The sequence below is a fragment of the Pongo pygmaeus genome, chromosome 5, assembly GCF_028885625.2.
Source record: "Pongo pygmaeus isolate AG05252 chromosome 5, NHGRI_mPonPyg2-v2.0_pri, whole genome shotgun sequence".
Classification (NCBI taxonomy): domain Eukaryota; kingdom Metazoa; phylum Chordata; class Mammalia; order Primates; family Hominidae; genus Pongo; species Pongo pygmaeus.
The window spans coordinates 106,862,272-106,934,005 of record NC_072378.2 but is presented as its reverse complement, the minus strand read 5'-3'; the positions used below and the strand labels follow the sequence as shown (position 1 = coordinate 106,934,005).

General features: G+C 44.6%; 1 protein-coding gene and 1 pseudogene across 3 annotated transcripts; one reads left to right on the top strand and one right to left on the bottom strand.

Moving 5' to 3' along the window:
• Window positions 1-29,686: 29,686 nt before the first annotated feature.
• CD24 (CD24 molecule) lies at window positions 29,687-35,533 on the top strand. 3 transcript variants are annotated; one of them, XM_054492902.2, is made up of 3 exons: window positions 29,687-29,946; window positions 30,586-30,762; window positions 33,516-35,533. In XM_054492902.2, the coding sequence occupies exons 2-3, from the start codon at window positions 30,694-30,696 to the stop codon at window positions 33,687-33,689; spliced, it is 243 nt and encodes an 80-aa protein (XP_054348877.1). In that variant the 5' UTR covers window positions 29,687-29,946; window positions 30,586-30,693; the 3' UTR covers window positions 33,690-35,533. The 3 variants fall into 3 exon arrangements, with proteins under 3 accessions (XP_054348877.1, XP_054348876.1, XP_054348878.1); XM_054492901.2 differs by having other exon boundaries at window positions 29,687-30,181; XM_054492903.2 differs by lacking the exons at window positions 29,687-29,946; window positions 30,586-30,762 and adding an exon at window positions 30,789-31,676.
• A 24,448-nt stretch (window positions 35,534-59,981) lies between these two features.
• LOC129039420 (trafficking protein particle complex subunit 6A-like) lies at window positions 59,982-60,426 on the bottom strand (annotated as a pseudogene).
• Window positions 60,427-71,734: the final 11,308 nt, after the last annotated feature.

Below are 71,734 nucleotides of genomic sequence, written 5' to 3'. Positions count from 1 at the left end.
ACAGGTGCCTGACACCACTCCCGGCTCATTTTTGTATTTTTAGTAGAGATAGGGTTTTGCCATGTTGACCAGGCTAGTCTAAAACTCCTGACCTCAAGTAATCCACCCTCCTCGACCTCCCAAAATGCTGGGATTATGAGTGTGAGCCACCGCACCCAGCCTTAAAATCTCTTTTCTTTATAACCTTCTTTGCATAGCTAGGGGGCATGGCTAATTCCACATATCCCAGTCTTTATCTAGAATCTAATGCTCCAAAGTAGGTAAATTGAATAATTTTCAAAAGACAAAGAAGCACTTTATGACCTTAAAGCATTTAGTAAACTTAATATCTGACTTGCATAATTTAGACCAAATGCTTACTTTTTTTTTTTTTTTTGAGAGAGTCTTGCTCTGTCACCCAGGGTGGAGTACAGTGGCGCGATCTCGGCTCACTGAAACCTCTGCCTTCCAGGTTCAAGCAATTCTCCTCCCTCAGCCTCCTGAGTAGCTGGGATTACAGGCGCCTGCCACCATGCCCAGCTAATTTTTGTATTTTTAGTAGAGACGGGGTATCACCATGTTGGTCAGGCTGGTCTTGAACTCCTGACCTCAGCTGATTCACCTGCCTCGGCCTCCTAAAGTGCTGAAATTATAGGTGTGAACCACTGTGCCCAGCTGATATTTTTATTTTATCAATAATCTTTAAAACTCTCTTATTTCCCAAAGATTATTTAAGTCACATGAACTAAAAGACATTACACTTTTTACTTTTCTGACAAAATATTTGATTTAAGCTCTTATTATTTTAAAATCAATTAGTTAAGTTCTTTCATATATAAACATCACACACATAATACATATAAATACATAGAAGATAAAGGACTCATCCCCTAAGCTGGGAATTGAACCCTGAACCCAGCCTGCCATTGTGAAAAGAGAAAACATGGCCACACAGTTAGAAGGTGAAGCTCCCAAGGACATACAAGACAAGAAGGAAACCTCATCCATTTTTTGGGGGGACCTGCAGCAACCTTTGTAACTGACCAGTTTGCTGGGCCATCTTGAAAAGCAGACTTGCAGGTATCCTAAAAGCCTATGTTCTATCCTAACGTACCTCTCGTTATGACAGAACGATACAGAAAGACACACAAAGCACACTAGGTTCACTACAGCTTAAGACTAGCTTCACAAATCTTTTTTTCTGATTAATTAAGACTTTGCAGGAGATAGGCCAGGTGCGGTGGCTCATGCCTGTAATCCCAGCACTTTGGGAGGCCAAGGTGGGCAGATCACCTGAGGTCAGGGCTTCGAGACCTGCCTGGCCAACATGGTGAAAGCCTGTTTCTACTAAACGTACAAAAATTAGCCTGGAGTGGAGGCACACGCCTGTAATCATAGCTACTCTGGAGGCTGAGACAGGAGAATTGCTTGAACCCAGGAAGTGGAGGTTGCAGTAAGCCAAGATTGCACCACTGCACTCCGGCCTGGGTGACAGAGCGAGACTCTGTCTCAAAATAAAAAAACAAACAAAAAACCATTTTTTTTTTGACATAGTCTCCCTCTGTCGCCCAGGCTGGAGTGCAGCCGCGCGATCTCTGCTCACTGCAACCTCTGCCTCCCGGGTTCAAGAGATTCTCCTGCCTCAGTCTCCCAAGTAGCTGGACTACAGGTACGTGCCACTGGGCCCGACTAATTTTTGTATTTTTAGTAGAGACGGAGTTTTGCCACATTGGCCAGGCTGGTCTCGAACTCCTGACCTCAGGGGATCGGCCCGCCTTGGCCTCCCAAAGTGCTGGGATTACAGGCGTGAGCCACTGTGTCTGGCCTACAAACAAAAAACTCTACAGGCTGGGCGCAGTGGCTCACACCTGTAATCCCAGCACTTTGGGAGGCCAAGGCAGGTGGATCACCTGAGGTCAGGTGTTCGAGACCAGCCTGGCCAACATGGCGAAACCTTATCTCTACTAAACATACAAAAAATTAGCCAGGCATGGTGGTGAGCACCTGTAATCTCAGATACTCCGGAGGCTGAGGCAGGAGAATCGCTTGGACCCGGGAGGCGGAGGTTGCAGTGAGCCAAGATTGCGCCATTGCATTCCAGCCTGGGCAACAAGAGGGAAACTCTGTCTAAAAAAACCCAAAAGAAAACCCCAGAAAAACAACTTTACAGGAGATAAACAGTGATTTTTGTACCATTATTCAACCAGTTTGCACAGAGAGAGAAAGAGGAAAGCATTGCCTGAGGTCGAATGGGGAAGGCGAGACATTCAGTGAGGCCAGAAAAAGACCTACCCATTGCAGTGACACTGAAAAGTTCAGGTGGCCACTTGTTGGTTGTGAAGGGATCTTTTCCAGCAGTCTCATCAGCTTTCAGGAAGCTCCTTTTAGGAAGGAAAAAGCTCCCCATGTCCCATGATCCTGTACATGCCTAATCCTATCACTCACAGCCATCAACAAAGAGTGCAAGACAGATTAATCCAAAGAGAAGAGCAGTTAACATCCCATAGGGCCAAACCTGTTCTTAGCTGAAAGGGACTTTACCGAGAGGGACTTTACTGAGAGGGGCTTCTAACTCCCTAAATCTTAGAAGGGATTCTAAACTTCCTAAGTTGGGCCTCTAACCCAAGGTCGGTCAAGCACCCTTGCCTTTTATTATTATTATTTATTATTATTATTATTATTTTTGAGACAGAGTCTTGCCCTGTCGCCCAGGCTGGAGTGCAGTGGTGTGATCTTGGCTCACCGCAACCTCCACCTCCTGGGTTCAAGTGATTCTCCTGCCTTAATCTCCCGAGTAGCTGGGATTACAGGCATGTGTCACCAACATCCAGCTCATTTTTTTTTGTATTTTTAGTACAGATGCGGTTTTGCCATGTTGGCCAGACTGGTCTTGAACCCCTGACCTCAAATGATCCGCTAGCCTTGGCCTCCCAAAGTGCTGGGATTACAGGCGTGAGCCGCCACGCCTGGCCATTTAATGCCATTTTTATTTTGAGCAAAGACATTTTTGTAACTACACTATCCTTCCAATTACCTTGTTATCATATAGAATCAAATTAGGCACTATCATTTCTTCACCCTGGTTCAAATAATATTTTGTTTATTTATTTATTTGTTTGTTTATTTTAGAGACAGTCTTGCCATGTTGCCCAGGCTGGTCTCCAACTTCTAGACCCAAGCAATCCGCCTGCCTTGGCCTCCCAAAGTGTCGGGATTAAAGGTGTGAGCCACCACACTCAGCCAAGGTTCAAAGAATATTTTATCAATCTTATATTTGACTGGTGTTCTTATATCTGACTGGTGTTCACTGATTAAGATTTAGGTGATGGGTTTCTTTGTTTGAGATGGAGTCTCGCTCTGTTGCCAGGCTGGAGTGCAGTGGCAAGATCTCGGCTCACTGCAACCTCCACCTTCTAGTTCAAGCGATTCTCCTGCCTCAGTCTCCCGAGTAGCTCGGACTACAGATGCCCACCACCACGCTCGGTTAATTTTTGTATTTTTAGTAGAGACGGGGTTTCACCATGTTGGCTAGAATGGTCTCAATTTCTTGACTTCGTAATCCGCCCGTCTCAGCCTCCCAAAGTGCTGGGATTACAGGTGTGAGCCACCGCGCCTGGCCGGGAGTTTCTTTATTCCATTTCAGCAGGGCCAGAGATGTCCATGAAGGCCTTGGTGTGTGACAGAACAGACGGTTGTCTAAGGGCTGCACTGAGGCACAGTGAATGCAAGTTCTTCCCATCTCTGAGTCAAGGGTTTTCCGGGAAACAGTAGGGGATAACAACTTTCACAAATTTATACAATTATATACACTGAATTTATACGATTATGTACATATATAATTATGTACATATTTGATTATGTACACTGAGAAGATTAAGCCAACTCTTTCAAACTCATGGAGTTTACTTCTTGAAACTGAAAGGCCTCAGAGATAAGCCTCAGAACCAAGTTCCCTCTCTTGACTTTTCCCAGCCTTTCTGTCTCTTTGTTCCTCTTTCTTTCCCAGGAACTCTCTCTGGAATTTCCTTATTTGACTAACAAAGCTTCTTTCCAAAATAAATGCAATTATTTTAAGACCCCTCTCTCTAGGAACCTCATCAGATAGCCAGGAACGATCAACCACCCGAGAAGAGACTGGGAGTCATCATCATACCCAGATAGACTTTCCATCTATTTTTATTTTATTATGTAAATTTTAAATTATTACTAAAAAAATTTTTTTTTTTTGAGACAGAGTCTTGCTCTGTTGCCCAGGCTAGAGTGTGCGATCTTGGCTCACTGCAACCTCCGCCTCCTGGGTTCAAGCTATTCTCCTGCCTCAGCCTCCCAAGTAGCTGGGATTACAGGCGCCTGCCACCGTGCCCGGCTCATTTTTGTATTTTTAGTAGAGACGGGGGTTTCACCATCTTGGCCAGGCTGGTCTCGAACTCCTGACCTTGTGATCCACCCGCCTCGGCCTCTCAAAGTGCTGGGATTACAGCCGTGAGCCACCGCTCCCAGCCAAAAAAAAATTTTTTTGAGACAGTAGCTCACTCTGTCAACCAGTGTGGAGTACAGTAGCAAGATTACAGCTCACTGCAGCCTCTACCTCCCAGGGTCAAGCAATCCTCCTACCTCAGCCTCCACCACTTCAGCCTCCAGAGTAGCTGGGACTACAGCTGTGTGCCTGGCTTTTGTGTTTGTGTGTGTGTATGTGTGTGTGTGTGTGTGTAGACACAGGGTTTTGCCATGTTGCCCAGGCTGGTCTCGAACTACTGGGCTGAAAGGGCCTTCCTACCTCAGGTGAGCCACCGTATGCAGCCTTCAACTATTCTTCTTCTTCTTTTTTTTTTTTTTGAGACAGAGTCTCCCTCTGTCACCCAGGTTGGAGTGCAGTGGCTTGATCTTGGCTCACTGAAACCTCCGACTCCCAGGTTCAAGTGATTATCCTGCCTCAGCCTCCCCAGTAGCTGGGATTACAGGCACTTGCATCCACACTGGCTAATTTTTGTATTTTTAGTAGAGACAAGGTTTCCCCATGTTGGCCAGGCGGGTCTCAAACTCCTGACCTCAGGTGATCTGTCCGCCTCGGCCTCTGAAAGTGCTGGGATTGCAGGGGTGAGCCACCAAACCAGGTGGAGCTTTTAACTATTCTTCTGACAGCAGCCCTGAGAGATTGCCTGGAAGACTTTATCTGCATAATAAGACAACATTGATGGCCTGGGCGGTGGCTCATGTGTGTGTGTAATCCCAGCACTTTGGGAGACCGAGGCAGGTGGATCACCTGAGGTCAGGAGTTCGAGACCAGCCTGACCAACATGGTGAAACCCCATCTCTACTAAAAATACAAACATTAGCCGGGCGTTGTGGTGCGCATCTGTAGTCCTAGCTACTGGGGAGGCTGAGACAGAAGAATTGCTTGAACCCGGGAGGTGGAGGTTGCAGTGAGCTGAGATCATGCCACTGCACTCCAGCCTGGGTGACAGAGTGAGACTCTGTCTCAAAAAAAAAGAACACTTGTTCACAGTGATAGTCCACCCCCCCCACCTTCCTGCCACCTTCCCCAGTGCTCAAAGGAACTTTGTCCCCAGCAATTGTTCTTTGGCTCATTCATTTCCTCTGGAAATCATTTACTCCTACAACCCCTGTCTCCCTTTCCCCATGGAGAAGAATATAAGCAGCCAGTCCTCATTGGGTTACTGGGTAATCATAGTCTTGTGATTTTCTTCTATGCACATTAAGTAAATTTCGTATGCCTTTTTCTCCTGTGTATCTGCATTTCATCAGTTTATGTTCTGCAAACCTTCAGTGGGCAGAGAGGAAGCTTTCCCTCTGCCCCCAGTGTGGCAATAGCCCTGACTGGGGCAATGCTGCTGCCTTGCTTTTGACACCCCTCACACACCCCCGCATCCCCCTTTCTGCTCTGTGGAACGCCTCCAGCCCCTTCTGAGGCTGGCTTGCCCATGGCAGAATGTCACCTCAGGTTGGGGGACTTTCAAAATGCACCCTAGACAGCTCTCCTGGGAGCCCACGTCTGGAACGTAGAGCTGAGCGTCTCTGGCTGACGTTGGAGGATGGGCAGGCTGCCCATGATGCAGCCCCTTTCCTGCTCTGGCACAGCCTTGACCTTTAAATTTCTCATTCTTTTTTCTTCTTCCACTAAACTCTAAGAGATAAGTTTGTCTCTCCCGTTGTTCCCCTAAGAGCACCTCTCACTGGACTGGGGTGAGGAGAAAGCGCCTTTGCTCTGCAGTTCCTGCAGGGGGCGCTTGGCACCTCACTTTGGAACCTGAGAACTTGTTTCGTTGAAGGCCTTTGAGCTTCGGTTGAAATGAAGACAGAAAGGACTTCCATGTTCACATCCTGTTACACTCTCCAGCATAAATACGATCATTTTCATTTTACAGAAGGCTCAGAAAGGCAAGTCTGTGGTGGAAGTGGTTGAGCTGAAATCTGAGCTCAGGTCTGCTTGATCCTGTAGGTTACAGGTGAGACAGAAATGATATGCCCTGTTATACCCAGGGTGGCCACATCTGAGGCTCTAAGACAAATAAAAAATTACCACCATAGTGGAAAGATTAAATTCCCATGTACAACCAAATCAAAGTCTTCATATACAGTTAGAATAAAACACAAATTTCAGAAGAATGACCCATATACATTTCAGTTTATTAGTGAGTGAAGATGTGTTTTAGAAACTGGTTATATAAATAAAAAAACCAGCATCGAAGGGCTCTAAGATTAGCCAGGAGGCATAATAGTATCCTAATTTAAGAGTTACTTGAAGATATTTTCTAAGATTGCTGTTTCTGTTGAGATATAAAATGGCTCTTAGCCTAGGATGTTAATAAATTCAAGGTAAAGTGAGTAGGCAGAGTTAGAGTAAAAGGTGGCCTTCCTCTCATTGTGCTTGGATTCTGGTGGTTCCTGTGTAGAAATTCATTTGCTGAGGACTTATTATGTACCAGGCACTTTGCTAGGTACTGGGGAAAGGAAGATGAACATGATGTGGTTCCTTTCTTTAAGGAGCTCAGCTGGTGAGGAAAAAGCTGCAATCCCTGTTACATGTACAATGACAGAGGAAAGCTTGGGGACTTGGGGGATGCAGGGGTGGACACTTCAGAATGGCCCTAACCAAGGCTGAAGGGTAAGGGGTGGCTTTTCAAGGAGATGACACTAATCTGGGTCCTGAGAAATGCATAGAAATCATCCAAGCAAAGAGAGACCTTGGCTTGCATTCTTCCTTGTGTTGTGCTGGGCCCCCAAACGGGCAAACTGGGAAGGCACAGTCACCGAGAGACCGAAGAAAAGACCTGAACACAGTGCATAAGACATAGAGTTTAGGCCGGGCATGGTGGCTCATGCCTGTAATCCCAGCACTTTGGGAGGCTGAGAGGGGCAGATCACCTGAGATCGGGAGTTTGAGACCAGCCTGATCAACATGGAGAAACCCGGTCTCTACTAAAAATACAATATTAGCTGGGCATGGTGGTGCACGCCTGTAATCCCAGCTACTCAGGGGGCTGAGGTAGGAGAATCACTTGAACCTAGGAGGCAGAGGTTGCAGTGAGCCAAGATTGTGCCATTGCACTCCAGCCTGGGCAACAATAGTCAAACTCCATCTAAAAAAAAAGACATAGAGTTTATTCAGGGAACTTATGTATGGAGTGTCCAAGAGTGGGAGGCTGGACAGGAGTCCCACTGCCCTTTGTGGAAAGAATACAGGTTAGTAGGAACTCCCACACAGCAACCTCTACTTAGCAACCTCCACCTAGTTTAAAACAAAGGCCATTGGTTTATTTTTTTTTCTTTTTTTGAGAAGGAGTCTTACTCTGTCTCATAGGCTGGAGCACAGTGGTGCCATCTTGGCTCACTGTAACCTCTGCCTCCTGGGTTCAAGTGATTCTTATGCCTCAGCCTCCCGAGTAGCATGGTGGGCACGTGCCACCATGCCCGGCTAATTTTTGTATGTTTTTTAGTAGAGATGGGGTTTCACCATGTTGGCAAGGCTGGTCTCGAACTCCTGACCTCAAGTGATCCGCCTGCCTCGGCCTCCCAAAGTGCTGGGATTGCAGCCGTAAGCCACTGTGCCTGGCCTAGGCCACTGGCTTCTTGTATGACTTGTGTTCCAAGGAACGAGGCCAGGGTCCAGGTGTTCTTCATGCCCCCATCTGTGTCCCTGCTCTGAGCCTTCACACCTTCATAAGTACGGCGTAAACATCCAGGTTGGCCTTTCCCAGAGTCCATAGCTCAGAACAGTGAACAAACATTCACCCAAGAACATAGGGTCGGCCATGTATGGCAGCTCATGCCTGTAATCTTAGCACTTTGGGAGGCTGAGGCAGGAGGATCATTTGAGCCCAGCAGCTCAAGACCAGCCTGGGCAACACAGTGAGACCCCTGCCTAAAAAAAAAAAAAAAAAAGTCCTGGTACAGTGGCTCACACATGTAATCCCAGCACTTTGGGAAGCTGAGGCAGGCAGATTACCTGAGCTCTGGTCTCATTCGAGACTAGCCTGGGCAACATGGTGAAACCCAGTCTCTACCAAAAATACAAAAATTAGCCAGATGCGGTGCTGTGCACCTGTAGTACTGGCTACACAGGAGGCTGAGGCAGGAGGATCACTTGAGCCTGGGAGGTGGAGGTTGCAGTGAGCTGAGATTGCACCATTGCACTCCAGCCTGGGTGACAGAGTGAGACTTTGTCTCAAAAAAACAAAGAAAGAGAACATGGGGTCATTCTCAGGGTATGCTTGAATTATTGTTATCTGGCAAGACATCCCCACCATATACCCTGAAGGATTTTTTTTTTTTTTTTTTTTTTGAGATGGAGTCTTGTTCTGTTGCCCAGGCTGGAGTGCAGTGGCGCGATCTTGGCTCACTGCAAGCTCCACCTCCCGGGTTCACGCCATCCTCCTGCCTCAGCCTCCGGAGTAGCTGGGACCACAGGCGCCCGCCACCACTCTTGGCTAATTTTTTTGTATTTTTAGTAGAGACGGGGTTTCACCGTGTTAGCCAGGATGGTCTCGATCTCCTGACCTCGTGATCCGCCTGCCTTGGCCTCCCAAAGTGCTGGGATTACAGGCATGAGCCACCGTGCCCGGCCTACCCTGAAGGATTTTAAACAGATCAATGAAATGATCAGATTTGCATTTTAGAACTACTTACCCGGGCAGCATTGAAAAAGGGCATCTCTGAAGGCTGAAAAAACAGGAGATTAACATAATAATCTTTGCAAGAAATGTTGAAGAACTGAACCAAGGCAGTGGCAGCATGGATGGAAGGGAAAGGATAGTTAAGGTAGAATCAATAGGTCTTTGTAGTGGATTAAAAAAAGAGAATTAGGCAAGTTAGGATTAAGTTTGGCTGTTCATGATGGAAATCCCAAAGTAAAAGTGGCTTAAACAAGAAAGAAGTCTATTTCCTCCTTATGTAAATGTTGGCAGGCCAAAGCGAATACGGCAGCTCCACAATCATCAAAGATTCTATCTTTTTATTGTCATGATTAACACCTTATGGTCCAGAATTGCTATTGCAGTTCCAGTCATCACATCTGCATTTTAGCCAGTAGGAAAAAGAAAAGGAGAGAAAAAAGGCTTTCCTAAAAATTTGCAAAGACCATTTCTGTTTATCTCCAGTTGGCCAGACCTTAGATACATAGCTATACCTTGCTACAAAGGATGCTGGGAAATATAGTCTTTTCAGGGTGGCAGTTTCTTCCCTTAAAGATTGGGAGTTTTATCATTATGGAAGAAAGGAAAAGCAAATATTGGAGGACAAGGGGCAATTAGCAGTCTTTGCCAGTGGATTTGAGGTTTGGTCTGGCAGCCTATGTTTAAAATGAGTGCCATGAATGATTCTGAAATGTATCTAGGATTAAGAACTACCACAAAGACAATGGAGAGCCACTGAGTATTTTGGAATGGATGAATGAATAAATAAATATCACTTTTAAAAAAAAAGAGACAAAGACTGCCAGGCGTGGTGGCTCACGCCTGTAATCCCAGCACTTTGGGGTGCCGAGGCGGGCGGATCACGAGGTCAGGAGATCGAGACCATCCTGGCTAACACGGTAAAACCCCGTCTCTACTAAAAATACAAACAAAAATTAGCCAGGTGTGGTGGTAGGTGCCTGTAGTCCCAGCTACTCTGGAGGCTGAGGCAGGAGAATGGCGTGAACCCGGGAGGCGGAGCTTGCAGTGAGCCAAGATCGTGCCACTGCACTCCAGCCTGGGCAACAGAACAAGACTCCATCTCAAAAAAAAAAAAAAAAAAAAAAAGACAAGTATTTTTGTTCATTCAGAATATATGGTTTTTACGTTTGTTTGTTTTGTTTTGTTTTATTGTTGTTGTTGTTTTGAGACAGGTTTTTCTGTCACCCAGGCTGGAGTGCAGTGGCACAATCAGAGCTCACTGCAGCCTTGATCTCCTGAGCTCAAATAGTCCTCGCACCTCAGCCTCCCAAGTAGCTGGGACTACAGGCATGAGCCACCATGTCTGGTCGAGGTCTCATTATGTTGCCCAGGCTGGTCTTAAACTCCTGGACTCAAGCGATCTTTCTACCTTGACCTCCCAAAGTGGTAGGATTACAGGTGTGAGCCACCATGCCTGGCCAGAACATATGTTTTTAAAAGGAGGAATCAGAGGTTGAGAGACATGTTAGGAAACAACTGTGAAAGTATTCAAATAAGGCTAGGTGAGCTGGCTCATGCCTATAATCCTAGCACTTAGGGAAGCTGAGATGGGAGGATTACTTGAGTCCAGGAGTTCAAGACCAACCTGGCCAACATAGGAGACCCTATCTCTTCAGAAAAAAAAAAAAAAAAAAAAAAAAATTAGCCAGGCATGGTGGCACATGCCTGGGTCCTAGCTACTTGGGAGGCTGAGATGGGAGGATTGCTTGTGCCTGGGGAGTTGAGGCTGCAATGAGCTGTGATCATGCCACTGCACTCTAGCCTTTGTGACAGAGCAAGACCCTGTCAAAAAAAAAAAAAAAAATTAAAATATGATAGAATAAGAACTGAAGCCTAAGACAACAGAAAAGAACAATTTAAAAAATGATTGCAGGGCCAGGCATGGTGGCTCACACCTGTAATCCCAGCACTTTGGGAGGCTGAGGTGGGCAGATCACCTGAAGTCAAGAGTTTGAGACCAGCCTGGCCAACATGGTGAAACCCTGTCTCTACTAAAACTACAAAAATTAGCCTGACCTGGTGGTGCACACCTGTAATCCCAGCTACTCGGGAGGCTGAGATAGAAGAATTGGTTGACCCCAGGAGGCAGAGGTTGCAGTCAGCCAAGATTGCACCACTGCACTCCAGCCTGTGAACAGAGCGAGACTTTGCCTCAAAAAAAAAAAAAGATTGCAAATGGAAGCAAAGATGCATGAGGATTAAGACACTGCAATCTTCAATGCTTGAACAACTAAAATAGGAGAAGCAGCATGTTTATGAAAGGAAAGGGGACACTTGCTGTTAGAGAATGTTGAGCCAAGGATGAAAGAGGACTATTCAGAGAGAAACATCCAGGAGGCAGGTGGTGACGTGGAGCTGGAAATTCCAATAAGAAGCTGGCATAGGTTTTGGGCTGTCCTTAGAGAGGTGACAGGAGAAAGCATGAGAAGAGATACATGAATATATCACGTGGACAATGGAAGCAAGTGAAGACCTGTATATGTAATTAATACTTGCTTTTTAAAATTTTTTTAATTTTAAATTTTTATTTATTCTTTTTAAATAGATATGGGGTTTTGCCATGTTGCCCAGGCTGGTTTTTAACTCCTGGGCTCAAGCAATCTGCCCGCCTCAGCCTCCCAAGTGTTGGGATTATAGGCGTGAGCCACTGCACCCAGCCAATACTTGAATTGAGTTTGGGGTGGTACAGGAAGAGCTGGGAAGAACTGGAGTGAGCCACTGGCTTCAGGGGGGACGCTCAGGTTTTAGTGAGGAATGAGGTCCATCTGCAGACTCCTCTTCAGACTGCCACTCATGCTCAGGGGTCAGATCCTCCCTCCACTTGGGGTTTCTCACATAATCAATCAAATGGGAAACTGGAGAATTGCTTGGAAAATATCCCCATCTGTGTCTCTGCTCTGAGCCTCCTGTTACTGGTAAAATGGCATGCAGGGAAAAGGATCAATTCTTTCTGTTGACTGGCTTAGAGTGGTCCTGCTATGAGTCAAGGGGAAAGGTGTGAGGGTATTTACCAAGATATCTTCCTGGGAGCCCTCTGATGTTACAGTCACCTGGCCTTTCTGTAAATGGCCTTTTTAAAACTATTTCTCTCAGCCTATAGGACTTGCCCATTAAGTCAGGGCAAGTATAAAGTAGAATTGTAAAAATAAATGCAAATCATATTTTCCAGCCTCTACTTGCTTTGAGGATGCAGATTTAAAATAATACCGGCTGGGTGTGGTGGCTCATGCCTGTAATCCTAGCACTTTGGGAGGCCAAAGTGGATAGATCACCTGAAGTCGGGAGTTCAAGACCAGCCTGGCCAACATGGTGAAACCCTGTCTCTACTAAAAATACAAAAATTAGCTGGGTGTAGTGGCGCATGCCTGTAATCCCAGCTACTCGGGAGCCTGAGGAAGCAGAATCGCTTGGATCTGGGAGGTGGAGGTTGCAGTGAGCCGAGATCATGCCACTGCACTCCAGCCTGCATGACATCTCAAAAATAAATAAAAATAATACCAATACATTCTTTATCTATTAGAGATGACAAGGCTGGGTACGGTGGCTCACATCTATAATTCTAGCACTTTGGGTGGCCAAAAGAGGTGGATCTCTTGAGCCCAGGAGTTCCAGACAAGCCAGAGAAATACAGAGACCCCTGTCTCTACAAAAAATACAAAAATTTGCCAGGTATGGTGGTACATGTCTGTAGTTCTAGCTACTTGGGAGGCTGAGGAGGGAGGATCACTTGAACCTGGGAGGTGGAGGTTGCAGTAAGCCAAGATCGTGTCACTGCACTCCAACCTGGCTGACAGAGTGAGACGCTGTTTCAAAAATAAAACAAATAAACAAACAAACAACAAAAAGAAATAACAAAATGTTCTTAACCTACCATACCTTTATGCTTCTAGTTCTTTTGAGACTGAATTCTTTATAGAGACACATGATTGCTAAAACCAGTGTTTGGGTATCCTGTAATTCCCCAGATCTCTGGGTTTGGTCGATACAGAATAACACCGTTCAATATGGCAGCCACTAGCCAGTGGTTACTGAGTACTTGAAATGCGGCTGCTCTGACTTGAGATATGTTGTAAATGGAGAACACACAGAACTGTAGATCTCAAAGACTTAATAAGTATAGTAGACAGACTCTAAAATGACTCTCAATAATTTCTGCCTTCTGGTATTCACACCTCTGTGGAATCTCCTTCCCCTGAGTGTGGGCAGGAACAGTGATTTGCTTCTAATCAGTAGAATATAACAAAGATGATGGGATGCCACTTTCATGATTATGTTACATATGATTGTAGCTTCCATCTTGTTAGAAAAGTTTCTCGTTTTAAAAAAAAATTTTTAAAAATGTTTACATTTTATTTATTTTTGTTTTGTTTTGAGATGGAGTCTCATTCTGTCACCCGGGCTGGAGTGCAGTGGTGCGAGCTTGGCTCACTGCAACCTCCACCTCCTGAGTTCTAGTGATTCTTCTGCCTCAGCCTCCCGAGTAGCTGGGATTACAAGCGCCCACCACTATGCCCAGCTAATTTTTTGTATTTCTAGTAGAGATGGGGTTTCACCATGTTGGCCAGGTTGGTCTCGAACTCCTTACCTCGTGATTCGCCCCGAACTCCTGACCTCCTGATTCGCCCCCCTCTCGGCCTCCCAAAGTGCTGGTGTGAGCCACTGTGCCTAGCCTTTTTTTTTTTTTTTTTTGAGACAGGGTCTTACTCTGTCCCCAAGACTGGAGTACAGTAGCATGATCTCAGTTCATTGCAACCTCTGCCTCCTGGGTTGAAGCGATCGTCCCATCTCAGCCCTCACAGTAGCTGAGACTACAGGCATGTGCCACCATGCCTGCCTAATTTTTTTTTTTTTTTTTGAGACACAGTTTTACTCTTGTTGCCCAGGCTGGAGTGCAATGGCATGATCTCAGCTCACCACAACCTCCGCCTCCTGGGTTCAAGCGATTCTCCTGACTCAGCCGCCTGAGTAGCTAGGATTACAGGCATGCACCACCACGCCCAGGTAATTTTATATTTTTAGTAGAGACAGGGTTTCTCCATGTTGGTCAGGCAGGTCTTGAGCTCCCAACCTTAGGTGATCCGCCCACCTGGGCCTCCCAAAGTGCTGGGATTACAGGCATGAGCCACCGCGCCCGGCCAATGCCTGGCTAATTTTTGTGTTTTTCTGTAGAGACAAGGTTTCATCATGTTGCCCAGGCTGGCCTTGAACTCCTGGACTAAAGTGATCTACCACCTCTTCGCCTCCCAAAGTGCTGGGATTACAGGCGTGAGCCACTGTACCCAGTGGAGACTCTATTTTTATTTTTATTTTTTTTGAGACGGAGTCTCTCTCTCTTGCCAGGCTGGAGTGCAGTGGCGCAGTCTTGGCTCACTGCAACCTCTGCCTCCCGAGTTCAAATGATTCTCCTGTCTCAGCCTCCCGAGTAGCTGGGACTACAGGCACGCGCCACCATGCCCAGCTAATTTTTGTATTTTTAGTAGAGACAGGGTTTCACCATGTTGGCCAGGATGGTCTTGATCTCTTGACCTTGTGATATGCCCGCCTCAGCCTCCCAAAGTGTTGGGTTTGCAGGCGTGAGCCACTGCGCCTGGCCAAAAAACACTTTAAAGGCAGGGTCTATTTTGCCCAAGCTGGTCTTGAACTCCTAGGCTCACATAATTTACCCACCTCGGTATCTCAAAGTGCTAAGATTGCAGGCATGAACCACCATGGCTGGCCCAAATTCTTACCAGTCTTTTTTTTTTTTTGGAACAGAGTCTCACTTGTTCACCCAGGCTGGAGTGCTGTAGTGCAATCACAGCTCACTGTAGCCTTGAATTCCTGGGCTCAATCAATCATCCCACCTCAGCCTCCTGAGTACCTGTGACTACAGGAGTGTGCCAATGTGCCCACTTTTTAAATACTTTGTAGAAACAAACTCTTCCTATGTTATCCAGGCTGGTCTCAAACTGCTGGGCTCAAGTGATCTTCCCACCATGGCCTTCCAAAGTGTTGGGATTACAGGTGTGAGCCACTGTGCCCAATGCAGACTCTATTGATTTATCCCTTGGTGGCTTTGATGAGCTAATTCACCATATAGAAAGGCCTACATGGAGGAGAACTGAGAGTGGCTTCCAGCTGACAGTCACCAGGGAAACTGAATCCTGCCGATAACCATACAAACTTGGAAGTGGATCCTTCCCTAGTCAAGCCTCAGATGAGACCTCAGCCCTAGCTGACACCTTGATTGCAGCCTTTTGAGAGACTCTTACACAGAGGACTTTGCTAAGCTCTATCCTGATTCCTGACCCACAGAAACTGTGAGATAAGCTGCTAAGTTTGTATTAATTTATTATATGCTGCAATAGCTAACTAATGTTGTATGAAAAAAGAATGTAAACTATCTCATCAATAATTAATATTGATGACTTGTTGAAATATTTTTAATATTTGAGTTAAATACAATATTTTATCAGACTTAATTTTATCTATTTCTTTTTACTTTTTTATGTGGCTACTAGAAAATTTAAAATTTACTTATTTATTTATTTTTGAGACGGAGTCTTGCTCTGTTGCCCAGGCTGGAGTGCAATGGCACCATCTTGGCTCACTGCAACCTCCACCATCTGGGTTCAAGCGATTCTCCTGTCTCAGCCTCCTGAGTAGCTGGGATTACAGGCACCCACCACCAAGCCTGGCTAATTTTTTTGTTTTAAATATTTTTTTGTAGAGACAGGGTTTCACCATGTTGCCCAGGCTGGTCTGTAACTCCTGAGCTCAGGTGATTTGCCCACCTCGGCCTCCCAAAGTGGTGGGATTACAGGCATGAGGCACGGTGCTCAGCTGAAAATTTAAAATGTAAAATCTTTGGTTTGCATTGTATTTCTATTGGCAATACTGGTATAGATCTCCAAGGAGACAAGAATTTCATGTAGCTTATATAGCCCAACATACTAAAGGGAGTTGGCAATCACATCCTTAACATCACCCTCTCACTTACTAGGGCATGCTATGCAAACAGAAAACACTCTACCACTTCTGGAAAAGAATGTTTCACTCTTTTTTAAGTTGGGTGAAGCTGCTGTATAATATTTTTGCCCAAAGGTGAAATCTGCAGTCTTCTTACTTTTGAATACTGCCTTCAAGGTTTAATTGTTTCAAATTAACAGCAGGTGGCAGATGCAATTAAAGGGAAAAACACAATCGCAAATTAAGCATGATATTTTGAATTTCCTTATTTGCTATGGCAGCCACACATTCAGGGAATAAATGCTAATTATCTTGAATTATTTGTTTATGCATTGTCATATGTTTGCCTCTTACTGATTAATGCTCTACAACTTACGTTAAATCCTTTGTGGCTAATTAATAAAGCTGTAGTGGCATGACTAGTGACTCTGAACTCTAGAGGACTCTTTTACACAGGACCCCATTACCCCAGTCCCATGGGAATTGCTGCTGTCCAGCAATTGATGCTAATGTAGGTTGCTACAACCCTCCGGTGTGTTAGGACAGAAAAAAGTGTAGAGAATAACTTTAACGGAGATATGTGGGTGCTCAGGGAAGGGTAACTAGTTGTTGCACCTTTAAATTTAAACCAGTATTTTAAAATATTTGTACCTTTATTTATTTATTTATTTATTTATTTATCTTTTTGAGATGGAGTCTCACTCTATCACCCAGGCTGGAGTGCAGTGACACAATCTCAGCTCACTGCAACCTCTGCCTTCTGGGTTCAAGCGATTCTCCTGCCTCAGCCTTTGGAGTAGCTGGGATTATAGGTGCACACCACCAAGCCTGGCTAATTTTTGTATTTTTAGTAGAGACAGCATTTCACCATGTTGGCTAGGCTGGTCTGGAACTCCTGATCTCAGGTGATCTGCCCACCTTGGCCTCCGAAAGTGCTGGGATTACAGGCGTGAGCCACCATGCCTCGCCTGTACCTTTCTTTAGAGGAGAGTTTGAGAAGTTTAGAGAAGAGTGAGGAACTTCCAGCAGCAACGCCACTTAATATCTTCTCTATTGTCTCAAGCAATTTAGCCAGCAAAACAAAACAAATAACAAAACAATACTGTTTGATATTACTGCATCCAAGTACTTTCCCAAGTGTGTATCAAACATTCCTTCACACCACATATAGAATTCTCAAGAAAGAAGAATTTTAAAGAAAATATTGTCTTCATCTTATTTATAGTGGTGCTTTTAGGCCCCTTTGGAGATTGGCACACTGGGCACTGTTTGGCAGTCCTCACCCTTAATTTGACTCTGGACAGTCAGATGTGCAAGATCCTCACTCAGATGAATCTCTCATGAACACATTTCTTTTCTTTTTTTTTTGAGATGGAGTTTTGCTCTTGTTGCCCAGGCTGGAGTGCAATGGTGCAATCTCGGCTCACTGCAACCTTCACTTCTCAGGTTAAGGCAATTCTCCTGCCTCAGCCTTCCAAGTAGCTCGGATTACAGGCATGAGCCAATGCACCTGGCTAATTTTGTATTTTTAGTAGAGATGGGGTTTCACCATGTTGGCCAGGCTGGTCTCGAACTCCTGACCTCAGGTGATCCACCTGCCTCAGCCTCCCAAAGTGCTAGGATTACAGGCGTGAGCCACTGTGCCCGGCCACATGTTTCTTTTTATTTACTTATTTTTATCCTTTTCTTTTTTCCCTCCCAGCTAGTGGATTTCAAACTTTTTTTTCTTTTCTATTTTTTTTTTTTTTTTTGAGACAGAGTCTCGCTCTGTTGCCCAGGCTGGAGTGCAGTGGCGCAATCTCAGCTCACTGCAAGCTCCACCTCCTGGGTTCACGCCATTCTCCTGCCTCAGCCTCCCGAGTAGCTGGGACTACAGGCGCCCACCACCAAACCTGGCTAATTTTTTGTATTTTTAGTAGAGACAAGGTTTCACTGTGTTAGCCAGGATGGTCTTGATCTCCTGACCTCGTGATCCGCCCGCCTCAGCCTCCCAAAGTGCTGGGATTACAGGCATGAGCCACCGTGCCCGGCCTTTCTTTTTCTATTTTAATATTAGGTTCAGGGGATAGGTGGGCAGGTTTGTTATTTGGGTAAATTGCTTGTTGCTGAGGATTGGCGTACAAGTTATCCTGTCACCAAGGTAGTGAGCATATTATCCCATAGGTAGCCTTCCAACCCCCACCCCTCCTCCTCCTCCTCCCTCAAGCCATCTCCAGTGTCCACTAACATGGGTTTTTGTTTTGTTTTGTTTTGTTTTTTGAGACAGAGTCTCGGTCTGTTGCTCAGGCTGGAGTGCAGTTGTACAATCATGGCTCACTGCAGCCTTGACCTCCTGGGCGCCAGTGATCGTCCTACATCAGCCTGTCAAGCAGCTGGGACTACAAGCACACAGGCACATTCCCCGACACTCGGCTAATTTTTTTTTTTTTTTTTTTGAGACGGAGTCTTGCTCTGTTGCCCAGGCTGGAGTGCAGTGGTGCGATCTCGGCTCACTGCAACCTCTGCCTCCTGGGTTCAAGCGATTCCACTGCCTCAGCCTCTCCAGTAGCTGGGACTACAGGTGTACACCACCACGCCAGGCTAATTTTTTGCATTTTAGTAGAGGCGGGGTTTCACCATGTTGGCTAGGATGGTCTCGATCTCCTGACCTTGTGATCCACCTGCCTCGGCTTCCCAAAGTGCTGGGATTACAGGTGTGAGCCACCATGCCTGGCCACACTCGGCTAATTTATTATTATTATTATTATTTTTTGAGATGGAGTCTCGCTCTGTCGCCAGGCTAGAGTGCAGTAGCATAATCTCAGCTCACTGCAACCTCTGCCTCCCAGGTTCAAGCAATTCTCCTGCCTCAGCTTCCCAAGTAGCTGAGACTACGGGCACACGCCACCACACCCGGCTAGTTTTTGTATTTTTCGTAGAGACGGGGTTTCACCATGTTGGCCAGAATGGTCTTGATCTCTTGACCTCGTGATCCATCTGCCTTAGCCTCCCAAAGTGCTGGGATTACAGGCGTGAGCCACCGCGCCCGGCCTTGGCTAATTAAAACAATCTTTTTAAGTTTTATTTTTAGTAGAAACGAGGTTTATGCTGTCTTTCCCAAGCTGTTCTCGAACCTTCTGAGCTCAAGCAATCCTCCCACCTTGGCTCACTAAAGTGCTGGGATTACCGGCATGAGCCACACACCCAGCCCCGACAATCATATTTCTTCAAGGTGATTAAAGGCCAGGCGCCCGTGGCTCACACATGTGGTCTCAGCACTTCAGGAGGCTGAGGTGGGTGGATCCCTTGAGCTCAGGAGTTCGAGACCAGCCTGGCAAACATGTGAAACTCCATCTTTACAAAAAATACAAAAATCAGCCCTGGGTAGTGGCCCGTGCCTGTAGTCCCAGCTACTCGGGAGGCTCAGGTGGGAGGATCACTTGAGCCCAGGAGGCGGAGGTTGCAGTGAGCCGTGACTGGGCTCCTGCACTCCAGCCTGGGTGACAAAGTAAGACCTTGTCTCAAAAAAGAAAATGAAATGAAATAAAAAATAAACCAGAATACAGCATTAAAAAAAAAAAAAAAAGTGGTTAAGAGGACTGAGTTCATGTCTCAGGGTACCATATTTTGTAATCACATTGTGTATTAAAAAATTTCAAAACTGAAGAGGTGTTCCTGGCCCCGCCAAGTTCCAGTATATATTCAGAGGAGTTTACAAGCAGAACTGTTTTAGCCTAAGTACATAAGACTGGTTATAGAGAGACCAATAGACTTCTAGGTGTTCTGATCTCACCTTCATGCATGTAGATTTTGTCATCTGCCCAGTGAAGATTTCAGGACCTGGAACCGTGTTCTGACTCTCCTGGAAAATACTGCATCTCTGTCTGCTTTGCAGTCTGACTGCAGTGACTTGATTCTACATCCTTCAGGTGATTAGACTCTATTGATCTAATCAAGAGACACCTGAGTCTAGTTTATCCTCACCCTGAGTGCACTCTGACATGTATCACTCCTACAGATGGGCAAAATTTATAAAGAACAATTTAATTCATAAAAGGAGAATCCAAATGGCCAATAAATATCTGGAAAAAAGGTTAATCTCATTGACAGTAAACATACAATTAAAAATGAAATTTTTATCATGCCACTGCACTCCAGCCTGGGCGACAGAACGAGACCCGTCTCAAAATAAATAAATATAAAAATGAAATCTTTTTCTCCCATGAAATTAAAAAAATATATTTTGCACTGTAATTCTCATAGTTAGCAAAAGTTTGTGAATTAGACAGTCTTCCACACTGCTGTTGTGAGTGTACATTTCTGGAGGACAATTTGGCAGCTTATATCAAGACCCAGACTTTCAATGTACGTGACATTTTCTAATTTATGTATTTTTTTTTTATTGAATTAATTTTTTTTTTTTGAGACAAAGTCTCACTCCAGCCCAGGCTGGAGTGCAGTGGCACAGTCTCAACTCGCTGAAACCTCCGCCTCTCAGGTTCAAGCTATTCTCCCGCCTCATCCTCCTGAGTAGCTGGGATTACAGGCGCATGCCATCACACCGAGCTGATTTTTGTATTTTTAGTAGAGATGGGGTTTCGCCATGTTGGCCAGGCTGGTCTTGAACTTCTGACCTCAGGTGATCCACCTGCCTAGCCCTCCCAAAGTGCTGGGATTACAGGTGTGAGCCACCGTGCCTGCCCTATTTATTTTTATTTTTTTTTTTGAGACAGGATTTTTATTTTCTTTTTTTTTTGAGACAGGCTGAAGTGCAGTGGTGTGATCTTGCCTCACTGCAGCCTCGACCTTAGAAGTGTATTCCAAGAAAATAACCAGAAATAAAAGCAAAACATGCGTATAACTGTGTTTCTTATGAGATTATTTACAATAAGAGCAACTGTCCAAATAGAAAGAATATTGTATAGTCATTATGAAGTGTTTTTAGAAAACATATAATGACCAATAAAAATACAGTAAAACCTGGCAAAAACTTTTTCCTAAGATAATGCAAATTCAGTTTGGCTACCATCCTCACCAGATCCCCTTCTCTAATGGGGTGCACTAAAGAAAGCTCTTATCTTCTAGGATGTGGGGAATGCAGAAAGAGGACAAGGCGAGTCGGGGAAAACAGAAATCCCTTCTCAAAAGCGAGGAAGCAAGGAGTTCTGCCCCAGGGTTCTCCTAGCTCCAAGAGATTACAAGCCTTGCCACTGCGGTCCTGGAGGTCCTGTCAATCCCGAACCCAGAATCACCTCCACTGATAGACGGTGCAGATAAATGCCACCAGGGGCCTCAAACTGAAGCCAGGACCTGGTTGGATCTGGATATTGCAGAAATCCTGGCTGACCACCTGCATAAGCCATCCCAGATATTTCGTTAACTTTGTAAGAATGTGACCATGAATTTTGTGATTTTTTAAAATGTTTTCTATTATGTAAAAAAAAAAAAAGCAAGATAGAAAACTTTATGGGCCTGGCTTGGTGGCTTATGTCTGTAAGCTCAGTACTTTGGGGGGCCAAGGCAGGCAGATCGCTCAGATCGCTTGAGCTCAGGAGTTCAAGACCAGCCTGAGCAACACGGTGAAACCCGGTCTCTACAAACAAACAAACAAACAAACAAACAAAACAAAATTAGCTGGGTGCAGTAGTGCGCACCTGAAGTCCCAGCTACCTGGGGGGCTTAGGCAGGAGGATAGCTTAAACCCAGGAGGTTGAGGCTGCGGTGAGCTGAGATCACACCACTACACTTCAGCCTGGGTGACAAAGTGAGACCCTGTCTTAAAAAAATAAAATAAAATAACAAATAAATAAATAAATAAGAAAACTTCACTTACATTTGCTCCTACTTCAGCAAAACAAATAAACAAGCAAACTCTCTTTCTCTATATATATGTGAAAAGAATATATTTTAAAATGTTATTAGTGATTGCCTCTGATTAGTGGGCTATGGGTAATTTTATTTTTTAAAAATTTATCCTTATTTATTTATTTATTTCACTCGAGATGGGGGTCTTGCTATGTTGCCCAGGCTGGTCTTGAACTCCTGGGCTTAAACAATCCCCCGACCTTGGCATCCCAAAGTGTTAGAATTACAGGCATAAGCTACCACCCCCGACCTGGCTATGGGTAATTTTAATATTTTTATTTTAATATTTTTATTATGCTTTTCTGCATTTTCCAAAAAATGTTTTTTCTTTTTTCTTTTTCTTTTGAGACAGGGTCTCACTCTGTCACCCAGGCTGGAGTCCAAGCAAGCTGGAGTGCTGTGGCACGATCATGGCTCACTGCAGCCTCGACATCCTGTGCTCAAGTGATCCTCCTGCCTCAGCCTCCCAACTACAGGCATGTGGGACCAACCCAGCTATTTTTAAAATTTTTTCGTAGAGATAGGGCCTCCTTATGTTGCCCAGGCTGGTCTTGAACTCCCAGGCTCAAGGAGTCCTCCTGCCTTGGCCCCCCAAAGTGCTAGGATTACAGGTGCAAGCCACCATGCCCAGCCCAAATTTTTCTATACTGCACGTGTATTACTTTTATAATATGAACAAGAAAAAATATACAAAAGAACATTGAAGGCTGGGCATGGTGGCTTACGCCTGTAATCCCAGCACTTTAGGAGGGTGAGGCAGGTTGATCACCTGAGGTCAGGAGTTCGAGACCAATCTGGCCAAAATGGCGAAACCCTGTCTCTACTAAAAATACAAAAAAATGAGTCGGGTGTGGTGGCAGGTGCCTGTAATCCCAGCTACTTGCGAGGCTGAGGCAGGAGAACTGCTTGAACCTGGGAGGCAGAGGTTGCAGTGAGCTGAGATGGTGCCATTGCACTCCAGCCTGGGAGACAGAGCGAGACACCTCAAACAACAACAACAACAACAACAACAACAACAACAAAGAATATTGAGAGAAAGTTTTTTCTTTTTTAAAAGTGGAGACAGGGTCTTGCTATATTCCCAAGGCTGGCCTCAAACTCCTGGCTTCCAGTGCTCCTCCTTGCCTTGGCCTCCCAAAGCGCTGGGATTAGAGGCGTGAGTCACCATGCCTGGCCAAGTTTTTTCTTTTTTAACTCTGAGATCTACATACAAATATATGGTTCACAACAGAGAAGTCCTTATTCAACCTAGCTAATTAAATTCATATGTTCTCCTTTTATTGGCTATTACAGAATACTTTTTCCTCAGAGTGACATCTTAAAACTATATTGAATAAGATGTCAGCCAGCATCTGCTTTAGATATTATTGAGTGGAATCTTGGAAAAAGTATGTTAACAGATTTAGAAAGGATTTCACGAAGTCTGAAAATGTGATACCTGTTTCAAGTTCAATGTAACATTTCATTAAGTATACCATTGTGAGGCTGGGCGCGGTGGCTCATGCCTGTAATCCTAGCACTTTGGGAGGCCGAGGCAGGCAGATCATGAGGTCAGGTGTTCGAGACCATCCTGGCTAACACGGTGAAACCTCGTCTCTACTAAAAATACAAAAAAAATTAGCTGGGCGTGATGGTGGCACACGCCTATAGTCCCAGCTACTTGGTAGGCTGAGGCAGGAGAATTGCTTGAACCTGGGAGGCGGAGGTTGCAGTGACCTGAGATCGCACCCCGCACTCCAACCTGGATGACAGAGTGAGACTCTGTCTCAAAAAAAAAAAAAAAAAAAAGTATACAGATATAAAATATACATATACTTTTCCACTCTTCCAATTTCGTTATTTCCCAGCAAAGAATCATTCAGGGTCTGCCTGCAAATGGCAAATGATGTAGCACTTTTGTGGTCTGAAGACTCTTTTCTAGGAGGTAGAAGTGGGATTTCACTTCTGCTAGAACTTAATTACCCCAATTAGGCCTGGACTCTGCCTCCTGCAGAGGGGTGGAAGGGGGGTCTTAGAAAGGTCCTACTTATGGGATGAGCCTACCCAGCTCAGGCCATTCTCTGAGGCAAACTCTGCCCACCGGAGGCTTTCCTCCCCCATAGCCTTTATAACTTGAGGCTCCGGAAGGGAGAACAAAATGTGGAAACTGATGCGATGCCAAGCGATTTCTCATGATTTTTTCTGCAGCTGGGTTCTTCATTTTTCTTCACTTTTACTGAAACATTTTTTGTGTGTGCCATCTGGACTGACAGAATTTGGTCTCACAGTTGTCATAGATGGATGAATTGAGGCAAACTCAAATTTCTGCTTGAGAACTTGCCAGTGATGGGAGGAGGGCTCCTGATGAGGAGGAGGGTGATTCTGAGGCCTTAGGGGCTGGAGAGAGTTCCTTTCCACATATTTGCTTTGTGGGAGTTGGGGAGGTAAAGGCCACAGAGTATATTGACTTATTTAAATTCCTTTATTTGTGAATGAGTGATGGTACAAGCTAACGTAATGAAAAATGCATCTCATTCTCGTGTGCCCTGGCCACCCTTCTTCTCAGTGGTGCCCTGGCCACCACTCTTCTCAGTGGCCAAGACAATTTCTTGTGTATCTCTTTAGAAATACTTTCTCTGTCAGGTTTTTGTTTTTTATTCTTAAAATTTATTATTTATTTATTTTTTGAGACAGGGTCTTGTTCTTTGCCCAGGCCAGAGTGCAGTGGTACCACCTTAGCTCATTGCAGCCTCAAACTCCTTGGCTCAAGTAATCCTTCTGCCTCAGCCTCCCAAAGTGCTGGGATTACAGGTGTGAGCCACCCCCGGCCAGTTTTGGTTTTTTAAACACAAAGTACCATGCTGTACACACTGTTATGTATCTTGCTTTTTTCACTTCAGAATTTATCTTGGATTTTCCCCTATAGTATAGATTATGTTCCTTTACTCTTTTTAATGACTTCATAATATTTCATGATATGACAGTGCTGCAACAAATCCCTGAACATACATTATTCTGCATTTGTAGAAATTTATCTGTAGGTTAAATTCTTTTTTTTTTTGTCACCCAGGCTGGAGTGCAGTGGCATGATCTCGGTCCACTGCAACCTCTGCCTCCTGGGTTCAAGCAATTCTCCTGTCTCAGCCTCCCAAGTAGCTGGGATTACAGGCATGTTCCACCATGCCTGGCTAATTTTTGTATTTTTAGTAGAGACAACGTTTCACCATGTTGGCCAGGCTGGTCTCAAACTCCTGACCTCAGGTGATCTGCCCGCCTCGGCCTCCCAAAGTGCTAAGATTACAGGCATGAGCCACTGCCCTCGGCCAGGTTGAATTCTTAAAATAAGGAGAATGGGCATTTTTAATACTGAGAGATGTCAAATTCCTTTCCATAATCCCATCAGCTTCGACGAGAAAGACTTTTCTTGCATCCTTGCCAATACAAGGGAGACACCAAATTTAAATTCTGGCAAAAGAGATTAAGAGTTGCTTCTTTCTTTTATTTCAAACACCCCAGGATGCTTAGAGGTAAGCATCCTATTATTCAATTTGCATCTGAAAACAGTCACGATTCTTTCTCTTTACATTTGTTTTATGGTCTCAATAAGGTTTAAGAGAATTTGAGTGACTCTACAGGGGGAAAAAGGAAGTAATAGTCAAAGAAAATCATTGTGGTTTATTAGCTTTATAAGGATTCCAAAATGCAGGGCTTTTTACATTCAGCGCAAGAGTTGTTTTTGTTTTCCTGACAGTGAGCGCGTAAGGTCCCAGTGGCCAGCAGGGGGCAGCACGTCCACACAGAGAGTCCGGCTGGGACGCCACCAGCTGATTCAACTTGCTGCAGCTACTGGACCTAGGACCTCATCAGTCAGAAATGCAAACTCACTTTGTTACCTTCACTGCCTTCTCATGATTGGTAGTGAAGAACAAAGCTCCACTAAAAGACCCGGATAAATGGAAATATTCCATTTATGCCAACCAAGTGCAGGGTGGCACAGAATTAAGAGGGAAAAGAGGGCCGGGCGCGGTGGCTCACACCCAAATCCCAGCATTTTGGGAGGCCAAGGCGGGCAGATCACAAGGTCAGGAGTTCCAGACCAGCCTGACCAACATGGTGAAACCCCGTCTCTACTAAAAATACAAACATTAGCCGTGCGTAGTGGCGCGCGCCTGTAGTCCCAGCTACTCAGGAGGCTGAGGCAGGAGAATCACTTGAACCTGGAAGGCGAAGGTTGCAATGAGCCGAGGTCACGCCAGTACACTACAGCCTGGGCGACAGAGTGAGACTCCATCTCCAAAAAAAAAAAAAAAAAAAAGTATTATGAACACAACTAAGAATTGCATCATGTTGTAGAACAGAATTTAAATTAAATATTTGATTATTCCAGCCACTATTTGTGCTATAAAGAACAGATGGAACACCTTTATTGGATTCACATTGTATTTCATACCTATTTTGCCAAAAAGTGCTAAAAATGTCAAATAATTAACCCCTGTGTCTTCTGTTCCTCTAGAAACAGGATTTATTATTTTATCCTAAAAAGAAAATTAACCTGTTTCCTTAATATTAGTCCATTCAACCAGCAAATACTGATTGTGTGCCAGGTGCAGTGGATATTGGGTAGACAAGACATAGCCTCTCGGGAGGCTAAGGCAGGAGAATGGCTTGAACCAGGGAGGTGAAGGTTGCAATGAGCCACTGCACCCCATCCTGAGTGACAGAGTGAGACCCTGTCTACAAAAAAAAAAAAAAAAAGAGAAAGTGGTGGTGCGGGATTCAAATCCAGGTTTGACCCCCGAATCCACTATGTGCTATGCCAGTCTGGTCTCAGGTCTGCCCTTAGAAATTGTAGGCATTGTCCGGGCACGGTGGCTCACGCATGTAATTCCAGCACTTTGGGAGGCTGAGGCAGGCGGATCACCTGAGGCCAGGAGTTCGAGACCAGCCTGGCCAACATGGTGAAACCCTGTCTCTACTAAAAAAATATAAAAATTAGCCAGGCATGGTGGCAGGCGCCTGTAATCCCAGCTACTCGGGAGGCTGAGGCAGGAGAATCGCTTGAACCCGGGAGGCAGAGGTTGCAGTGAGCTGAGATCGCGCCATTGCACTCCAGCCTGGGAAACAAGAGCAAGACTTCGTCTCCAAAAAAAAAAAAAAAAAGAAAGAAAGAAATTGTAAGCACTGCTCCTCCCTCAGTATTCTCAGAAGAGAACCAGCATCAAATGAGGGAGTTTTTCATACTATCTTGTGAAAGCTATGAAAACTGAAAGTTATAACTTTCCACACATACATCAATTTATGCAATCAATCTGTTTCAAAATCATTCTATACCACACTTTCTCTATAAAATGGAAATTGGCCATGTGTCTCAACAAAAAGTTCAGGATAACTGGTAAGAGTCTCAATTTGTTAGTGGCGTGAGTTATTATTGGCTAAGGTTTTTTTTTTTTTTTTGAGACAGAGTCTTGCTCTGTTGTTCAGGCTGGAGTGCAGTGGCGCGATCTTGGGTCACTGCAACCTCCGCCTCCTGGGTTCAAGTGATTCTCCTGCCTCAGCCTCCTGAGTAGCTGGGACTACAGGCATGTGCCACCATGCCCAGGTAATTTTTTGTATTTTTAGTAGAGATGGGGTTTCATCATGTTAGCCAGGATGGTCTCGATCTCCCGACCATGTGATCTGCCTGCCTCGGCCTCCCAAAGTGCTGGGATTATAGGTGTGAGCCACTGCACCCAGCCGTGGCTCAGTTTTTATTAGCAACCAAACTATGAAAAACCAGGAGAAGTGGATAAAGAATAGGAAGAAAGAATCACAAACCAAAAGAACTGCAAAGGAAAAATCAGGCAGTTTTCTTGAGTTTCTAGCTGTACAGGAAAAGGGTAGGGTGGAGACCTGTAAAGAGAAGTTATCTTACCTGTGTTGGGCCTCCAGTTGTCAAAGTCCTGGGCAACATCCCCGGTAGGATGCCCAGGGGGAACTCCTGGGCAGAGGTGAAGGGCTTTGCTACGTGAATTATCCAGTCTCATTAGCTGGTGATGAAATGGTTCACAAAGCACAGATCCTGAGTGCCTTGCCAGTTTTGGGAATTATTTGGAGACTGATATTCTTTCACATATCACACAGTGGCAGAGAAGGTAATTACCTTCTGGTTGCTGGCACCTTCAGTGGAAGAGCAAATATTAAGTGAGAGCTACTACTCTGAGGCAGGCAGTGTTCTAACACTTATATATATAATAACTCTTTAATAACTAATTAGTAATGATGTTATTATCTCCATTTTATAGATGAAGGAACTGAGGCTTTTTGTCTCCAGCAAAATTAGCAAAGCCACGGTTTGAACTCTGGCAGTCTGTCTTTAGAGGCTGTCTTATCCTAGGAATACCATCAGTTAGTTCAACAAGCAGCTTGTGGAGGACATAGTATGTTCCTTGCCTTGGAACCTGGCACTCCTGAGTCACAAACAGTCCATTTTTTCACCCGGAAAAGGAATGGAGAAGCTGGGCCAGAGTATTTCTTTTTTCTTTTTTTTTGAGACAGAGTTTTGCTCTTGTTGCCCAGGCTGGAATGCAATGGCCTGATTTCTGCTCACTGCAACCTCCACCTCTCAGGTTCAAGCCATTCTCCTGCCTCAGCCTCCCAAGTAGCTGGGATTACAGGTATGAGCAACCATGCATGGCTAATTTTGGATTTTTAGTAGAGACTAAATTTTGGTAGAGACTAGATTTTAGGTTTCACCGTGTTGGTCAGGTTGGTCTGGAACTCCTGACCTCAGGTGATCAGCCCTCCTCAGCCTCCTAAAGTGCTGGGATTACAGGTGTGAGCCACCACGCCCGGCCAAAGTATTTCTATATAATGTGGTACACTGTTAAACAGGAAAGTCCACTGGTGCCCGACAGAAATTCTCGTGTTCCCAAGCACATCTTAAACGTGCTTGGAAAGTTACTGAGCTAAAGTGACTGACCTTGAAGGCACAAACCGATTCAGTCACTATTCAGTCAACAGACCTATTGCAGATTTCATTGTCACTTTGCTTCCCTGAAACTTACTTTGTTTTAATGAGACTGCTGTGCAAAAGTGAAATTTAAACAAATTTAGAATCTTACTACTCTGTGGTTTACTTTAAAGACCGAAAAATGCTTGGGCTAAACCTTAAATAAAAGGATTAAGTCTTGCAATTAAAAATTGAACCAACAGTACTAACGAGAGTGTTCTGCAAAACTGAAATTTAAACAAATTTACAACCATACTAGGTTTGGTCTCTGCTGTTTGCTTTAAAGACTGAAAAACGCTTGGGCTAAACCTTCAATAAAAAGATTAAGTCTTGCAATTAAAATTTAAACTCAAAATACTCCACCAGTAAGATTACTTCAACTTTTGTTGTATGCTTGAAAGTTTTCACAACAAGATGGATAGAAAAAAAGTATTCCACCAAAATCTAAAGAGTGATGACGAATCTCCTCTTTGTGCCAGTTCATTAAATTGCCTAATGGCAACTACGGATAAGTAAATGCCTTTATCCCGAACGGTTCTGCTCTTTAAACGAATGACGGGAAATAGAGACCGAAAAAGTGTATCCCCAGGAATTCGAGAGGGACAGTGAATTGTAGTGGGACCACCAGGAGGGGAGGTTCCTGCCTCCGAGTAGAACCCGGGAGCAGAGCAGCTCGGGGAGGGCGGTGGGGGCTTCAGGGCCGCGGAGGAGGTCCCCTCAGGGTGGGCCGTCTCCTCGCCCGCCGCAGGCAGGAGCGCGGGGGACCGAAACCCTGTAGTTTGCAGCGTCAGGCAGCGGGTCCGCGCCCAGCGAGCGGCTCCCCAGCTCCTGGGAGGATGCGGACCCGGGACGCCCCCGTGAGCTCACTGCGCCTGGCTGACACGAGGCGCTCACAGAACAAAGCAAGGGCTTCGGGGAGGGCGCAGCCGCGGGGCCGAGCGCGCAGATCGCTCTGGACCCGGACACCGCCTGCGAGCCGCGCCGACCAGCCGGGAAGGGTTCGCGCTAGGCGGCGCCCGGGTCCCGTCGGCCAGGGTGAGAGTCCGACCCGCGTCCCCGCCACGCCCGCCGCGTTCCCCTTTACTCTGCGGCGGGCCGAGAGATAACCCTGCCCGAGGGGTCCCGGCGCCCGCCCCCCACGCGGTCGCACTGGAATTCGCGGCCCCTCTCGGGTCCCTGGGGCGCATTTTGCAGTCTGGGTGGCAACGCATTTGCTCCAGGACCCGCGGCTACCCCGCCGCAGCGGAGGCGCGGACTTTTCTTTTGGGGGGTAAGATGGCAGGTCCCGGGAAACAAAGGAAACTTGGGCCCGGCCCCCAGCGCGGCGTGTGTGGCTCGCGTGTGTGCCCCAGGTCCTGTGTAGGAGTCGCTGGGCGCCTGTACCAGCCTGCCCGCAGCCCGCAGCTGGCGCGGGGAAACCAGCCGGGTACCAGCAGCCGGCGACGCCCGCCCACCTGCAGCGGCGCCCGCCCGGGGGGCTCCCGGCCCGCGAGGGCCGGAGCGGCGGCGGCGGTGGCGGTGGCGGCGGCGGCGGCGGTGGCGGGGGTGCTGGGGGAACCCGGAGCGGGGCGGGGAAGGCGGGGAAGGCGGGGAGGCGGCGGGCGGCGGCGGAGGGGAGCCGGGGTGGGCGGGCGGCGCCACGTCACGGCTATTGTGGCTGTCCTGGTATATAAGGTCTCGCCGGCTCGCCGCGCTCCCCACCTTGCCTGCGCCCGCCCGGAGCCAGCGGTTCTCCAAGCACCCAGCATCCTGCGAGACGCGCCGCGCACCGACGGAGGGAACATGGGCAGAGCAATGGTGGCCAGGCTCGGGCTGGGGCTGCTGCTGCTGGCACTGCTCCTACCCACGCAGGTGAGGCCCTGGCGCCCGGCGGGGCTCGAGGGCCGTGCCCGGGGTGGGGGAAGGAGAGATGGACCCGGTCCCGGGGGACCGTCCTGCGCCCCTACCTCGGGCCCCGGACAGGGACCGGGAGAGAATCTTGCTTAGTTGACCAGGGGAGAGGGCCATGTGGACCCCATTTTTCCATTCCCTTGCGTGCTGCCCCCTCCCCTCCCACGGCCCTGGGAACAATGCAGCTCCGCGCGCAGGCTGAGAGGACCCTGCCCCACCCCAGGTTCCACGCTGTCCCTCGCCAGGCAGCCAGGTGTCTACTTCCCACTTTCACCCAGAGGCCCGAGGTGCCTGCAGGGATTAGCGCCTGGAGAGCTCAGGCTCCCGGGGGACGTCGTCCCTGGGTCCCTCAGGACCCGCTTCCCTCTAGGAGTGTCTTCGCGCTCCCCGGGCTCTACACAAAGAGAGGCGACGGTCCCTTTCGGGGAGGGCGGCTCACGCCCATCCTCCACCCTCGGAGTTGAATTGGGGATCCCGGAGAAGCTACGGCTATCTGGCCCTTTTAAAACCCCAGTCCCGGGAGGTTCGGGGCCGAAGCCGAGGCGGGGACCCTCTCCTGACGCTGCGCTCTCTGCGAGGCAACCTTTCACGTCCATCGCTTGTCATCTTAGGATCCGCATGTTGTTTTAGCCCAGATTGGCTAGTTCTGGGGAGACAGCATGGTGGGACGATTCTGTCCCGAGTCCCCGCCAGGCTTTGTCCGGGTCGCCGCTACCAGCGCCGTCTCCCCAGACCCTCCATCCGGGGAACCTCGCCCCAGGTGCGGGTACCGGGGGCCGCGCAGCGCTGCCTCGAGGGTGTATGGATGCACGGCGCCGGCGAGAGAGACCGGGGGCTGGGCCTGGGAGACCCTAGCGGGGGCGGGGGCCAAGAAGGTACGTTTGTTTGGGTCAGTTCGGGTTTGGAGGATGGGAGTCATGACGGCTCTCCAGCGCCTTCGGTTGGGGTTAATCGAGGACTGTCTCTGGGGCTTCTCCCCCAAAGTTGGGCGCGCTGCGTCCTCCGTCCCCAGACATCGAACGTCCGGGCTCACCTGGAGGTGCAGCCTGAGTGTGGAGCGCTCTTCCCCACCGCTGGCGGGGTAACCGTACCCTATTGTCTTCCTCCCAGTCCGCTGCGCTCCCGAGCCTTCCTCAATTCTTTGATGGGGGAGGGGCGCGGCCGCGAGAAACCGGCCCCCTCCACTCCCCGCCCCATCTTCTCTCCGACCAGATTTTTTTCCTCCAACATTGTAAGTGAGAAGTTTTAATAATGCGAATAAATCTAGCTTGGGAGAGAAAATTTTGTTTAGTGTCAATTTAATAAACATAATTTTTCTGTTGGTGTAGAGGATCTTTAGATCCTCAGATTGATACACCGGGTTTTAAAAAGAAAACATCACCTGCTGCAGTAAAACTCATTGTATGAATAAAGAACAGGTTACTTTCAGGGATCCCAAACAAGGTGTCCAAAACAGGCACCCTGTTTTAAGTAAATTACCATATTAATGCTTTTCTTTATTGGGAGTGCCATTTCCTGATGGGACACACTAAATCTTGCACACAGTAGGTGCCCGATAAATAAATTTGATTTGATCAAGATTTTTTTGTTGTTGTCACTAATCTATTTTGGGTAGGATTTGTACATTTCTTTAGTCAATATTTGTTTAATGACCTTATGGATTTTACAACAAAAGTCGCTGGTGCTGATGTAGGAGGGCTTTATCTTTGGATTAATAGGCAGCCAAATGTACACGGGGCCCAGACTCTTGCCTGGTGCCACATCCTCCCTCCCGCCTGTAATCAGAAGCCCTTGTAAAACCCTCCCTTGCAGTGAGGGCTGAAAACTCCGATCTGCCTTTGTTCCATGACAAAGGAGAGATTATCACGTGCCCTACTGGACTGTGCATTTCGTGGCTTGAAAAATCAGTGGTGAATGATGCCCCTGAGACTCTGGGACACTGGGAGAACCTTGGTTCTTGGCCACAGCACTGAGCTTAGGGACCAGTGAGGCTGCTGCTGGTGAAACTTAACACCATAACCTCTGGTTGTCTTTTGTGAAATCGTTCCGACTTCATGGTGTTTTCTTGAAGTCATTCTGCCTTAAAGGAAAAACTCCTTTTCTTTTTCAATTTAACACAAATATTGTGGCCATTTTTTAGAAGAGTTATTATTTCAAATTTTGAGGGAGAAGATAAGACTGCATTTCCCCCTTAAGGAAAAGGCTAAGTTACCCAGGCTGTATTAAATTGAGTATGTGAAAGTTACCTAGCAAATCCAGGATAGACAGTGACCCAATGAATTCTAGTTCCATAAGTCTCAGTTACAATATTTAAAAATCCCCATTTTTTTGTGCAACTTTAAAATCTCCCCCTTTCTGGGAAAATAGGCCTTATTGCAATGCCATTAAGTCAATATAATGTTGGAAACTGAATTAGTTAACTTGGTCCTTTTTTCCTTTGCAAAGAAATAAAAACAGGAGTTACAGTTATTGAATAACTTTTTTGTTCTTGTTGCCACTTGGCATTTTTGAGGCATCTCTAGGTAGTTTGTTTTGAAACTAAAGAGAATGACCTTGGTGGGCTGAGCAAGAATTCAGAACTTAATGATGTTGGGTAAGAGAACAATGGTAAGAGAGCAATCTAAGAATATATCACCTACTTTAATTTTATATGAGAGTACGTGGAGGTAGCTGTGATGTGAAAATGTATCCATATAACTTTTTATGTATTTTAGATTTATTCCATTGAAACAACAACTGGAATTTCAATTAACACCTCCCAGAGTACTTCCAACTTTGGGACTGCCCCAAATCCAACTAATGCCACCACCAAGGCGGCCGGTGGTGCCCTGCAGTCAACAGCCAGTCTCTTCGTGGTCTCACTCTCTCTTCTGCATCTCTACTGTTAAGAGACTCAGGCCAAGAAACGTCTTCTAAACTTCCCCGTCTTCTAAACCCAATCCAAATGGCGTCTGGAAGTCCAATGTGGCAAGGAAAAACAGGTCTTCATCGAATCTACTAATTCCACACCTTTTATTGACACAGAAAATGTTGAGAATCCCAAATTTGATTGATTTGAAGAACAATGTGAGAGGTTTGACTAGATGATGGATGCCAATATTAAATCTGCTGGAGTTTCATGTACAAGATGAAGGAGAGGCAACATCCAAAATAGTTAAAACATGATTTCCTTGAATGTGGCTTGAGAAATATGGACACTTAATACTACCTTGAAAATAAGAATAGAAATAAAGGATGTGATTGTGGAATGGAGATTCAGTTTTCATTTGGTTCATTAATTCTATAAGGCCATAAAACAGGTAATATAAAAAGCTTCCATGATTCTATTTATATGTACATGAGAAGGGACTTCCAGGTGTTACTGTAATTCCTCAACGTATTGTTTCGACAGCACTAATTTAATGCCGATATACTCTAGATGAAGTTTTACATTGTTGAGCTATTGCTGTTCTCTTGGGAACTGAACTCACTTTCCTCCTGAGGCTTTGGATTTGACATTGCATTTGACCTTTTACATGGTAATTGACATGTGCCAGGGCAATGATGAATGAGAATCTACCCCCAGATCCAAGCATCCTGAGCAACTCTTGATTATCCATATAAAGTCAAATAGTAGGCATTTCCTATTACCTATTTCCATTCAACAAGAGCACTACATTCATTTAGCGAAACAGATTCCAAAGAGTAGAATTGCATTGACCGCGACTAATTTCAAAATGCTTTTTATTATCATTATTATTTTTTAGACAGTCTCACTTTGTCACCCAGGCTGGAGTGCAGTGGTGCGATCTCAGCTCAGTGTACCCTTTGCCTCCCGGGCTCAAGTGATTCACCTGCCTCAGCCTCCCAAGTAGCTGGGATTACAGGCACCCGCCACCGTGCCCAGCTAATTTTTGTAATTTTAGTAGAGACAGGGTTTCACCACGTTGCCCGGGCTGGTTTCGAACTCCTGACCTCAGGTGATCCACCTGCCTCGGCCTCCCAAAGTGCTGGGATTACAGGCTTGAGCCCCCACGCCCAGCCGTCAAAATGCTTTTTATTTCTGCATATGTTGAATACTTTTTACAATTTAAAAAAATGATCTGTTTTGAAGGCAAAATTGCAAATCTTGAAATTAAGAAGGCAAAAATGTAAAGGAGTCAAAACTATAAATCAAGTATTTGGGAAGTGAAGACTGGAAGCTAATTTGCATTAAATTCACAAAAACTTTTATACTCTTTCTGTATATACATTTTTTTTCCTTTAAAAAACAACTATGGATCAGAATAGCCACATTTGGAACACTTTTTGTTATCAGTCAATATTTTTAGATAGTTAGAACCTGGTCCTAAGCCTAAAAGTGGGCTTGATTCTGCAGTAAATCTTTTACAACTGCCTCAACACACAGAAACCTTTTTAAAACTAGACACTCCCCGAAGTCTTTTGTTCGCATGGTCACACACTGATGCTTAGATGTTCCAGTAATCTAATATGGCCACAGTAGTCTTGATGACCGAAGTCCTGTTTTTCCATCTTTAGAAAACTACATGGGAACAAACAGATTGAACAGTTCTGAAGCTACTGTGTGTGTGAATGAACACTCTTTTGCTTTATTCCAGAATGCTGTACATCTATTTTGGATTGTATATTGTGTTTGTGTATTTACGCTTTGATTCATAGTAACTTCTTATGTTATGGAATTGATTTGCATTGAACACAAACTGTAAATAAAAAGAAATGGCTGAAAGAACAATCTTGCGTTTTAAGTTTTTCCAGTATGAGGAATACTTTGTGGGTAATCACGGTTCTATGAGCCTGTTAAAATTTTTAAAAATAATTAAAAACAAATTTTTGGGATTTTTTTTTTGTTGTTGTTGACACAGGGTTTCACCATGTTGCCCAGGCTGGTCTTGAACTCCTGGGCTCCAGTGATCTTCCTGCCTTGGCCTCCCAAAGTGTTGGGATTACAGGCGTGAGCCACCACGCCTGGCCCCCCAGGTCTGCTAATTTAAACCATAGGGATATACCTCAGTATTTTTCTCTTTCTTTCTCTCTTTTTTTTTTTTTTTTTTTTTGAGACAGAGTTTTAGTGTGTCGCCCAGGCTGGAGTGCAGTAGCGTGATCTTGGACATTTAAACTGAGATCCAAATGACAAGACAGTTGTAGGAGGATCTGAGGAAAATTCCCTGGTAGAAGGAACAGCATGTGCCAAGTCCATGAGTCTGCAGCAATTTTTCCCCTATCTACAGGTCCACAGACCCTGTTGGTTTATCTATCTATATCTATCTATCTGTCTTATTTATAAGAGATGGGTCTCACTATGTTGTCCAGGCTGGTGTTGGACTTCTGGGCTGAAGTGATCTTCCTGCCTTGGCCTCCAAAAGTGCTGGGATTACAAGCCACCATGCTCGGCCCTCTTTGGTCATCTAAATTGTCACTTCCATCTGCTCCTTTCACGACCCTGAATTTCTTTGAGACCCTTCAAGTGCATTCTGAGGTGGTTTAGGGACAACCTGGAAAGGCAGGCTGGAACTTGGGAATATGTGGAACTTGTAGTCCGCAAGTGTGCTTTCTTTTTTTTTTTTTGAGACGGAGTTTCGCTTTTGTTGCCCAGGTTGGAGTGCAATGGCGCCATCTTGGCTCACTGCCACCTCTGCCTCCTGGGGTCAAGCGATTTTCCTGCCTCAGCCTCCCAAGTAGCTGGGATTACAGGCATGTGCCACCACATCTGGCTAATTTTGTAGTTTTAGTAGAGATGGGGTTTCTCCTTGTTGGTCAGGCTGGCCTCGAACTCCCGACCTCAGGTGATCCGCCTGCCTCGGCCCCCCAAAGTGCTGGGATTACAGGTGTGAGCCACCACACCTGGCCTTACAAGTGTGCTTTCTTCAATGAACTTCAGTTCTGCCTTTAGGGCCTTTCAATTGATGGAATAAGGCCCCCTCAGATGATCTAGGTATCTATGTATCTATCTATGTATCTATCTATCATCTATCTATGTATACATCTATCTATGTATACATATATATACACACACACACAAACATAAGGAAGAAATATAACTGTTAGAATTCTCATTTCTACAACTGGTCATGTGGCTGTAGCTGGTTTTACAGTTACCTTCTTCCATTATCAATTCCATATTAACTTGGCTGTCAGTAAGCATCTCAGCTGGTTATGGTTCTAAGCCTGGCAAGGTGAACAAAATCTTTGCTTGAATTTTGTTGTGGTTTCCCTTTGATTGTATTTTATTTTATTTTTGGAGACAGAGTCTTTTGCTTTGTCACCCAGGCTGGAGTGAAGTGGCATGATCTCAGCTCGCTGCAACCTCCACCTTTTGGGTTAAAGCAACTCTCATGCCTCAGCCTCCCGAGTAGGTGGGACTATAGGCATGCACCACCATGCCCAGCTAAGAGACAGGGTTTTACCATGTAGGCCAGGCAGGTCTCGAACTCCTGACTTCAAGTAATCTGCCTGCCTCAGCCTCCCAAAGTGCTAGGATTACAGGCTTGAGCCACTGTACCTGGCCTCCCACTGATAGTGACAGGACATAGTAGTACTAAGAGATGCCCTAAGACATCCATATTTCAAAAATACTTTTCCTTAACTTCCATTGTGTAGTAGCAACCCAATTTCCCCATGGTAATCAGAATTAATCACTTCAACAGTACAGTAACTCCCTTCTTTGCCTTTTTTTTTTTTTTTGAGACAGAGTTTCACTCTTGTTGCCCAGGCTGGAGTGCAATGGCCCAATCTTGGCTCACTGCAACCTCCACCTATCGAGTTCAAGCGATTCTTCCACCTCAGCCTCCTGAGTAGCTGGGATTACAGGCATGTGCCACCACACCTGGCTAATTTTGTATTTTTAGTAGAAACGGGGTTTCTCCATGTTGGTTGGGCTGGTCTCGAACTCCTGACCTCAGGTGATCCACCCGCCTTGGCCTCCCGAAGTGCTGGGACTACAGGCATCAGCTACCATGCCCAGCCCTTGTTTGCGTTTTGATGCAGAGGCTTCAGGAGCCCAAAGTGATTGGATGGCAGTCTCAACTTCCAGTTCAGTGGGATCATTGCTGTTTCCAGGTTGGAAACATTCTTCCATTGGAACTACGACCTCTAGACCAGCAGAGGTTAAGGTAGTAACAATTTTGCTAGTGAATCACTAGGGGTAATGATGAGTGGTGTCACTGAATTTCCACTCCTTGATTCCTGGGTCTGCAAACCTGGCTATGAGAGAAACAGCACCATCTTTAGACCATGTATAGCTTCCTGGAGGACATTGCCCCATTCCTGCAAGGTATTGCCATCTAGTTGGTCCTGTAACTTGTTTCCAAAATGCGATTCCTCTGTTCCGTCAAGTCACTGGCTTTATGAGGGATACACTATGCTAAAATCAGTGAATTCCATCACCATGGGCCCATCACCACACGTCATTGGCTATGAAGTGAGTTCTCTGGTCAGAAGCAGTGCTGTGTGGATTACCATGATGGTGGTAAGCATTCTATAAGTCCACGAATGGTAGTTTTGGCAGAAGCACTGTATGCAACAAAGGCAAATTCATACCCTGAATAAGTGTCTATTTTACTAAGAACAAAATGCTGCCCCTTCCATGATGGAAGAGGTCCAATGTAATGAACCTTCCACCACATAGCTGGCTGATTACCCTGGGGAGCGGTGCCACAGAGAAGACTCAATGTTGGTCTCTGCAGCAGCAGGTTGGGCACTCCCCAGTGGTTGTAGCCAGGTTGGCCACAGTGAATGGAAGTCTATGCTGCTGGGCTTCTGCCACCATGAGCCCACTGGACAATGACAAGGATGGCTGGAGAAAGAGGTTGATTGATATCCACAGAATGGGTCCTGTGATCCACTTGATTATTAAAATCCTCTACTGAGGTCACCCTTTAATGAGCATTCACATGAGACACAAATATCTTCATGTTGTTTGCCTATATACCTCTATCCTTTCATCTCTTCCCTAGATCTTCTTGTTACCAACTTTCCAATTATGTCTCTTCCAATTCCATTCAGCCAAATCATGGGCCATAGCCTGATGGCCAGATTCATATCTCTGGCGGTTTCTCCTTTCAAGCCAAATGAGCAACCAAGTGCACTGCTTGTAATTCTGTCCACTAGGGGTATTTCTCTTCACCACTGTCCTTCAGGGATGTCCTCAAGGGGTTTGTAGAGCTGCAGCTCTTCACTTTTAGGTAGATCCTATGTATTGTGCAGTACTTTCTACAAAGGAGACCCAAGTTTTTTCTATAAATCAGACCCAAGTTTTGTCTTTCTCAATCAACTGATCATAAGGAACTCTCCATGAGGAAAGAGGTACAGACTGGGAAAGAGAAGGTCATGTAGCAAGGAGTAGGGACTGTGGGCATCTGGGCTCTTTCCTCATATAATTTACTCTTGTCCTTAGGGCCTGCTTGAGCCAGTCTTATATATACCACTTTCATTTGACAATGAGTGCCGCTATGCACACCCAACTTTATGGTCTGGTGGGTTAGACAAAATGATGTCTAACCCACCAAATCATGATGGGCAGCTCAGGTCCCATGGTAGCCCATGGTTAAGGGTTCAGTCTCACTAAAGTATGGTAGCAAGCCAGAAACTGTTTCTCCAAGAAGAGTTGTTGTCTGCAGAGAATTGGCAAGGCTTTGCTTTGAAATCCTAAAAGTCATCATCATGCCAACACTGGATCATTATCATATAAGCAATAAAAAATTTGGGTGAATATCTTAAAAAGTAATGATCAGCAGGGTGGGCTGGTTTATGCCTGTAATCCCAGCACTTTGTGAGGCTGAGGTGGGTGGATCACCTAAGGTCAGGAGTTTGAGACCAGCCTGGCCAACATGACGAAACCCTGTCTCTACTAAAAATACAAAAATTAGCTGGGCATGGTGGTAGGTGCCTGTAATCGCAGCTACTAGGGAGGCTGAGACAGGAGAATCACTTGAACTTGGAAGACGGAGGTTGCAGTGAGCCGAGATGGCACCATCGCACTCCAACCTGAGTGATAAGAGTGAAACTCCATCTCGAAACAAACAAAATAATGATCAATCCTCACAGAGGAGGAAATTAATAACTTTTTTTCCACTTGTCTTTGAAAATGCTTTTAAACTCATCTGGGCTATTTTATTTATCAGATTTCCATTCTGAGGTTATATTTTTAATATTCACAGTTAAATACTACTCATATGATTTATGGCTAAATTGAGTAATGAGTAGCCATTGTATGAATGTCTCTTCAACAAATTTTAGCCTTAGAAGATAAAAGCAAACAGTGTAGAAACAAAAATCTAGTTGAAGTATTATCCGTAAAGGGAAGATGAACATCTATTTAGAATGAAACATTCTAAAGACACACACCCAATGCCACCACTGTCCTTAAAATAGAACTCAAATATTTAGTTAGCTGAAAAGTATGTGTTTTTCATGTCTCATAGGCCTCATTTGGGGTTGGCTTGGTTATCTTTGGATTCCTTACTCCGTATAAAAGAGTATTTTTTTTTTTCTAATTTTGGTAGGATGGCACTTTTTGAAACAACAAAATCACCATCATGGGTTCCTTCTCAGTTTCTCTTCAAATAACACCTAAATTCTAAAATCAATGCATTTCTAAGAAACTTTAGGAAGTATCCACATTTATGATTTTGCAAAGAAATATCTCAGTGAGCCCAAAGGATCTGAAGTGACTTAACTGTCATGCCTCTTAGCAACTAACTGGCAGATAGTAAGGCTTGTGGAAACCTAACATGTCCAGAAGTGAGCTCATTACCTTCCTCCAGGTGCTCCTTTACCGACTCCTTTTCTATCCAGAGCACTCGCTTGTTAAGTCGCTTTCATTACAGGCCTGGGAGCCGCCTTCCTTTTCTCTCTCCCTCTCCAATCAGCCATGAAATCCTGTCATTTCGAAGTCAGAAGTGTCCAGGTGTCCTGCCTTTCTTCTCCCTCCACCCCACTGCCTTCCTCTAACTTGCATCATGTGTCACAGTTGCACCTCTCTGTCCCCATCTCTCCATCCTGTGGTTATTCTCACTCTTATCTTTTGAAATGTAGATCTGCTCACTTTGTTTCCTGATTTAAAACTTTGGCTGGCAATATCCATAGAAAAATAAATTGTTCTACCAAAAAGACACCTGCACTTGTACGTTCATTGTGGCACTATTCACAATCTCAAAGACCTGGAATCAACTCTGGTTTCCATTAATGGTAGATTGGATAAAGAAAATGTGGTTCATATTCACCATGGAATACTACACAGCCATAAAAAAGAATGAAATCATATTCTTTGCAGCACCTCAGATACAGCTGGAGGCCATTCTCCCAAACGAATCAATGCAGAAACAGAAAACCAAATACCTCATGTTCTCAGTTATAAGAGGGAGTTAAACATTGGGTACACACAGACACAAAGATGGGAGCAATGAACACTGGGGATTTGAAAAGTGGTGAGGGAGAGAGGACATGAAGGGTTGAAAAATCACCTATTGGGTACTATGCTCAGTGCTTGGGGCGATGGGGTCATTAGAAGCCCAAACCTCAGCATTACATAATATACCTTTATAACGAACCTGCACGTGTACTCCCTGAATCTAAAATAAAAATTAAAAAGATGAAAAAAGGAAACAAAACTTGGGCGGCTACCCTTTGTCTAGAGGAGATAGAACAGAGCCGCCTGTTCTTGGCCTGTAAAGCGTTTCATAATTTGGCCCAAACCCGAATTTTCAGCCCTGTGACCGGCCGCCCTGAATTGCTCACCATTCTTTGAATCAACATCTTTTCATGCCTCTGTGATTTTTAGTACATTCACATATCCACTCAGTGTGGCGGAAAGGTGTGGACGCTAGAGCCAGACTGCCTCAGTTTGGCTCCCAGCCCAACTACTACTAAAGGACCTTAGGCAGTTACATACATTCTCTATGGCCCAGGAATCTTGTCTGTAAAATGGGTTTGATAGTAATGGTACCTATCTTATAAAGTTGTTGGGAGAATTAAATGAGGTAATACACAAGGTCTTAGAGTCTGGCACATTGTGAGTGCTTCCTAAATGTTGGCCAGTGCATTATTTTCTATTGATGTGTAAAAATTATGTTGCCCTGACTGTGAGCTCCTTGAAAGCAGGAGCTGTGTCATATTCATTTCTGGGTTCTTGGTATATGACTGAGAGTAGGTGCTCAATTAATGTTGAGAAGTAAAATAGCCAACAGTAATATCTTAATACCAGGATAACTTAGTACCACGGTAACTGGGGGAGGGGAGGGCAGACCTTGGATACCATATGAGGTCATGGGGGGACGTCTAAGAGGATGGTGAGGACTATTTCTAAGCAGGCTGGCCTCTTAGGGCTGCTCAGTCCTCATTAGGTAGGCAGCCTCCTTGTCCATCTATAGCATCGGTTCTCAAACCCAACCACATATTAGAATCACTTGGGAAGTTTTTTTTTTTTTTTTTTTGACAGAGTCTGGCTTTGTCACCCAGGCTGGAGTGCAGAGGCGGGAACATGGCTCACTGCAGCCTCTCGGGCTCAAGTGATCCTCCTACCTCAGCCTCTCAAGTAGCTTGGATTGCAGACGTGGGCCACCACACCCAGTTATTAAAAAAATTTTTTTTTGTAGAGATGGAGTCTCGCCACGTTGGCCAGGCTGGTCTTGAACTCCTGTGCTCAAGTGATCCCTCTGCCTTGGCCTCCCAAAGTGCTAGGATTACAGGCCTGAGCCACCCTCCCTGGTCTTGGGGAAGCTTTTTTTTTTTTTGAGATGGAGTCTCACTCTGTCGCACAGGCTGGAGTGCAGTGACACAATCTCGGCTCACTGCAACCTCCGCCTCCCAGGTTCAAGTGATTCTCCTGCCTCAGCCTCCCGAGTAGTTGGACAGGTGCGTGCCACCACACCCAGCTAATTTTTTTGTATTTTTAGTAGAGACAGAGTTTCACTGTGTTAGTCAGGATGGTCTGGATCTCCTGACCTCGTGATCTGCCTGCCTCGGCCTCCCAGAGTGTTGGAATTACAGGCGTGAGCCACCGCGCCCAGCCCGGGAAGCTTATTTAAAATACTGATGTCTGCCACCTCTACCTACCTAGGAGACTCTGATTTAATTGGTCGGGGTGGAGCTCAGTCATCTGTAGCTTTTTTTTTTCTTTTTTACATTAATTGACACATAATAATTGTACATATTTATGGGGTTCAGTGTGATATTTCGATTCATATGTACAATGTGTAATGATCAAATCAGGGTAATTAGTATATCCACCACCTCAAAACTGATCATTTGTTTGTGTTGGGAACATTCAAAATACTCTCCTTTAGGCCAGGCCTGGTGGCTCACATCAGTAATCCCAGCATTTTGGGAGGCTGAAGCAGGAGGATTGCTTGAGGTTAGGAGTTCAAGACTAGCCTGGGCAACATGGTGAGACCTCATTTCTACTAAAAATACAAAAAATATCTGGATGTGATGGTGTGTGCCTGCAGTCCCAGCTACTTGTGAGGCTGAGGTGAGAGGATCACTTGAGCCCAGGAAGCAGACGTTACAGTGAGCTGAGATTGCACCATTGTACTCTAGCCTGGGCGACAGAGCCAGAACCTGTCTCAAAAAAACCGAAAAATACAAACAACCAAAAATAACAAAGCAGAAAAAAATCCTCTCTTCTAGCCACAGTCATGTGTTGCTTAACAACAGGGATCTGTTCTGAGAAATGCATTGTAAGCCAATTTCCTTGTTGTGTGAATACCATAGAATGTACCTACACAAAGTTAGATGGTATAGCCTATTACACATCTGGGCTATATGCAATAGTCCATTGCTCGTAGGCTACGAACCTTTCCAGCATGTTTCTGCACTGAAAGGCAGTCGTAATACATTGATAAGTATGTGTGTATCTAAACATAGAAAAGGCACAGTAAAAATCCCATATTATAAGGTATGGGACCACTGTCATATATGCAGTCCATCATTGACTGAAATGTTATTACGCAGCACATGACTGTATTTGAAAATATACAATAAATTATTGTTAACTAAAGTTGCCTTAATCAGTAGTTTTTAAAAGTTCCCTAGATGATTCTAAAGTGCAGCCACATTGAGAAGCTCAGGTGGGTGTGGGTAGGGGCACCTCTCCCCTCATGCCAATGAGCTGGCAGGGGCTGTCGATTCAGACATGGTTCAGTCCCTTGGCTTCAAATCCTTGTGCCTAGGAGGTGTACACACGTCAGGGTTGTGCTTGGAGATAAGTGAGGTCATTTTCCTCCAGTCTGTTGTTTGGATTTCTACCCAACCAAAAATGGCATTGAAGTGCCTCTGCTCTGTGTCTGCTGGAATCTCCTTCCCAAGGCACAGAGGACACCCCTTCCTTCTGAGCCACAGACCCACTGTGCTCCCTCCAGCTAAGGAATAAATACTTAAGTTGTGCAGATAGAACATTCAGCTTCAACTGGAAGATGAGTAAAATGATACCACAGATTAGAAAGTATGGTTACCACCCTAGCAGGGTGTGGTTGAATGGACACATGGATTCATGCTATAGTTGCCTATGTCCAGTGCCTGAGGCATCATTGTCAGGGGATCCCAATCCCAGCCCTGGGTCTGCCAACTTGCTGCATGGCCCCTGAAAGCATCTTAGGACTTCCAGAGGATTGCGTTTTTTGGAGGTACTTTAGTTTTTTTTTTTTTTAATTTTTTCATTGAGACGGGGTCTTGTTCTGTCACCCAGGTTAGAGTGCAGTGGTGTGATCTCAGCTCACTGCAGCCTTTGCCTCCTCAGTTCAAGTGATTCTTGTGCCTCAGACTCCTGAGTAGCTGGGATTACATGTGTGCGCCACCACACCTGGCTAATTTTTGTATTTTTAGTAGAGATGGGGTTTCACCATGTTGTCCAGGCTGGGTCTTGAACTCCTCACCTCAAGTGATCCACCTGCCTCAGCCTCCCAAACTGCTGGGATTACAGGTGTGAGCCCTTGCGACTGGCCTTCAGTTTTAAAATACTAAGATTCCATACAAATTAAAAACAAAATTACATGAATCAAAATGTTGTCTTTCTGTGAGCTTTGGTGAACTTGCTGTCTCATCCGTGAAAAATTGGGCTCAGTGCTCCGAAGCTGAGCCTATAAAAATTAATGTAAATTCCTTGCCATTATTCTAGGAGATCCTGGGCATTCATCATATTCATTTGTTCTGTTACCTGGTTGTCATATGATGTGCAATCTACTGTTTTTTATGAAGACTTGGAAAAATTTCCCCTAATGATATATTAGCACAACTGACTGCCTCATTGGTAGTTGCTGTTCGTCTTAAATGAGATTGCAACAACTTTGAACTGTTTGGTGGGGCAGGACAACCAGTGACACAACCCTTGTTGAGACATGACTGTGACTGCAATCAGCAAACAGGATTTCCTGTGTAGCTTCATGTTACCACTATGTGTAGCTTCATGTTACCACTGTGTGTTATCAGCATGTATTTGGTTTTATATTTACTTATTACTTGCTTATTGACTTTCATGTTCCATCTCATTCCTGCCCCCCAAAGTATTTTGAGTTAACTTGTAAAAATATGCATTAAGCAACAGGTTACAAATAGAGGTAGAGGACAGGTAAAGGTAGAAAATAATCCATCAATTCATGGATAGGATTCAAGGATGTTTGCCACAGGGTCCTGAATAACTGCTATAGCTGATGGGAGGGAAGGCCTATGATTAGAAACAGAAGCTAAACCGCCTTTGCATCTAAAACATACGACTAACCCAGAAGTGCTGAGGTCTGAGGAAAGATTCTCATATGGGTCCTGATGAGGGGGGCTTCCAGGTGAAATGTGATCTCTGTTATTGGCACCATCCCTACAATGACGCTACGGCACCAGCAAGTTTTTATAATTTTCATGAAGACAAGTGACACAGCAAATACTTTAGCAGAAGCAATATTACCAGCAGCTAAAATAGTGCTAACCAAATAATGCAGCTTTAAAATGGAATATGTATAGGAAGAACCCTGATTATTTAGAGGAATAGATGGACAGCATTTTCCATGAATATTATTTCTTATAATTTAGCCTTTTGACAAGGATTGAACAGAAAATTATAATGGCAAATACCACATACCAGTCACTATTCTCAGTGTTTTTACATATATTTGCTCACTTAATACTCGTAACATTTCTCTGGAATCAGTGCCATGAGCAACATGATCTCTTTTTTGCAGATGAGGAAACTGAAAGACATTGGGTCGCTTGCCCAGGGTCACCCTACGAAGCCCATGTCGGGTGGCTCCTTGCTCTTGGCTACTGCACTAGCATTTCCTCTGTGAGAGTTTGGAGGGTTCTCTTTGACAAGATCTTGGAGTTTGGCTCTTCTATTTGCTGTTAAGAGCAAGTGCATAAGCTTTGTCACTTAATCAAGCCCAGGGTGAAGCTGACATCATGTCATGACCATAAAGGAGCCAGTTCAGGGATGGTGAACAGCCCATGCCTACACTGGGCATAATTATTTAAAAATAATTTTTAGGCTGGGTGTGGTGGCTCATGCCTGTAATTCCAGCACTTTGGGAGGCCGAGGCGGGTGGGTCCCTTGAGCCTAGGGGCTTGAGACCAGCCTGGGCAACATGGTGAAATACCATCTCTATTTAAAAAAAAACTTTTTTTTAGTGTGCGCATTTTTTTTTTGTTGTTGAAACGGAGTCTTACTCTGTCGCCCAGGCTGGAGTGCAGTGGCGCGATCTCGGCTCACTGCAAGCTCCGCTTCCTGGGTTCATGCCATTCTCCTGTCTCAGCCTCCCGAGTAGCTGGGACTACAGGCGCCTGCCTCCACACCCGGCTAATTGTTTGTATTTTTTAGTAGAGACGGGGTTTAACCATGTTAGCCAGGATGGTCTCCATCTCCTGACCTTGTGATCCACCCGCCTCGGCCTCCCAAAGTAGTGTGCACATTTTTAAAGCTTGTGATATACATTGCCCTACTATCTGCCAGAAGGGTGTTAGTAATTTCCATTCCCACCAGCGTGCAGTTATTTTAGTTAGAACATTTTGTGAAAAAGACATTAGCAATTACTCATCTATGGCCATTAATATTTCGATGTATAGAACATTATATATAAAACATAAAATATGTAATCCTATATATATTCTCTCTATAAAATACCTTCTGTGTATCTATATATGTTATCTCTATCTAATATATAGAGTACATGATCAATACAATGCCCAACTTTAAGTAATTTAACTTGTAGCATACTTTCAAAAATAAGATTTTTATATTTTTTAGAGACAGGATCTCCCTCTGTTGCCCAGGCTAGAGTGCAGTGGCTCGATCTTGGCTCACTGCAGCCCCTGGCTTAAGGGATCTTTCCACCTCAGCCTCCCAAGTAGCTGGGACTACAGGCAAGTGCCACCATACCCAGCTAATTTTTTAATCTTTTGTAGAGAAGGGGTATCACTATGTTGCCCAGGCTGGTCTTGAATTCCTGGGCTCAAGCGATCCTCCCACCTTGACTTCCAAAAGTGCTGAGATTACAGGCGTGAGCCACCATGCCCAAGATTATTTCAAATGGTTTCCTAAGTAACCAGGCCTTCCTCGAGACGATCTGCTCTGTAAGTTATCAATTAACATCTATGAAACGTGAATTTGGGGCTGAGAATATTTGATCTTCAGCCATTTTCTTTGCCATTTGTATTTCTTGGCAATAAAACTGTGCCATTTGCATATAAGATAACCTTGTCTTTCTCTTTTCTCTGAGAGGAAAATGGGATTGTTCATGTTCTGCTTGGCTCCCAATAGTCACTCCCTGCCTTTCTCTGTCCTGCTTTCTGTCCCGTGACACTATTGCCTCCCTCGGACTCTTTTGGCCTCTGGCTACTGGCTGGGTCAGTTAATGGGAAGCACTGGCTGGAGATTTGAGGGTGGAAAGAGAGGCTTGGGGTGTTTTACCTCCTCAGCAACCGGGCTTCACTCTAGTAGGGGCTGCCTCCTTCTGCGTCTCCTACAGTTCCTACAGTTCCTGTAGGAGGGTCCCTCTCTCCCAATCCAGTACTGTCCTGGAACCTGAGGGAGACCAGGGCTTTTCAATGTTGCTGAACATACTGGTTCCCCTACTAGTTCTCTTACTGGTACACACCAAACCATGGTCTACAGTGGAACAGCCCATCCTAAAACCCACTAGCTTCTCATTGAGAATATGGGCCTGAGAAGCCAGACTTGCAATTTATCATGGAGGACTTTTAGCTAAATTAACTTAAAAGCTTAATTGCTTTTATGTTAATTTTATTTATTAAAAAAATTTTTTTTGAGATGGAATCTCACTCTGTTGACCAGGCTGGAGCACAGTGGCATGATCTTGGCTCACTGCAGCCTCCACCTCCTGGGTTCAAGCGATTCTCCTGCCCCAGCCTCCCAAGTAGCTGGGATTACAGGTGCCTGCTGCCACTTCTGGCTAATTTTTGTATATATATATATATACATATATATATATACAAAAAATATATATATATTTTTAGTAGAGACGGAGTTTCACCATGTTGGCCAGGCTGGTCTCAAACGCCTGACCTCGTGACCCACCCACCTTGGCCTCCCAAAGTGCTGGGATTACAGGCATAAGCCACCGTGTCTGGCCTATTTATTATAATATTATCCAGAAAGGTCTTTAAAAATAATTATAGCATACATTTATACCCGGACTTCTTAAAGCAACTTCTCTAAAAAAACAAATTTTAAATGACCAAGAGAAATTGTCAAGGACTTTAAGTTGGATCCCTAAGTGATTAGGTTTGTGTTGAGGGATTTTAATAAAAAGATTTGTGGTTTCCAATAGAGAGAAAAGCAAAAACCACCAACCAACCAACCAACCAACAAGCACAAACTCCCTAAAATTTAAATATTAGATTTATTTTTTGGTGTGGTGGGGAGAAGGAGAATACAGAAAAGTACGTGGGATAGTATAATAACCTGGGCTTTCATAATCAGGATGAACAAATGTTGGTGTTTCGTCATGTTGCTTCAGTTCAATATATTTTTAGAAATACCATACACAGACCAGGTGCAGTGGCTCACGCCTGTAATCCCAGCACTTTAGGAGGCCGAGGCTGGTGGATCATGAGGTCAGGAGATCAAGACCATCCTGGCTAACACGGTGAAACCCCGTCTCTACTAAAAATACAAAAAATTAGCCGGGCAGGGAGGCGTGTGCCTGGAGTCCCAGCTACTTGGGAGAATCGCTTGAACCCGGGAGGCGGAGGTTGCAGTGAGCCAAGATTGTGCCACTTCACTCCCATCCTGGGCGACAGAGTAAGACTCTGTCTCAAAAAAAAAAAAAAAAAAAAAAAGAAGCAACTATTATAAATAATTTGATATGTACCCAATTTATGCTAAGCTAGTACATACAGTAATTTATTTATTTTAACTCCTATGAGTATTGTATTAGATCCACAATTACACAATTGCACCTCAATTTATGTATCTAATTTTCTGCCGGAAAACTTTTAGGTATCTTTCCAATTATGATCATCCTACAAACAATATTGCAATGGCCCTCCTAGTACGTGTCTCCTTGTGCATATATTTTACAGCGTTTATACCTAGACATGGAGTTGCCGGGCCGTGGGGGCATGCTCATTTCCAGTTACACTAGATGGCAAGAACTGATTGTGTTAGTCAACCGGTTTATTGGCGTTGCCTTAATTGAACCTCCAGATGGCTGTTAAATAGATTTCTGAGGTTTCTCAAGAAGAATTGGCATTACTGGGTGTAGTATGCGACTTCAATTCTAAATACATGCCCAGGTACAGTGGAATGACTAGAATGAACAAAGTCACCTGCAACAATGAGACTAGGCAGACCTCTAGCAGTATTTCTGTGATGTAGTACTTCTGTGTAGTGTTTAAAAATAATTTTAAGCTGGGTGCGGTGTCTTACACCTGTAATCCCAACACCTGGGGAGGCTGAGGCGGGAGGATTGCTTGAGCCCAGGAGTTTGAGACCAGGCTGGCCAATATAGTGAGATCTCTAAAAATTAAAATTAATAATAAAAAAATTAGCTAGGTGTAGTGGTGTGCACCTGTAGTCCTTGTTACTGGGGAGGCTGAGCAGGGAGGATTGCTTGAGTCCGGGAGGTCAAGGCTGCAGTGAGCTATGATTGCACCACTGCACTCAAACCTGAGTGACAGAGCAAGACCCAGTCTCAAAAAAAAAAAAAAAGGAATGATAATAATAATTTTAAAACCTCAGAAATATGAATATGTCATGCCCCAAGAAATCTCTTGCCAAATGTCAGAGTTAAACAACAACACTTTTATGCACCTTTGGGATAAAATCACCAAAACTAGTCTAAACAAATCTCAGAAACAGATGGTGTGAAGTCCCTAAAAAGAGTGACTTTATATTGGAACAGAAGCACAAGTGGTCAGAGAGCAGTCAGTCATAACTGTTTTCAGTACCATGAATTTTCCTATTCTTTTGGTAATGCCTTTGAACAACTTCACTGAGTTTGGTTGTAAATGGGGACCTTTATATCAAGGTCAGCTAGTTCCTTGGATCAAATTGCATAAAGTCCTGTCTTGCATTCATAATGGCACTCTTGTGTCTATCAACCTCAGTTCATATTTACATGCACATAAAGGCAAGGCATTACTTTTTTTTTTTTTTTTTTTGAGACAGAATTTTGCTCTGTCGCGCAGGCTGGAGTGAAGTGGCGCTATCTCGGCTCACTACAACCTCCGCCCCCCACTGGGTTCAAGCGGTTCTCCTGCCTCAGCCTCCCAAGTAGTGGGGATTATAGGCGTGTGCCACCATGCCCGGCTAATTTTTGTATTTTTAGTAGAGACAGGGTTTCGCCATGTTGGTCAGGCTGGTCTCGAACTCCTGCCCTCAGGTGATCCACCTGCCTTGGCCTCCCAAAGTGCTGGGATTAAAGGAGTGAGCCATTGCGCTCGGCCTAAGGGAAGGCATTTACCTGCTTTCAGATGGTTTAGTGTTTGAATTTTCTGACAAGAAGTTGGTGTTATTTCCCTTTTATCTGGATCACGTTCTATGCTCAGCAGCTGCACTAGAGACAATTTTAAAATAAAGTACATGCCGAGTAGTCTAGTGCTGCTTAAGATTTTATTTTTTATATGCTGCAATTCCTTTCTTACAACCACAGCATAAGGTAATCCAAAATCCCATTTCATATTTTTGCTGTGTCCTTATTTTAAAAGAAAAGGAACAGGATTTCTTCTAGATTGCAGTTCCTATTTTGAGTGGAAATATTTTCACTATTTTGTTCGAGCCCTGAGAAAGAAACCAGATCGTCTCTAGTTAAGAGTTCATGGCTAGCCAAGGGAATCCTCTCATATTTTAGGTCCCCATTACGCATGACTGGGCCACTAAATTCTTTCTGGGTGGCTTCTGCGAATGAAATGGAGCTGCTGAGAAAATGTGGAACAAAATTCCAATATGGAAAATTACCCCACAAAGAAATGACTTGTAACTTAAAATGTGATGTTACCACCTGATTTCCCATGATTGCCTTTGTGGTTGACTTTATATACTTTTTCTCCCCTAAACTCTTCCTACTTAATAAACAATAATTACAAATAAAAATGATTGATGATCACAAACTATAAAAGCCACCGTGAAAAATGACATCTAGAAAATTTTTGCTTTGTGTTCTCAAAATTTGTGTTTTGGAGTCATTTTCAAATGACTCACCATAGAAGCAAATTTCACAGACAAAAATGATGAAGAGAAATATCAAAATGAAAATAAGTAAATAAAGCTTCTTTTCACAGAAAAGTTTTTTATTGTGGTGTAAAATATACATAACGTAAAATTTACCAACTTTTTTTTTTTTTTTTTGAGATGGAGTCTTGCTCTGTCACCCAGGCTGGAGTGCAGTGGTATGATCTCGGCTCACTGTAACCTCCACCTCCTGGGTTCAAGTGATTCTCCTGCCTCAGCCTCCTGAGTAGCAGAGATTACAGGCACATGCCACCATGTCTGGCTAATTTTTGTATTTTTAGTAGAGACAGAGTTTCACCATGTTGGCCAGGCTGGTCTCGAACTCCTGTCCTCAAATGATTTGCCCACCTCAGCCTCCCAAAGTGCTGGGATTACAGGTGTGAGCCACCGTGTCTGGCCCCATCTTTTATTTTATTTTATTTTTTTTGAGATAGAGTCTTGCTCTGTTGCCTAGGTTAGAGTGCAGTGGCGCAATCTTGGCTCGCTGCAAACTCTGCCTCCCGGGTTCAACCGATTCACCTGTCTCAGCCTCCTGAGTAGCTGGGATTACAGGCGCCTGCCACCGTGACTGGCTACTTGTGGTATTTTTAGGAGACAGGGTTTCACCATGTTGGCCAGGTAGACTGGTCTCGAATTCCTGACCTCGTGATTCACCCACCTCGGCCTCCCAAAGTGCTGGGATTACAGGCGTGAGGCACCGTGCCCGGCCTTTTCTTTTTCTTTTTCTTTTTTTTTTAAGATGGAGTTTCACTCTTGTTGCCCAATCTGGAGTGCAATGGCACGATCTCGGCTCACCGCATCCTCTGCCTCCTGGGTTCAAGTGATTCTCCTGCCTCAGCCTACCTAGTAGCTGGGATTACAGGCATGAGCCACCAGGCCCTGCTAATTTTGTATTTTTAGTAGAGATGGGGTTTCACCATGTTGGTCAGGCTGGTCTCAAACTCCTGACCTCAGGTAATCCACCTGCCTCAGCCTCCCAAAGTGCTGGGATTATAGGCGTGAGCCACCACTTCTGGCCTTTTTTTTTTTTTTTTTTTTGAGACAGAGTTTTGCTCTTGTTGCCCAGACTGGAGTGCAATGGTTCAATCTTGGCTCACCACAACCTCCACTTCCCAGGTTCAAGTGATTCTCCTGCCTCAGCCTCCTGAGTAGCTGGGATTACAGGCACGTGCCACCACGCCTGGCTAATTTTTGTATTTTTAGTAGAGAAGAGTTTTGCCATGTTGGCCACGCTGGTCTCGAACTCCTGGCCTCAAGTGATCTGCCCGCCTCAGCCTCCCAAAGTGCTGTGATTTATGGGCATGAGCCACCGTGCCCGGCCCCATCTTGTATTGTTAAGTGTACAGTTCTCTGGCATTTACATTGGTCTGCAATCATCAGCATCATCCATCTCTAGAACTTTTTAATCTTGTAAGGCTGAAACTGTATCTCCTAAACACTAATGCTCCATCCTCATTGCACACCCCGCCCCCATTGCCCTTGTCCCTGGCAAACACCACTCTACTTTCTGTCTCTGTGAATTTGACTACTGTGGTTTCTCATATAAGTAGAATCATATTTGTCCTTTTTGTGACTGCTTCATTTCACTTAGCATGATGTCCTCAAGGTTCATCACACATGGCATATGTCGGAATATCCTTCCTTTTTTTTTTTTTGAGATGGAGATTTGCTCTTGTTGCCCAGGTTGGAGTGCAATGGTGTGATCTTGGCTCACTGCAACCTCCGCTTCCCGGGTTCAAGGAATTCTTCTGCCTCAGCTTCACGAGTAGCTGGGATTACAGGCGTGCACCACCATGCCCGGCTAATTTTTTGTATTTTCAGTAGAGACGGGGTTTCACCATGGCCAGGCTGGTCTTGAACTCCTGACCTCAGGTGATCTGCCCTCCTCGGCCTCCCAGAGTGCTGGGATTATAGGCGTGAACCATCACACCTGGCTAATATCCTTCCTTTTTGAGGCTGAATGATATTCCATTGTGTGTATATGCCATATTTGTTTTTCTAGTCATCCATTGATGTGGACTTGGGTTGCTTCCATTTTTTGGCTATTATAAATAATGCTGCTGTTAACATGGGTATACAAACATCTGTTCTAGTCCCTCCTGTGAATTTTGGGTCTATACTCAGACGTGGAATTGCTGGATCATTTAATAATTCAATGTTTAGGCTGGGCATGGTGGCTCACGCTTGTAATCCCAGCACTTTGGGAGGCTGAGGTGGGTGGATCATGAGGTCAAACGTTTGAGACCAGCCTGGCCAACATAGCGAATCCCCGACTACTAAAAATACAAAAAATTAGCCGGGTGTGGTGGCGGGCGCCTGTTATCCCAGCTACTGAAGCACGAGAATAGCTTGAAACTGGGAGGCGGAGGTTACAGTGAGCTGAGATCGCCTCACTGCACTCCAGCCTGAGCAAAAGTGCAAGACTTCGTCTCGAACAAACAAACAAACAAAATTCAATGTTTAATTTTTTTTTTTGTGACGGAGTCTCACTCTGTCACCCAGGCTGGAGTGCAGTGGCACGATCTCGGCTCACTGCAACCTCCGCCTCCTGAGTTCAACCAATTCTCCTGCCTCAGTCTCCCAAGTAGCTGGGATTACAGGTGCCTGCCACCACGCCCAGCTAATTTTGTATTTTTAGTAGAGACGGGGTTTCACCATGTTGGCTAGGTTGGTCTCGAGCTCCTGATCTCATGATCCTCCCACCTCGGCCTCCCAAATCCCCGGCCTGGGATTACAGGTGTGAGCCACCGCGCCCAGCACAATGTTTACTTTTTTAGGGAACTGCCATACTGTTTTCCACAGAAACTGCACCATTTACTTTCCCACTAACAGTGCACAGGGGTTCCAGTTTTCCACATCCTCACCAACACTTAATTTTTTTTAAATAATAGCCATCCTAATGAGTGTAAAGAGCCAGGAAAATCTTTAATGTCAACACAAATACAGATATATTTTATCTTCTTGAGAGACATTTAGCTTGTTTTTAGCTTTTTACTGTGAAAACAAAGCTATGATGAATAAAATCCTTGCCTGTACATCTTTGTGACTGTGGCTTATTGTCAACTTGTATTATGTTACTAAAAGTTGAATTGCTGGATTGAAGGATATACATTTACAATATTCATTGCCATTTATACTTTGAGGGTTTCTTTCTTCCTTGCTTTCTTTCTTTTTGTTTTTTCAGACAGAGTCTTGCTCTGTCACGCAGGCTGAAGTGCAGTGGTGCGATCTCAGCTCACTGCAATCTCCGCCTCCCAGGCTCAATGGATCCTCATGCCTCAGCCTTCTGAGTAGCTGGGACTACAGGTGCGTGCCACCATGCCTGGCTAATTATTTTTTTGTATTTTCAGTAGAGACAGGGTTTCACCATATTGGCCAGGCTGGTCTTGAACTCCTGACGTTATGCAATCTGCCTGCCTCAGCCTCCAAAAGGTTGGGATTACAGGCGTGGGCCACTGCACCCTGCCTACTTTGAGGGTTTCTGATCCTCATACACAACTCTCCCCCAACAAGAGCAGGTATTATCAATTAATTTTTTTTTTTTTTGCCAAGAAAATGGGCAACAACTGATACCTCGTTGTTTTTATTGTATTCTTTAGTTTCTCATGAGGGTTAATATCTTTTGATCTTTTTACCTCAATCTCTAATTAAATGAATTGAAAATTGCAAATAAGTTGTTTCCCAAGGAAAACTGGGGTACTATTACAAAAAGAAGGATGAAGATATACCATACAGGCAAAAGCAACACACTTTTGTAGTTTTAATTTTATTATTTTAACATTTGATTCATCCAGAATTTATCTTAATGGCTTTATTTTTCCAAATGCTTAGCTAATTGTCCAACATTATTTACTTAGTCCATATTTTCTCCACTGATTTGAAATGCTACCTTTATTATGTTTAAATTGTACACACTTGACTCTTTTTTGGAATATATATATATTATATATATATATACTTTTTTTTTTTTTTTTGAGACAGAGTTTCACTCTTGTCACCCAGGCTGGAGTGCAATGGTGTGACTTCGGCTCACTGCAACCTCTGCCTCCCAGGTTCAAGTGATTCTCCTGCCTCAGCCTTCTGAGTAGCTGGGATTACAGGCACCCACCATGCCCGGCTAATTTTTGTATTTTTAGTAGAGATGGGGTTTCACCAAGTTAGCCAGGCTGATCTTGAACTCCTGACCTCAGGTGATCTGCCCATGTCAGCCTCCCAAAGTGTTGGGATTACAGCCACTCTGCCTGGCCATTTTCTTGAAGTGTATATTTTGTTCTATTGATTTGTCTGTCATTTCTTGTGCTAGTACTACAGTGCTTTACTTACTGTAGCTTTATAATCTCTTTCAGTGCCTGATAGGGCAAATCTGTTCATTTTTCTTTCCTTCCTAAAATTTCCTGTTGTTTTCACATGTTTATTCTTCCAGCACAGTAGTTCTCAACCTTGGCTGCACATTGGAATCACTCAGGGAACGTTAATAAATGCTGATAACCTCACCCCACTCCCAGAGGTCCCAGTTTAATTGCTAGGGGTGCAGTATGGGAACAGAGTTTTAACAACTCCCCAGATGATTCTAAATGTGTAATCAAGTTGAGTACCACTTTGCAAGATGAACTTTAACACCATTTTCTTCCATTTCTGTTATGATTTTTATTTGTATTGCATTGAATTATAGATTAATTTAGAGATAATTGACATCTTTATAATACCATGTCTTTCTATTTCATTTGGTCATGGTTCTTTAGCTGAAAAAATCAGAAAGATTTTGGCTGATGCTATGGACTGAATGTTTGTGTTTCCCTCAAATTCATTCATACGTTGAATCCTAAATCCCCAATATGATGGCATGATGAGGTGGGGCCTCTGAGAGGTGATTAGTGTTCTCATCAGGCAAGGAATCTGCCAGGCACCTTGACCTGGGACTCCCAGCCTCGAGAACTGTGAGAAATGAATTTTTGTTGTTTAAGCCACCCAGTCTATGGTTACTTCTTGTAGCAGCCTGAACTAAGACAGGTGATTTAAAGGAAAAGTTGAAAGAAAGGATTTTCTGAAAGGATTTGAAGTAGCTCACAGATGTGAAGAAAAGCTGAAGAACTAGATGTGAGAATGGGAAAATTAAAGCAGGTGTTGGACTCAAAGCAGCTGAACTCAACTCCACTTACATTCTTAGCTCCTCCAGCTTTCTAGCTTTCAGGTATTTTGCTCGAATTTCAGATTCTGAAAAAGAATTCAATGGTCCTCCTTTGGGTAGCTCATCTACTCCTTGCCTGGAGGACGCTTTGAGTGACAGTCGCTATAAGACTGCACACGGTGGGGAACCCAGAGAAGGGAAATCAGTAGCCAGGATGTTGGGGCAGTGGTGAAATGACAGTAACAATGACAAGTGCGACAAAAATAGCCATGCACTATGTCGGTGTGAGAAAGGCATTTCTCTTCACTTATATTTTCTTTTTTTTTTGAGACGGAGTCTCACTCTGTCACCCAGGCTGGAGTGCAGTGGCGCGGTCTCGGCTCACTGCAAGTTCTGCCTCCCGGGTTCACACCATTCTCTTGCCTCAGCCTCCCGAGTAGCTGGGACTACAGGCACCCGCCACCACGCCCGGCTAATTTTTTGTATTTTTAGTGGAGATGGGGTTTCACCTTCTTAGCCAGGATGGTCTCAATCTCTTGACCTCGTGATCCACCCGCCTCGGCCTCTCAAAGTGCTGGGATTATAGGCGTGAGCCACCGTGCCGGGCCATCACTTATATTTTCTTCAGCGTTCCTTGATGTTTTATAGTTTTGCTTATTTAATTTGCATATTACTCATTTAGCTAATTTCTAAGTGTTTCATGCATTTTATTTCTATTGTGACTAGTAGTTTTTTGTTATTTTATTTTGTTATTTTTTATTTATTTACTTTTTTGAGACGGAGTCTCACTCTGTTGCCCAGGCTGGAGTACAATGGCACGGTCTCTGCTCACCGCAATTTCTGCCTCCCGGGCTCAAGCGATTCTCCTGCCTTAGCATCCCGAGTAGCTGGGATTACAGGCATGCGCCACCACGTCCCGCTAATTTTGTATTTTTAGTAGAGACAGGGTTTCTCCATGTTGATCAGGCTGGTCTTGAACTCCTGACCTCAGGTGATCCACCCACTTTAGCTTCCCAAAGTGCTGGGATTATAGGTATGAGCCACTGCGACTGGCCGTGTTTTTTAAACTAAAATATTTTCCATTTTAGTTCACAAACTAAGTACATAAACCTTATTCTTTTTTGTTCTTGTATATTATGCCAGTTTATAGATATACTATAATGTATCTAACCTGTCTTCTACTATTTGGGTTGTTTTAAATCTTTATCCATGAAAACAATGCTGCAGAGAATAATCTTATACATAAGTGATTTCACATGTGTGAATATATCTATAGGAAAAAATTTTGGTAAAGTTTCTGCTAAAAAATATATGCATTTGTATTTTTTAAAGGTTTGGCCAAATTGCCCACCACTGAGATTATACCAATATCACTCCTACCATTGTTGTATGAGAGTGCTTATTTCTGCATATTCTTGCCAATACAGACATTATACATTTTTATATTTGTTAATCTTACAGGTGAGAAAGGCGTCTGTGAGATTTAATTTGTATTTCTCTCATGAGTACAGCTGGTCACTTTTTCATATTTTAAGAACCATTTAAAATTCCTTTTATGTAAACTTTTGCCAATTTTTCTATTAGGTTGTTAATCTTTTTCTTATTGTTTATAGGAACTCTTTATATTTTAGGGAAAGTAGCCCTTTATTTTGATGTGGCCACAAATAATTTATTCCCACTTCGTTGTTTGACTGTTAACTGTTAACTCTGGTTATCCTTAATGATTGAAAGGTTTTTATACCTTGCCATGAGCCCATCAATTGTAAACTATTTTATTTTATTTTATTTATTTCTTTTCTTTTCTTTTTTTTTTTTTTTGAGATGGAGTCTTGCTCTTTCGCCAGGTTTGAGTGCAGTGGTGCAATCTTGGCTCACTGCAACCTCTGCCTCCCGGGTTCAAGTGATTCTCCTGACTCAGCCTTCCGAGTAGCTGGGAGTACACACACCCACCACCACGCCTGGGTAATTTTTGTATTTTTAGTGGGACGGGGTTTCACCATGTTGGCCAGGATGATCTCGAACTCTTGACCTCGTGATCCACGTGCCTTGGCCTCTCCAAGTGCTGGGATTACAGGCGTGAGCCACCGTGTCTGGCTATTTATTTATTTATTTATTTAGAGACAGATTCTGTTGCCCAGGCTGGAGTGCAGTGGTATGATCATAACTCACTGTAATCTCAAACTCCCAGCTTCCAGCAATCCCTGCCTCAGCCTACCAAGTAGCTGGGACTACAGATGTGCACCACTGCACCTGGCTAATTTGTGAGCTGTTTTAATTCTGATAAATATTGCTATTCCTTTAATAAATTCTTCCCTTTAGTTTCTTCCCTTTTCTGGATTTCTATTAGTTGGATTGTAGACCTCTTGGATTAACCCTCTAATTTTCTTATCTTTTTTTCATATTTCTCATTATTGCTGGAAAATGGATTAAACTTTCTTTCTTTCTTTCTTTTTTTTGAGATGGAATCTCACTCTGTCACCCAGGCTGGAGTGCAGTGACGCGATCTTGGCTCATTGCAACCTCTGCCTCGTGGGTTGAAGTGATTCTTCTGCCTCAGCTTCCTGAACAGCTGGGATTACAGGTGCCCGCCGCCATGCCCAGCTAATTTTTGTAGTTTTAGTAGAGATGTGTAGAAACTCGAACAGCACTGCATCTACCATGTGTCAGCCTCAAGCCCCTAATTTGAAATTTTTATATTTTTGAGACAGGATCTTGCCTTGTCATTTAGGCTGGAGTGCAGTGGCATAATCACAGCTCACTGCAGCCTCAACCCCCTGGGCTCATGCAGTCCTCCCACCTTCACCATGTTGGCCAGGCTGGTCTTGAACTCCTGACATCAGCTGATCCAACTGCCACAGCCTCCCAAAATGTTGGGATTACAGGCCTGAGGCACCTTGCCACGCCTATTTTCTAATTTGTTAATTAATGTCTTTTCAATTTGGCAATCATATTTTAAATTTTCTAGAGCTATTTCTTGTTTTCAGAGTGTTCTTTTTCCACAAAATTATGTTCTTGTTTTATGGATGAATTATATTTCTTGCTTCTCTGAGGATATGTATAATAATGTTTTGAAATTTTTTTTGCGTACGTAGAACCTTTAGTGAGCATCCGCCATGCAGAGTAATGTGCCCAATGTGGGAATCCTCCACTCCAGTCCCAACTCCCACTGGCATCTCCTTGCTTCCCATGGTGCTCCCACCTCTCTTTGATACTCACTTCCTGAACACATGTGACCCCTAGAGGCTGGGATCCCCAGGACCAGCCCCAAGACCACCCCCAAAAGCAGCAGGCCCAGAGTCCCTGGGCAAAGGGAACTTCTGTCTCCAGAGGGGTTGAAGGCCAGGAGAAGCTGTGAGGCTCAGCTGGGGTGGAGAACTGGGGTCCTCAGGATTTCCAGATTATCACTGGGAACTTACAGGTGGTCAGGGTTGCCACAGAGGCAGTGACCAAACTCTCCATGCCCGGGGTGCTGAGGGTGCCATGCAGGAGGCCACAAGTGAATCCAGGCCCAAGATCATCGGGATGAGGAGTAGAAGCTGTTGTCCTGCAAAAAGTAGGTCCCTTGGTGATTGGTGCACAAGCTGTCCTTCTATTGGAACACAGCCGTCCACAGATTTTTGCATATGAACTTGAGGACACCCAGCTCCTCCCTGAGACGAGCATCTCCAGCAGCAGTCTCTCACCTAGAACCTGGCTCACACAGAAATCCATACTCTCCAGGATCAACAGGCTTATCTTCTGTCCCCTCACGGACAGGGCTGGGTTTGTGATCCCACAGCTCTGCTACCATCTCCATGTGTAGAAACTCGAACAGCACAGCATCCACCATGAGTCAGCCTCATGCCCCTAATTTGAAATTTTTATATATTTTTGAGACAGGATCTTGACTTGTCACTTAGGCTGGAGTGCAGTGGCATAATCACAGCTCACTGCAGCCTCAACCCCCTGTGCTCAAGCAATCCTCCCACCTCAGCCTCCCAAGTAGCTGGGACTACGGGTATGCGCCATCTTGACTGGTGGAAATTTTTTTTAAAAATTTTTGTAGAGATGGAGTCTCGCTATGTTGACCAGGCCAGTCTTGAACTCCTGAGCTCAAGCAATCCTTCCACCTTGGCCTCCCAAGGTGCTAAAATTATGGGTGTGAGCCCCCACAGCTAGCCAATGTTTTTTTAAAATTAATAAATATGCCTTGTGTTATCTGTTTTCTCTAAGATCCTTTAATTCTATTTCTTTGTTTTGCTCTTTGTCTTCCTGTTAGTGGTTCTCCTCAAATGTCTGATAATTCTTGGACAGCCAAGACACAAGTAGTCAAAAAGCTGGTCAGAAGTTCTAGGTGTTTGTCAGAGAGGGGAGGAAAGAACTGATTGACTGGTGGGATTCACTGTAGAGACAGAAGCCAGTAAACGAACTTTTTTTTTTTTGAGCAAATGTCAGTGTCTGTAGGTGTTTTTCTTGACTTGGTCAGTTTCCACAGAAAGGTACCCTCTCATTTTCTCCCTGGGAGTGTATGTCTGGCTGTCAACGTTTTGATTGCCAGAGGGGAAAGAGGGTTGGAAGACTCATTCGAAACTCCAACTTTCCTTAAATCCTCATTTCCCTATAGTCCCTTACCCATACCTTTATGTACCTGTACCTGCCCTGCTTAGACCTTTTATGTCCCAACCCTGAAGAGATTAATAGACCTTTCCCTTTTTGCCAGAGTTCGAGAGTAGAGGTTGCCTAGCCTGGCATGGGAAGCAGTGAGAGTGTCCAGGGGACCTCACTGCTCCTTACACAGACTTTCTACACTCCATTTTCTTTTCTCAGCCCGGCAGAACTCCAGCATTCAATGGTAGGCTCCTTCCCCTACCTCAGGGAATCTTTTTGGTCTGAGGTGAGGGTAACTCTTCCTTATTTATCCTATAACCACCCAAATCTCTTATCTGTTCATTCCCTTCCTTCAAAGCCTCGGCCTTTGAAATTCAAAAGCTGAGGAGTTATACCTCTTTTCTCTGCCTTCTGCCCTCATACTCCTTACATAATGATTTGCATGACTGACTGGGATCAAAAGTCAAATGGTAAGAGAATACTTGGAAAAAAAAATCAGTTAAGACTTCAAAAAATATTGTCCTACTGCACTATTATTATACAGTACTGTCTTAGTTCAGACAGCTATAACAAACATATCATAGACTGGGCGTTAAACAACAGAAGTTTATTTCTTTCAGTTCTGGAGGCTAGGAAGTTCAGGATTAAGGTGTGGACAGATTCAGTTCCTGGTCTGATGTGCGGACAGCTGTCTTTTTGCTGTGTCCTCACCTGACAGAGAGAGAACATAAATCTCAGATCTCTTCTTATAAGGTCACTAATTCCATTCATGTGGGCTCCACCCTCATAACTTAATTATCTTCCAAAGGCCTTACTTCCAAATACCACTATATTGGAGATCAGAGCTTCAAGATATGAATTTGGGAGGTGGATACCAACATTCAGTCTGTAGCAAGTACCTTCTAGGTGAGGTCACTGTTAGGTACCTCAATTACATTTTCTATTCAGTCTTCTCAACAACCCATTCTGTAGAGGAAAACTGATGTTCAGAGGAGTTAAATAACTTGCCCGAAGTTAACACAGTCAGTATGTCACAGAGCAGGGATTTGGTATCTGATTTAACACCAAGCTGATGTCCTTTCCACAGCAGCAAGTGGCATCCTGTGAGTTCATAAAAAACCTTTGAAAGTAGCAACCAGAATCTAGGATTTCTTCTTTTGCTTGACTAGATAACAAAAGGAATTTTGATTATGATTCTTCAAGAGTACTTACTTATTATGTCTCCTTTCATTGGTTGTTAAGTTTTACCATACATCATCTAGTTTTCTAGGTTATTTAGAGACCAGCACATGCATTTCACCAAATCAAACATATTTGAGGAAGCAAGTATTTATGTTACTCAGCAGTATCTGTATTTACTATCCAAACATCTGGCAATTAACTTTCAGTGCTGACACAATTTCCAACGAATTACAGAGCATTTACAACAGTGTACTGTATGACACAGAATTCCTGGTTTTAGTGAGATTCTCCTAAATACCTGGCAACTGAACCAAACCTCTCAAAACCCACCATTGGTGGAGGTGGGTTCTGTCCCTCAAAGATCCCTTAGATACCTCAAGATTTAGCACAAGGCCAGTCAGTTCCTAGCCATGTTCATTTCTTCATCAGACGCTCAGAATCAGGAAGAGAGACAGAAGGGAGAAGGACTAATCCATTATTACATTTAAAAGAAAGCCACAGAAGCCAACACAGATACAAGTGTTGTTTGCTGTCTGTGAGGTCTCCCCTGGCTTAGTGAGACTGCGTTATTTTCAGCTCTGCTGCAAGAACTACTGCCTTCTCCAGCTCTTCCGGTACCTCTCCCTATTTGAGTCTTTACCAAGAGTCTATCTGATCTACTAAGAAGTGATAGTTTGGAATAGGTATAAGCTAGAGGTGAATCCATTAGCTAGAGTGATTATCCGGACTCAAGGAAAACTGTAAGTAGGAAAGTTTGCTATGAGGCCCTCTTAGCTTTCCCTTCAGGATTCATCTTGCTCTCTCTCTTTCGTTTACCACTTTTGGGTGGCTGTCTAATGTTGATGTCCCATAGGAATTCTTTCCACCAGATCTTCCTCTCACTAAGTTCAGATGAACAGTAATATGTAATTAAGGTGCAATATTTCAACAAGCAAGTCTCCAGAGCCAAAAGGAGACTCTAAAATAGTGGCATTTCAGGCATCACAATAGGAAAAGAGCTGGGTACCTTCAATTCATATTTGCTCTGACTTCAATTGAGAGTTGGGATAATAAACAAATGTAAGTTCCAAAAAATTCAGAACATCCCCTGAGTCCGCTAGGATGGCCCTCCAAAATCTCCTTAAAGTCTCCACAAATTTAAAGCCCAAACTCCATGTCTTCTAAAACTCTGAATTTGTCCAGTGTCTCTGGTTAGGAGTGGTCACATGACCTGAGAAAGCCAGCACATCCTTCTGCAGTGGGTAAATGGCTCCCTCAGTTCAGATCTGTTGGATCAGCTGCCAGGTCAGCACCCTCTCACCGGAGAAGCAGAAACTCCATGGGTTTTGCTGCTTAGTTGAGAAAAAAAAACAGGCTCTCCTTCTGTTGTGAAAAATTTCAATCTGCAAAGGCATGTGTTCCTAAAATGACTAATCATTCAGGGTTTCAATTGCTGCTATTGTTTATTAGAATTTTGTTTAATTTAGTGCTGTTATAGGTAATCATTTTGCTACTGTTCACCTTTCACTACTGAATATTTCATTTTTTTAGGCATGTGATAAAAATTCAGCAATGATAAGATTTGTGTGGGTTGCCTGAATAAATAATTAGGTTTATGCATTTTTTGTGGCTAATTCTGTTGCAGTTATGTTATGCATGTGTTCATGCGTGACCTATTTAGTTTTGGTTTGACCAGGGATTTACTGCAACTGTGGGTGACTCCATGTTACACATAAACGTGTCTTTGTTGGCTCCCTCCATCTCCCTCCTCTCTTCATGTTTCTCTCTGTTTTTTTTTTTTTTTTGAGACAGTCTTGCTCTGTCGCCCAGGCTAGAGTGCAGTGGCATGATCTCGGCTCACTGCAACTTCCTCCTCCCAGGTTCAAGCAATTCTCCTGCCTCAGCCTCTCAAGTAGCTAGGATCACAGGCGTGCACCACCATGCCCGGCTAATTTTTGTTTTTGTTTTTTTTTGAGATGGAGTCTCGCTCTGTCACCCAGGCTGGAATGCAGTGGCGCTATCTCGGCTCACTGCAACCTCCGCCTCCCGGGTTCAAGCAATTCTCCTGCCTCAGCTTCCCGAGTAGCTGGGACTACAGGTGCACGCTGCCATGCCCAGCTAATTTTTTGTATTTTAGTAGAGATGGAGTTTCACTGTGTTGCCCAGGCTGGTCATGAACTCCTGAGCTCAGGCAATCCGCCCGCTTCGGCCTCCCAAAGTGCTGGGATTACAGGCATGAGCCACCGTGCCCAGCCATTTTTGTATTTTTTTTCGGTAGAGACGGGGTTTTACCATGTTGGCCAGGCTGGTCTCAAACTCCTGACCCTGTGATCCGCCCACCTCGGCCTCCCAAAGTGCTGGGATTACAGGCGTGAGCCACCACGCCCGGCCCATGTTTCTCTTATATGTCTTTGGTTTTAACTCCACCCAGAAGACTCCCACTTCTATATCTGCATACCTGACCTGACTGCTGGTTTCTTGCTGTGTGCTGGGCACTTCCTCCCGCAGGCTCACTGGTAGCTCAAACACGGACCTCCCCTTCATCTCCACAAACTCTTCATTTCCCCAAGCCAGCAACTGTTCCTTCCTATTGCTTTCTGCCTGCTCCTGCTCTCTGCCCTGCAATTTACCCAGTTCGGGGCTTCCTCACCGGCAAAGTCTTCCTGGGCCAATCCACCTGGCAGGGACCTCCTGTGAGATGGGACCCGGGATGCAGGGGTAGGCAGGGACATTTGGGATTTCAATTATGCCCTGGTTAATTATGGGCATGTGGCAATTTTCTTTCCTTCTATGAACTTTGTTTTCAGTGAGACTGTCCTGATCTACCCCATGGAGTAGTTGATGGGATTATGTAAACGTTTGTGTGAAGCTTTTGAAATGTTTGCCTCCATTCCTACTCTTCACCGGAGTTCTCCAAAGTGGGGTGTGAGCGTGGGGCCCCCAACACTTCCTTGGAGCACGGTAAGAAGATATTAAAATATCTATTTATATTTATCTAAAAATATAAATTCTGCTTTGCTAATATTCTGCTTTGCTAATTTGCTTTGCTAATATTCAATGTTTGTTTTGACTCCTGGCACACCTGTGAGTTGTACTAGATAATATGATCCTCATATTATCTAGTACATAATATGATCCTCACATTATCTGGTACATAATATGATCCTCATCTTATCTGGCACAACTGAGGGCCATGGTGCCTGTGTCTGGTGTGCTGTTGGAGAGGCCTCAACTCAGAGGGGGGTGGGCGGCACCCTCCTGTAGCCCCTCAGTGCACTTTGACCACTTGTAGCTGATGTGAGCCCAGTTTAGTGGATTTATGGGTTATGCTTTCTCATTTAACGAAAACATCCACCTGATCCATGGAATAGTGGCTGCGAAGAAACTGTGGTTGAAAATAGAACTAATAATGCAAGCTCAGGAAAGCACGGGAGTGGCCAAGGGGTCCCCTCTTCTAATCCTTGTCTGAGCTCTTTTTCAGTCCATGTCTTCCTGAGACATAAATTCCTATAATTCAAGAAACAACTTGGGAGCTAGTTCGGTCCCACCAAAATAATTGACCAATGATCTTTCTGTATAGGATGTTATTTTAAAGGAATTCCACTATTTTTTATTTCAGAGATTGACCTTATCTTCCATCTCCCCAATTCTGGGTCTCTCTCCTGCTGGGTCACAGGTGTGACATTGTGTAGTAAATATGCTTTCTTTTTTTTTTTTTTTTTTTTTTTTGAGACGGAGTCTTGCTGTTATTGCCCAGGCTGGAGTGCAATGGCATGATCTTGGCTCACTGCAACTTTGCCTTCTGGGTTCAAGCATTCTCCTGCCTCAGCCGCCTGAGTAGCTGGGATTACAAGCTCATGTCACCGCACCCGGCTAATTTTTGTATTTTTAGTAGAGACAGGGTTTCACCATGTTGGCTAGGGTGGTCTCGAACTCCTGACCTCAGGTGATCTGCCCACTTCAGCCTCCCAAAGTGCTGGGATTACAGGCGTGAGCCACCACACCTGGCCTAATATAATTTCTATAGAGTGCATGACATGGCACAATGGTCATATGTTAACATATTTTTAAATTAGACTAAACATTATATTTTAAAAATTATTAAAGTAATATATATTCAATATAGGAAATGTGGTTACTGTAGAAGAAGAAAGTAAAAACTAAAGTCATAACACTTGGGATAGCAGCTGACAGCTGACATTCCTTTTTGTCCATATCTATTTCTTTTTGTCAAAAATAGATTGTATTGGACACCCTATTCTGTAAACCACTTAAAATTTTTCATGTAGTAATCCATCCAAGGATTAGCTAAATTAAAGCTACTCCAAAATTGTCTGAAAACAACTGAAAGGCTAAAAATATCTCCTTAATCCAAATTTTATGCTCTTATTTTCTTTTATTAATTTTCTTAATCTTTTGCTCTTTTCATGGATAAGAAATTAATGTTATTTATTTGTCTTATGTTCCTTCAGAATTCTCAGCCTGGCAATCAACTTCTGGGAAAGAGTTCAGTTCTTTTTTTTTAGTCTTCTTTTTTTTGAGACAGTGCCTTACTTTGTCACCTAGGCTAAAGTGCAGTTGGACCACCACAGCTCACTACAGCCCCGACATCCTGGGCTCAAGCAATCCTCCCAACTAAGCCTCCTGAGTAGCTGGGACTATAGGTACACACCACCACATCCAGCTAATTTTTAAATTTTTTTGTTAGAGATGGGATCTCACTATGTTGCTGGGTTTGAACTCTTGCACTCAAATGATCCTCCCTGCCTCAGTCTCCCAAAGCGCTGAGATTGTAGGCATGAACCACTACACCTGGCCAGATTTCAGAGTCTTTTGCAACCTCAGTAATCTCTGTTTTATGTAAGAGGCAAGAAGCCCTGCCAGGTAGAGAGAATAATGACAGCTATTGCTCACTCTGCTGTTCTGCTGCAAGCTTCTCTTGCTTTGCTTTTCCTTTTCCATTGACTTCTAATAATATGAGTGATTCAGACCACAGACTGGACATGTCCAAAACAAGGGAGAGAAAAAAAAAGAGGAGAGGGAGAGTAGGGAGTCCTGATGAAATAGCCCATGTGGGGTGATGCAGCATGCTCATGTATTGGGGCAGAAGAAAAGCAATTCTTTTTTTTTTGAGACAGAGTTTTGCTCTTGTTACCTAGGCTGGAGTGCAATGGCCCAATCTCGGCTCACTGCAACCTCCGCCTCCCGGGTTCAAGTGATTCTACTGCCTCAGCCTCCTGAGTAGCTGGGATTACAGGCATGTGCCACCATGCCTGGCTAATTTTATATTTTTAGTAGAGATGTGGTTTCTCCATTTTGGCCAGGCTGGTCTCGAACTCCCGACCTCAGGTGATCCGCTGGCCTCGGCCTCTCAAAGTGCTGGGATTACAGGCGTGAGCCACCACGCCTGGCTGAAAAGCAGTTCTTTTAAGTGAAGACTCACACTGCAAGGTAATTGCAACCTTGTTCCCTTTTGCTTAATGTGATTTTTTTCATGTATATGAACCATATCTCAATTATTATGCTTTTGAGAGGGCAAAGACTATGTCCTTTTCATCCTTTTGATCCCCATATTATCTAGTACAATGTTTTTTTACCAAGTAAACACTCACTAAACATTTGTTGTTTGTGATGACAATTATGATAATACGGTAGCATGCACAATAAAATATGGAATCTCCACAAAAAAAGCAGTTTTAGCTAATTCACAGATGACGTGATTGACTAGAATGAAAACTCAAAAGAATCATCAGACATTTATTGGAGCTGATAGGAAAATACAGCCAGTTTGCTGGGTTTATATGGAATATCCAAAAGTCAGCTGATTTTTTATGGTTTTATAGATTGAATGGTGGTTCCCAAAAGATATGTCCACATCTGAACGCCCAAAACATGTAAATATACTTATATAGTAAAAGAGTGGATATTACCTTTTATGACAAAAAAAGATGTTTAAGGATTTTTTTTTTTGAGACAGGGACTCACTTTGTCACCCAGGCTGGAGTGCAGTGGCACCATCTCCACTCACTGTAATCTCCACCTTCCAGGCTCAAGCGATTCTCTTGTCCCAGCCCCCCAAGTAGCTGAGACTATAGGCATGAGCCACTGTGCCTGGCTAATTGTTGTATTTGTTTTTTTGTAGCGATAGAGTTTCTACGTGTTGCCCAGGCTGGTCTCGAACTCCTGAGCTCAAACAGTCCTCTTGCCTCGGCCTCCCAAAGTGCTAGGATTACAGGTGTGAGCTACCGCATCCGGCAAGTTAAGGTTTTTTGAGAAGAGAAACTTGTCTTAGATTATCCAGATAAGTCCCAAGTCCAGTGACAAGGGAGAAGCAGAGGGAAATTAGACACACACAGGAGAAGGACATGTGCAGACAGAGGCAGAGGTTGAAATGATGCAGCCACAGCCTAAGCAGAAATGCCAGGGCAGGCCGAGCGCGGTGGCTTACACCTGTAATCCCTGCATTTTGGGAGGCCGAGGCGGGCAGATCTCCTGAGGCCAGGAGTTCGAGACCAGCCTGGTCAACATGGTGAAACCCCATCTCTACTAAAAATACAACAACAAAAAATTCGCCAGGCATGGTGGCAGGCGCCTGTAATCCCAGCTACTTCGGAGGCTGAGGCAGGAGGATCACTTGAACCCGGGAGGCGGAGGCTGCAGTGAACTGAGATTGTACCATTGCACTCCAGCCTCGGCGACAGTGCAAGACTCTGTCTCAAAGAAAAAAAAAAAAAAGAAATGCCAAGGCAGCTACCAGCAGCTGGAAAAGGTGAGGAAGAATTTTTCCTTAGAGCCCCTGGAGACAGCATGGCCCTGCTGGATTTTGTATTTTTAGCCTCTGTAACTGTGAGATAATAAATTTCTGTAGTTTGCTATTGCAAGCTCAGAAAACTAATACAAGAGTGTCCAGAAGAACAGAGTGCTGCGATTAAGAAAGTGTGCTCTGGAGCCAGAGATCCTTTGTCAGAATCTCTACTCCACCAGTTACTAGCTGAGTAATGTAAGGCACACTAGGTAACAGCACAGGGCCTGCTGTGAGTCTAGAGCATATAGACCTGTGAGTGGTATATTGTGAACATGGAACACAGGCTAGTTATTTTTATCATCACCCTCATTACTACCATTATTATTATCACCAGCACAATTAGAAAGTGCAACGTGAGTCCGGGCACAGTGGCTCATGTTTGTAATCCCAGCACTTTGAAAGGTGGAGATGGGAGGATAGCTTGAGCCCAGGGGTTCAAGACCAGCCTTGGCAATGTGTTGACACCTGTCTCTACAAAAAATTTAAAAATTGGCCAGATGTGGTGGCATGCGCCTGTAGTCCCAGCTACTTGGAAGGCTGAGGCGGGAGGATTGGTTCCACCCAGGAGGTCGAGGCTGCAGTGAGTCATGTTTGTATTACTATCTGTATTTACCACTATCTGTATTTTGTAATAATAATTCCCCTGCTGTTCTTAATAATTTAATCACATATTGTTTAGTTTTTGCCTGCTTACAAAGGGTACATATTTGTCTCTGACTTTTTTTTCTTTTTTATGAGACAGAGTTTCACTCTGTTGCCCAGGCTGGAGTGCAGTGGCACAATCTTGGCTCACTGCAATCTCCGCCTCCCGGGTTCACGCAATTCTTATGCCTCAGCCTCCCGAGTAGCCAGGACTACAGGTGCCCACCACCACGCCCAGCTAATTTTTGTACTTTTAGTAGAGACGGGGTTTCACCATGTTGGCTAGGCTGGTCTTGAACTCCTGACCTCAAGTAATCCATCTGCCCCAGCCTCCCAAAGTGCTGGGATTATAGGTGTGAGTCGCTGTGCCCAGCCAATCTTCCAGTTATTTTTTATTTATTTATTTATTTTTTTGAGATGGAGTCTCGCTCTGTCACCAGGCTGGAGTGCAGTGGCGAGATCTCGGCTCACTGCAACCTCCACCTCCCCAGTTCAAGCGATTCTCCTGCCTCAGCCTCCTGAGTAGCTGGGACTACAGGCACGTGCCACCATACTGAGCTAATTTTTTTGTATTTTTAATAGATACAGGGTTTCACCATGTTGGCCAGGATGGTCTCTAAATGCTTACTGAATTGAGAAAGGAAATTTATATACATGTGTTGAGAAGTGTTTTCAGAAAATGCATCCCTAAAAAATCCATCCTTTAAGTGACTTACATTGCATTTATGATTTTAACAAACTGTTAATCAACAAACACTTTTTTTTTTTTTTAAGATAGAGTTTTGCTCTTGTTGCCTAGGCTGAAGTGCAATGACGTGATCTTGGCTCACCACAACCTCTACCTCCCGGGTTCAAGCGATCCTCCTGCCTCAGCCTCCCGAGTAGCTGGGATTACAGGCATGCGCCATGACGCCCAGCTAATTTTGTATTTTCAGTAGAGATGGGGTTTCTCCATGTTGGTCAGGCTGGTCTTGAACTCCCGATCTCATGTGATCTGTCTGCCTCAGCCTCCAAAAATGCTGGGATTACAGGCGTGAGCCACCGTGCCCAGCCAACAAACACTTTTTAAAAAATACATAGTATCTCAACAAAATCATCCACAGAAGATGAAGTTAGTAAGCCAGTGAAGCCAAAATCAGAGTTTAAAAACAATATATATGCAGGTATCTTCTCAGCAGAGCACTGTACGAGATGGTGAAGAGGATATAGTGTGACTGATATACCCTGATTCTGGATGTTTGCATCTCTAACTAGCTCAATTTTTTTTTTTTTTTTTTTGAGATGAAGTCTCAAAGTCTTACTCTGTCACCTAGGCTGGAGTGCTTGGCACAGTCTTGGCTCACTGCATCCTCCGCCTCTCAGGTTCAAGCAATTCTCCTGCCTCAGCCTCCTGAGTAGCTGGGACTACAGGCACGTGTCATCACATCTGCTAATTTTTGTATTTTTAGTAGAGACCGGGTTTCACCATGTTGGCCAGGCTGGTCTTGAACTCCTGACCTCAAGTAATCTGCCCGTCTTGGCCTCTCAAAGTGTTGGGATTACAGGTGTGAGCCACCACACCTGGCCAAACTAGCTCAATTGTTAGCTCTATTACAAGTAGGAGAAGGAATGGTAAAGGCCCTATGAAGCAACTAAAGAAACAGGAACACATGCTCTCAGATGGGAGGAGGGAAATTCAAAGGCCGTGCTGAAATAAGAAAAGTGGAAGAGGCTGGGCACGGTGGCTCACACCTGTAATCCCAGCACTTTGGGAGGCCGAGGCAGGAGGATCACGTGAGGTCAGGAGTTGGAGACCAGCCTGACCAACATGGAGAAGCCCCGTCTTTACTAAAAATACAAAATTAGCTGGGCGTCATGGTGCATGCCTGTAATCCCAGCTACTCAGGAGGCTGAGGCAGGAGGATCACTTGAACCTGGGAGGTGGAGGTTGTGGTGAGCCGAG

What these genes read in the sequence shown, in the direction of transcription:
- CD24 (XM_054492903.2), top strand. Translation starts at nt 31,461, where the DNA reads ATGGTGGGACGATTCTGTCCCGAGTCCCCGCCAGGCTTTGTCCGGGTC. An exon ending in CGGGGGCGGGGGCCAAGAAG is followed by an intron (nt 31,677 to 33,515) that starts GTACGTTTGTTT and finishes TATGTATTTTAG; the next exon opens with ATTTATTCCATTGAAACAAC.